The following is a 72,089-nucleotide window of genomic DNA, read 5'->3' on the forward strand; positions in this document are numbered from 1 at the left end:
AAACAACACTTACATGTAACGACTAACGAAGACTTAACGACTCCATTAGAATGTATATACATGTTGTGTTTTGATATGTATTCTTACACTTTTGAAAGACTTCAAGACACATATCAAAGTACTTCTAATTAACAAAAATGCTTATAATTACATCCTCGTTCAGTTTCATCAACAATTCTACTCGTATGCACCCGTATTCGTACATGTACAATACACAGCTTTTAGATGTATGTACTATTGATATATACCCTCCAATGATCAGCTCTTAGCAGCTCATGTGAGTCACCTAACACATGTGGGAACCATCATTTGTCAACTAGCATGAAATATCCCATAAAATTACAAAAATATTAGTAATCATTCATGACTTATTTACATGAAAACAAAATTACATATCATTTATATCTAATCCATATACCAACGACCAAAAACACCTACAAACAATTTCATTCTTCAATTTTCTTCATCTAATTTATCTCTCTCAAGTTCCATCTTCAAGTTCTAAGTGTTCTTCATAAATTTCATAAGTATAGTTTCATAAAAATCAAGAATACTTCCAAGTTTGTAAGTCTACTTCCAAGCTTTCTAATCCATTCCAAATAATCATCTAAGATCAAGGAACCTTTGTTATTTACAGTAGGTTATCTTTCTAATTCAAGGTAATATTCATATTCAAACTTCGATTCAATTTCTACAACTATAACAATCTTATTTCGAGTGAAAATCTTACTTGAACTGTTTTCGTGTCATGATTCTGCTTCAAGAACTTTCAAGCCATCCAAGGATCCTTTGAAGCTAGATCCATTTTTCTCATTTCCAGTAGTTTTATCCAGAAAACTTGAGGTAGTAGTGATGTTCATAACATCATTCAATTCATACATATAAAGCTATCTTATTCGAAGGTTTAAACTTATAATCACTAGAACATAGTTTAGTTAATTCTAAACTTGTTCGCAAACAAAAGTTAATCCTTCTAACTTGACTTTTAAAATCAACTAAACACATGTTCTATATCTATATGATATGCTAACTTAATGATTTAAAACCTGGAAACACGATGAACACCATAAAATCGGATATACACCGTCGTAGTGAAATCGGGGGCTGTTTTGGTTTGGATAATTAAAAATTATGATAAACTTTGATTTAAAAGTTGTTCTTCTGGGAATATGATTTTTCATATGAACATGAAACTATATCCAAAAGTCTTGGTTAAACTCAAAGTGAAAGTATGTTTTTCAAAATGGTCATCAATGTAGTGACCTGAACTTTTCCATGTTTATATATATATTAAATGAAATTGTTATTTACATGATTAAGTGTTTCCAACATGTTAAGCAATCAAACTTGTTAAGACTTGATTAATTAAAATAGGTTTCATGTAGACAATTGACCACCCAAGTTGACCGGTGATTCACGAACGTTAAAACTTGTAAAAACTATATGATGACATATATATGAATATATATATAGTTAACATGATATTATGATAAGTAAACATATCATTAAGTATATTAACAATGAACTACATATGTAAAAGCAAGACTACTAACTTAATGATTTTGAAACGAGACATATATGTAACGATTATCGTTGTAACGACATTTAATGTATATATATCATATTAAGAGATATTCATACATCATATTATCATGATAATATAATAATTTAAAATCTCATTTGATATTATAAACATTGGGTTAACAACATTTAACAAGATCGTTAACCTAAAGGTTTCAAAACAACACTTACATGTAACGACTAACGATGACTTAACGACTCAGTTAAAATGTATATACATGTAGTGTTTTAATATGTATTCATACACTTTTGAAAGACTTCAAGACACTTATCAAAATACTTCTACTTAACAAAAATTCTTACAATTACATCCCCGTTCAGTTTCATCAACAATTCTACTCGTATGCACCCGTATTTGTACTCGTACAATACACTCCAATGATCAGCTCTTAGCAGCCCATGTGAGTCACCTAACATATATGGGAACCATCATTTGGCAACTAGCATGAAATATCTCATAAAATTACAAAAATATGAGTAATCATTCATGACTTATTTACATGAAAACAAAATTACATATCCTTTATATCTAATCCATACACCAATGACCAAAAATACCTACAAACACTTTCATTCTTCAATTTTATTCATCTAATTAATCTCTCTCAAGCTCTATCTTCAAGTTCTAAGTGTTCTTCATAAATTCTACAAGTTCTAGTTTCATAAAATCAAGAATACTTCCAAGTTTGCTAGCTTACTTCCAATCTTGTAGAGTGATCATCCAACCTCAAGAAATCTTTCTTATTTACAGTAAGATATCTTTCTAATACAAGGTAATACTCATATTCAAACTTTGATTCAATTTCTATAACTATAACAATCTTATTTCGAGTGGAAATCTTACTTGAACTTGTTTTTCGTGTCATGATTCTGCTTCAAGAACTTTCAAGCCATCCAAGGATCCTTTGAAGCTAGATCCATTTTTCTCATTTCTAGTAGCTTTATCCAGAAAACTTGAGGTAGTAATGATGTTCATAACATCATTCGATTCATACATATAAAGCTATCTTATTCGAAGGTTTAAACTTGTAATCACTAGAACATAGTTTAGTTAATTCTAAACTTGTTCGCAAACAAAAATTAATCCTTCTAAATTGACTTTTAAAATCAACTAAACACATGTTCTATATCTATATGATATGCTAACTTAATGATTTAAAACCTGGAAACACGAAGAACACTGTAAAACCGGACATACGCCGTCGTAGTAACACCGCGGGCTGTTTTGGGTTAGTTAATTAAAAACTATGATAAACTTTGATTTAAAAGTTGTTCTTCTGGGAAAATGATTTTTCTTATGAACATGAAACTATATCCAAAAATCATGGTTAAACTCAAAGTGGAAGTATGTTTTCTAAAATGGTCATCTAGACGTCGTTCTTTCAACTGAAATGACTACCTTTACAATAATGACTTGTAACTTATATTTATTACTATAAACCTATACTTTTTCTGCTTAGATTCATAAAATAGAGTTCAATATGAAACCATAGCAATTTGATTCACTCAAAACGAATTTAAAATGAAGAAGTTATGGGTAAAACAAGATTGGATAATTTTTCTTGTTGTAGCAACGTGAAAATTGGTAAAAAAATCTATATTAATCATATCCTAGCTAACTTATATTGTATTATACATGTATTCTAATATATTATGTAATCTTGGGATACCATAGATACGTATGCAAATGTTTTGACATATCATATCGACCCATGTGTATATATTATTTGGAACAACCATAGACACTCTATATGCAGTAATGAGGGAGTTAGCTATACAGGGTTGAGGTTGATTCCAAAAATATATATACTTTGAGTTGTGATCTAGCCTGAGACGTGTATACACTGGTTCGTGGATTGATTCAAGATAATATATATCAATTTTTTCTGTACATCTAACGTTGGACAACTAGTTGTAGGTTACTAACGAGGACAGCTGACTTAATAAACTTAAAACATCAAAATGTATTAAAATTGTTGTAAATATATTTTGAATATACTTTGATATATATTTACATATTTGTTATAGGTTCGTGAATCGACCAGTGGCCAAGTCTTACTTCCCGACGAAGTAAAAATCTGTGAAAGTGAATTATAGTCCCACTTTTAAAATCTAATATTTTTGGGATGAGAATACATGCAGGTTTTATAAATGATTTACAAAATAGACACAAGTACGTGAAACTACATTCTATGGTTGAATTATCGAAATCGAATATGCCCCTTTTTATTAAGTCTGGTAATCTAAGAATTAGGAAACAGACACCCTAATTGACGCGAATCCTAAAGATAGATCTATTGGGCTTAACAAACCCCATCCAAAGTACCGGATGCTTTAGTACTTCGAAATTTATATCATATCCGAAGGGTATCCCGGAATGATGGGGATATTCTTATATATGCATCTTGTAAATGTCGGTTACCAGGTGTTCACCATATGAATGATTTTTATCTCTATGTATGGGATGCGTATTGAAATATGAAATCTTGTGGTCTATTGTTACGATTTGATATATATATAGGTTAAACCTATAACTCACCAACATTTTTGTTGACGTTTAAAGCATGTTTATTCTCAGGTGAATACTAAGAGCTTCCGCTGTTGCATACTAAAATAAGGACAAGATTTGGAGTCCATGTTTGTATGATATTGTGTAAAAACTGCATTCAAGAAACATATGTCGATGTAATATATTTCTATTATAAACCATTATGTAATGGTCGTGTGTAAACAGTATATTTTAGATTATCATTATTTGATAATCTACGTAATGCTTTTGAAACCTTTATTGATAAAATAAAGGTTATGGTTGTTTTAAAAATGAATGCAGTCTTTGAAAAACGTCTCATATAGAGGTCAAAACCTCGCAACGAAATCAATTAATATGGAACGTTTATAATCAATATGAACGGGACATTTCAGTTGGTATCAGAGCGTTGGTCTAAGAGAACCATAATTTTGCATTATTGTGTCTTATCGAGTTTGTTAGGATGCATTAGTGAGTTTGGACTTCGACCGTGTTTACTTGAAAAATGATTGCTTAACAAATTTTGTTGGAAACTATATATTTTTAACATGTGAATATTATGTGATATATTAATCTCTTAACGTGTTTGATATTATGTGATAGATGTCTACCTCTAGAACAAGTCCCATTGACTCACCTAATAATAATGAAGAGTCAAATGTAAATTGGAATGATTCGTAGAGTGATTCACAAGTTCCCGAAGAGGAACCGGAAGAAGAGTCGAAACCGAAAGAAGAATCGGAACCGGAAGAAGAATCGGAACCGGAAGAAGAAATAGAACCAGTGGGGGAAATAATAAAACGGTTAAGTAGAAGAAAATCCTCAACCAACCGACCAAAGTTAATTATGGTCAATGGTGCTTCCGCCAAGGAAGCAAAGTATTGGGAGGATTACCAATTCTCCGATGAATCGGATCCCGACAAGGATTTCGATGATGTTATAGAAATTACCCCAACACAATTTAATAAGGCAAAAGAGAACAATAAGGGAAAGGGCATAAAAATAGAGAAATTTGATTCCAAACCCGATGAACTTTATATGTATCATCAACACCCGTATTTCTTAAGTTGTGACAATAACCCGGGAACCTCTAAACCACCAGGTTTTTCTAAACCAATGTGGAAAACGACGGCTCGTATTAGGGGAACATCATATATCCCTAGAAACTTGGCAAAACGAACCAAAACCGAAGAAGAAGAAACGAGCTAGTCGGAATAAGATAGTTGTATTCGTGTGGTGTAATATATGTAATATAGTGTGCTTATGCTTTATGATATATGTAAAAATTGCTTGTATTAATAAGTATTTTTTTATGAATCTAACTCTTGTCTATTTTATAGTATAAAAACACAAAATGGATAGACAACCCAATATTTTAAGAGACCTACCCGGAGACATGATTGATGAAATCTTGTCTAGAGTCGGTCAGAATTCCTCGGCACAACTATTTAAGGCGAGATCAGTTTGTAAGACATTCGAAGAACGTTCCAAGAATGCCTTGGTGATAAAAGGCTTTCGTTTGAAAGATGGGGGATATCACATTGGGAAATCCATAAGTTACGATGTGTTTACTTTGACGCATATATTGCGGGGAATCCAAATGTTATTTTACGCAACGGGTTAAGAAATTATTTTGACTCAATATATCCGAATATAGGACTTCGTGATTTAGAAAAAACGGCTAACATGCAACATAAAGAAGCATGTTATGCTTACGGGTTAGTAATGTTCGCTTCTCACCAAAGTGAGAACAAGAACATCGGGCTACAACTATTAAACAAAACGTTCCCACAAGTGACGGACTCCGTAGTTGGGGTGAGAAACAAGGTTTTTAGATTGTTACGGGACTGTTGGACATTACGTAACCCTCGTCCCTTTGACGACATTACAACACGATGTCTTATCAACGGCCATAACGGTTATGTTCCACAAGACCAAGGATGGGAAGTAGTCCTAGTAAAACCAGAATGCATGACTTGTTTCTGGACGTATGAATTACGTGTCTTTATTGCCTTTGCTGAACGACTTGTGTACTAGCTAGAATTATCTTCACAACTATCTTGTATCAAAGTTATTTTGTGCTATATTTCATGTTATATGTAAAATAAGCGGTATTGTAAGTTTGTAAAATATTGTGAAAAAGTTTGAACGCGAAATATTATTATAATCAGTTTTTCATATAGAATTGTAGTAGTTGAATTGTATATTAGCTACTAAGTATGAACTTAACGGGTAGGTACTACCCGAATTTAAACTTATAAAACGCTAATATGAATAAAAAGCTTTTATAAATGAGTTCATATTATGCTACGAGATACTATTGACTACTCTTAATATTCTGTATGATTAACTTGTTTCATTTGACTATTTAAAGGAAATGGCACCGACTACTCGACAAACCATGAATATGAGCGAAGAGGAATTTCGTACCTTTCTTGCTGCAAACATAGCCGCAGTACAGGCTGCGCTACATATCAACAATAACTCCGAATCTAGCAATGCAGCTAACGACGCAAGAAATCGTGTAGGATGCACCTACAAAGAATTCACTGCCTGCAAATCTTTGGAATTTGATGGAACCGAAGGACCGATCGGATTGAAACGGTGGACCGAGAAGGTCGAATCGGTGTTTGCCATAAGTAAGTGTACTGAAGAGGACAAAGTGAAGTACGCTACGCATACCTTCACAGGTACTGCGTTAACATGGTGGAATACCTATCTAGAGCAAGTGGGACAATATGATGCTTACGCACTACCGTGGTCAGCATTCAAGCACTTGATGAACGAGAAGTACCGTCCCAGAACCGAGGTCAATAAGCTCAAGACAGAACTTAGAGGGTTACGAACCCAAGGATTTGATATTACCACGTACGAAAGATGATTCATAGAATTGTGCCTATTGTGTCCAAGAGCGTTCGAAGATGAGGAAGAGAAGATCGACGCGTTTGTGAAAGGATTACCGAAAAGAATCCAAGAAGATATAAGTTCACACGAGCCCGCCTCCATACAACAGGCATGTAGAATGGCTCACAAACTAGTAAACCAGATTGAGGAAAGAATTAAAGAACAGGCGGCTGAAGAGGCCAATGTGAAGCAAGTCAAAAGAAAGTGGGAGGAAAATGCTGATAAGAATCACCAATACAACAACAACATCAATTACAACAATAATCGCAACAACTATCCCAACAATCGCAACCTCAATCGCAACTACAACAAACGGCCCAACAACAACAACAACAATAACAACAGCAGAAACTACAACAATCATCCCAACAACAATAACAACCGTAACAACAACAACAATCAGAAGCAGCTATGCCAAAGGTGTGAAAAGTATCACTCGGGGTTCTGCACAAAATTTTGCAACAAGTGTAAAAGAAATGGTCATAGCGCGGCGAAGTGTGAGGTCTATGGACCAGGGGTTAACAGAACGAAAGGAACAAATGGTGTCGGAACGAGTAATGGCGGAACAAGTAGTGTCGGAGCAAGTTATGCCAATGTAGTTTGTTATAAATGTGGAAAACTGGGCCACATTATTAGAAATTGCCCGAACCAGGAGAACACGAATGGACAAGGCCGCGGAAGAGTTTTCAATATTAATGCGGCAGAGGCACAGGAAGACCCGGAGCTTGTTACGGGTACGTTTCTTATTGACAATAAATCTGCTTACGTTTTATTTGATTTGGGTGCGGATAGAAGCTATATGAGTAGAGATTTTTGTGCTAAATTAAGTTATCCATTGGCGCTGTTGGATAGTAGATTTTTACTCGAATTAGCAAACGGTAAATTAATTTCAGCAGATTATATATGTCGGAATCGAGAAATTAAACTGGGTAGCGAAATATTTAAGATTGATTTGATACCAGTAGAGTTAGGGAGTTTTGATGTAATAGTTGGCATGGACTGGCTGAAGAAGGTGAAAGCAGAGATCGTATGTTATAAAAATGCAATTCGCATTGTACGAGAAGAAGGAGAACCCTTAATGGTGTACGGAGAAAAGGGCAACACGAAGCTACATCTTATTAGTAATTTGAAGGCACAAAAACTAATAAGAAAAGGTTGCTATGCTGTTCTAGCACACGTCGAGAAAGTACAAACTAAAAAAAAGAGCATCAATGATGTTCCCGTCGCAAAAGAATTTCCCGATGTATTTCCGAAAGAATTACCGGGACTACCTCCACATCGATCTGTTGAATTTCAAATAGATCTTGTACCAGGAGCTGCACCAATAGCTCGAGCTCCTTATAGACTCGCACCCAGCGAGATGAAAGAACTGCAAAGCCAACTGCAAGATCTATTAGAACGTGGTTTCATTCGACCAAGCACATCACCATGAGGAGCTCCTGTTTTGTTTGTCAAGAAGAAGGATGGTACATTTAGGTTGTGTATTGACTACAGAGAGTTGAACAAACTTACCATCAAAAACCGTTATCCACTGCCGAGAATTGACGACTTATTTGATCAACTACAAGGCTCGTCGGTTTATTCGAAGATCGATTTACGTTCTGGATATCATCAAATGCGAGTAAAGGAGGATGATATTCCAAAAACTGCTTTTAGGATGTGTTATGGTCATTACGAGTTTATGGTTATGCCGTTTGGATTGACTAACGCACCAGCTATGTTCATGGACCTTATGAACCGAGTGTGTGGGCCATATCTTGACAAGTTTGTCATTGTTTTCATCGATGACATACTTATTTACTCAAAGAATGATCAAGAGCACGAAGAACATTTGAGAAAACTGCTAGAAGTATTGAGGAAAGAAAAACTGTACGCTAAATTTTCAAAGTGTGCATTTTGGTTGGAAGAAGTTCAATTCCTCGGTCACATAGTGAACAAAGAAAGTATCCAGGTGGACCCGGAAAAGATCGAAACCGTTGAAAAGTGGGAAACCCCAAAAACTCCCAAGCATATACGTCAATTTTTAGGATTGGCTGGTTACTACAGAAGATTCATCCAAGATTTCTCCAAAATAGCAAAACTGTGATGACCCGAAAAATTTCTACTAATTTAAACCAATTCTCTTTATGATTTAATATTATGTAAATATACATATATGTATGTATATATATATATTATAAGATGTACAAGTAAAAACGACTTTCCTACAGTAAAACACTATTTGCTACAGTGAAACCGTATTTTGCTACAGTGCTACAGTGAAAACGAGTTTGCTACAGTGATTTGCTACATTAAAACACTATTTGCTACAGTAAAACACTATTTGCTACAGTAAAACACTATTTGCTACAGTAAAATACTATTTGCTACAGTAACACTATTTGCTACAGTAACACTATTTGATGTTGACGAACTAGCAAACAAAAACGGAAAAGGCGGCCATGCGATCGCATGGCAAAAACACTGAAAACTCATGCGATCGCATGAGCTACAGTAAATCGAAAAGTAATATAAATACGCAGTTCGTTCGACGAATTTTTTTCAAATTAAACTCTCAATATTTATATTTATATTATAATTATAATTTTAAATTTAAGTTTAATAATAATAAGTTATATACGAGGGTGTTTTAATTCGGGTTTCAAACCGCTTTAAGCTAAGGAAATATTAGGTATTATTCGGGGTATTGTTCTTGAATCCAAGGCCAACCATACAGTCGTCTACCATCATTACGTCTACGCAATTTGCCTACAATATTGAATCGCAATATTGAACTGTGAGTTATAGTCTCCCTTTTTAAATACTTTAAATATTTTTGGGCTGAGAATACATGCAATTTATTTTAAACGCAATAAGACACAAGTACATACAAAATTCTACACTGAGTTAAACCGAAAATCCCTTAGCTTTGGTAACTAGTAGCTGCCAGTACATAGGATATGGACTGGTGGGCGCGAATAATTGTATATGGATCCATAGGGCTTGACATCCCCGTCCGAGCTAGAGCGCTAGCCTTTTAACGGACGTATATTATTTGAGTTTAAGACACGTTGGTTTGCGCGTATTAAAACGAATGGGGTAATTATCACTATAGCGTTAAGTTTAGTTACCAGGGTGCTCTGTTACGTAGAATCTATTGATAAACTTTTGATGAAATCTTGTGGTCTATCTTTATATATGTTTATGACTCGAGCAATTAAACCTATAACTCACCAACATTCGTGTTGACTTTTTAGCATGTTTTATTCTCAGGTCCTTAGAATGCTTCCGCTGTGATGTGCTTGTTGCCTGCATGGAGTCTCTCATGCTTTGTACAAAGTTTATTGCATTCAAAATAAAACTGCGTTGTGTAATAAATAATTGGACTGCGATGTCAACCTGTAAATTAAAGACTTATGTATTTTGGGGTTTTGCTTATACCTAAGCACTCGCCCACATGTTTATAACTTTCTATGTTTAGAAAGTCACTTATTTTAATGAATGCAATATTTTATCAAAACGTATCATATAGAGGTCAAAACCTCACTGTGGAATCAATGATTAACGTGCCGCGTCAATAGCGATTTTGACGGGTCGTTACAGTTGGTATCCGAGCTTGAGGTCATAGGGAACCAGAAATTACATTAGTGTGTTTAACTGGTAATTGTTAGGATGCATTAGTGAGCCTGGACTATGACCATATTTGTTTTTACTGATTTTTGCTTATTATTTGGTCAAAAACATTATATGTGATATATTTATATGCTAACGTAATTGTTGTTTCAATTATGTGATAGATGACTTCTTCTAATCCTATCATTTTGTACGACTCGAAATCGGACACTGAATCTATTCTATCCACAACTGAAAAGGGCGTTCCAATACCTATTAAAGAAGAAATTGTGTTAGCCGGGGAATCTCAACTCCCGGTAAACCCAGAGGAGGTTCCAGCTCCACCCAGCTTTAGTTTTCTGGAGCCACAGTATCGTTGGCATGGACCCATGATCCCTGGAGTAAACGAGGATCGTCCATTTCTAAACAAATATGGACATTGGTCCAGATATACCGTCGACGGGCGGGTTGTGCCGATTACGCCTGGCAGATTTCGGTTCATGACCACCGGTACATATTCTTGCAGTTCGTCATCATATTCTCCTACACATGACTCAGACAGTTCGTCATCAGACGAGATCAGTAAGGAGGAGGATTTCGCTAATGAAATAAAAGAGATCACTAAGGAGAAATTCCAACTTGCTATAGATAATAAAAACAACCACAATAATAAAATGTCCTTAATTATTAAAAAAGAACAGGACCATTCGATCCGTAACCACCCATATTGTATTAAACCCACTGAGGCAACGGGTACCTCAAAACCCCAACTAAAAATAAAATACACTGCCAGAATGTCTGTCGGACCATGTGCACACAAACAATTGGCAGAGAGAACCAAATGGGAAGAAGTTTCTGATAGTTCTGAATAAACGACCTCGCAACCATAAATCTTCCATGCGCTATTTTATTGCTTATGTGTGCTACTCTATCTTGTTATGTAAAATAAGCATATGTAAAATATCAGTATTGTATGGTATTGTATTATTTTGGTTTATTAATAATAAATGCATGGAATGATTATTTGTATTATTACTACTTCTTATTATTATTATTACATAATAATGTAGTAACTCGCTATAATTTTTCATAGTGGAATATTATTAGGATTTTAGTAGTTAATTCCTTGTACTAGCTATTATGTATGAACTTAACGGGTAGGTAATACCCTAGAAATAATTATAAAATGCTAATAAGAAGAAAAGGCTTTTATAATAATCGGTTCATATTATTAATATGCTACGATTAACTATTGACAACTCATTTTACCTATAATATTCTATATGATTAAATTATATATGTTGTGTTTATTGAAGAAACATGTCTCAAATGTCGGATGCTGAGTTTGAGCAACTAGTCGAGAAACGTGTGAATGAAAGAATTGCTGCAACCGAAGCAGCAAAAGCAACAGCTGAAGCAGCAGCCAAAGCAGCAGCCGTAAACACAAATTCACGAAACGGATGCTCATACAAAACTTTTCAAGGATGCAAACCACAGACGTTTAGTGGAACTGAGGGACCAGTCGGTCTAACCCGATGGTTTGAAAAGATGGAGTCCGTTTTCAAAATCAGTAATTGTGCGAACGGAGACAAGTCAAAGTATGCTTCGTGCACGTTGCAAGATGGTGCACTTACTTGGTGGAACAATTATGCTAAAGCAGAAGGAATAGATACGGCATATGATATCTCTTGGGAAGAACTGAAAAAGATGCTAATCGAGGAGTACTGTCCTCGAAACGAGATCAGAAAAATGGAATCTGAGTTACGTAATCTGAAGGTTATCGGCGCGAATCTCAATAACTATGAAAATCGTTTCATGGAACTAGCCTTGTTGTGTCCCGAATTGGTGCCAAACGAGAAACGAAAGATAGAAATGTATATTGACGGTTTATCGATCAATATCAAAGGAAATGTTACATCGTCCAAACCGAATACGATGCAGGAAGCCATGACAATGGCACACCAACTCATGGACCAGATCACAGAGAGTTCGATTAAGACACCAATTACGGAAGTCAAGACAACTGAAGGAAAGAGGAAATGGGAAGACTATAAGGGCAAAAGTACTCACCTGAAGAAACAAGAAACTTTTAAAGGTAACCAAGATGGGGCAACTGCAAGTCCAAACTATAAGGGACCCCATCCGTTCTGCAAAAGATGTTACACACATCATGCAGGTTATTGCCAAGTGGTCTGTGACAAGTGTAACAAGAAAGGACATGTGGCGAAAGATTGTTATGCCACCGTTTCTGAAGTAAAGACAAAACTAACCGATGTCAAGAAATGTTTTGGATGCGGGAAGTCTGGTCACTTTATAAATCAATGCCCTGATAAGGAGAAGAACAAAGAACCCGCACGTGGGAGGGCATTTAATGTTAGTGCCAGTAAAGCACGTGAGGATCCTAATCTTGTCACGGGTACGTTTACCGTTAATAATCAACTAGCTTCTATTATGTTTGATACGGGTGCTGATAGAAGTTATATGTGTAAAGACTTTAGTTTTAAACTAAAATGTGCATCATTACCTCTAGACGATAAATATACTATTGAATTAGCTAATGGTAAACTGATAAAAGCCGATAAAATTTGCCATGGTTGCGAAATGAATCTTGCTGGTGAAACCTTCAAAATCGATTTGATACCCGTAGAATTAGGAAGTTTTGACGTAATCGTTGGCATGGACTGGATGTCCAAAACAAGAGCGGAAGTTGTTTGTGCTGAGAAAGCAATCCGCATCCCTCGTAAGGATGAAACGTCATTAATGATTTATGGGGAGAAGAACAACTCAAAACTGAACTTTATCAGCTGTATGAAGGCCCAGAAACTTATAAGAAAAGGTTGTTATGCTATTCTGGCACACGTAAAGAAGATCGATACGGAAGAAAGAAGCATTGATGACATGCCGGTTGTAAGAGAATATCCCGGAGTATTTCCAGAAGAATTACCGGGGCTACCTCCACACAGATGTGTAGAATTCCAGATTGATCTCATACCAGGAGCTGCACCTGTAGCCCGATCTCCATATAGACTTGCACCTTCAGAAATGCAAGAATTACAAGACCAGTTGCAAGAATTATCGGACCGTGGATTTATTCGTCCTAGTTTTTCACCTTGGGGTGCTCCTATTCTGTTCGTCAAGAAGAAGGATGGATCTATGAGAATGTGCATAGATTACCGAGAATTAAACAAATTAACGATCAAGAATCGGTACCCATTACCGAGGATTGATGATTTGTTTGATCAATTGCAAGGATCAAGTGTTTATTCTAAGATTGATCTACGCTCCGGATATCATCAGCTGAGAGTGAAGGAAGAAGATGTTCCTAAAACAGCGTTCAGAACCCGTTACGGTCACTATGAATTTTTAGTCATGCCTTTTGGATTGACTAATGCTCCAGCAGTATTCATGGATCTAATGAATCGCATCTGTAGACCGTATTTAGACAAATTTGTCATTGTTTTTATTGACGACATATTGATTTACTCGAAGAACAAGGAAGAACATGAGCAACACTTAAGACTGGTACTAGAGATACTCAAGAAAGAAGAATTGTACGCAAAATTTTCGAAGTGTGATTTCTGGTTACAAGAAGTACAATTTTTGGGCCATGTTGTCAGTAAACATGGAATTAAAGTTGACCCCGCCAAGATCGAAGCCATTAGTAAATGGGAAACACCGAAGACTCCAACACAAATCCGCCAATTCTTAGGTCTTGCTGGTTACTACCGAAGATTCATTCAAGATTTCTCTAGAATCGCCAAACCCTTAACTTCATTGACTCAAAAGGGAAAGAAATATGATTGGTCCACGGAACAGGAATCCTCATTCCAGTTATTAAAGAAGAAGTTAACGTCTGCACCCATTTTGTCATTACCAGAAGGAAATGATGATTTCGTGATCTATTGTGATGCTTCACGCCAAGGTTTAGGATGTGTATTAATGCAACGCACAAAAGTTATCGCATATGCCTCACGACAACTAAAAATTCATGAAAAGAACTATACGACGCACGATTTGGAACTTGGAGCAGTAGTTTTTGCACTCAAAATATGGAGACACTATCTATATGGCACCAAGTGTACAGTGTACACCGACCATAAGAGTCTTCAGCATATTTTTGATCAAAAACAACTCAATATGAGGCAACGTCGCTGGGTAGAGTTGTTAAACGATTACGATTGTGAAATCCGTTACCACCCCGGAAAAGCTAATGTTGTAGCTGATGCCCTAAGTCGAAAAGAAAGAGTAAAACCTCTTAGGGTCCGAGCTTTGAATATTACAATTCGTACTGATCTCACAAAGCAAATTCAAGCAGCACAGTTAGAGACTTTAAAAGAAGAAAATGAAAAAGGCGAAATGAGCAGAGGGTTAGAAAAATAGCTTGAAGTAAAAGCCGATGGAACCCTGTATTTTGCTGATAGGATATGGGTACCAAAACATGGTAATCTAAGGCAACTAGTACTAGATGAAGCACACAAAACGAGGTACTCAATTCACCCAGGAAACGGGAAAATGTACCACGATCTCAAGAAGTTTTATTGGTGGCCTAATATGAAGACAGAAATTGCTACTTATGTAAGCAAATGTTTGACGTGTGCAAAGGTTAAAGCTGAGCACCAAAAGCCGTCAGGATTACTGCAACAACCAGAAATTCCACAGTGGAAATGGGAAAGAATAACCATGGATTTCATTACGAAATTGCCAAGGACTGCAAGTAGTCATGATACTATTTGGGTGATAGTTGATCGTCTAACTAAATCAGCTCACTTTCTACCAATAAAGGAGACAGACAGTATGGAGAAATTAGCACGCCTATATTTGAAGGAAGTAGTTTCCAGGCATGGTGTACCCATCTCTATCATATCTGATCGCGACACCCGATTCACATCACGTTTCTGGCAGTCATTACAAAAAGCATTGGGAACTCGATTAGATATGAGCACCGCTTATCACCCACAGACAGATGGTCAAAGTGAAAGAACAATACAAACATTGGAAGACATGTTACGGGCATGCGTGATTGACTTTGGAACCAGTTGGGATCGACACTTACCGTTGGCAGAATTTTCATACAATAACAGCTATCATACGAGCATCAACGCAGCACCATTTGAAGCACTTTACGGTAGAAAGTGCAGATCTCCTATCTGTTGGAGTGAAGTAGGAGAAAGACAACTTACTGGACCAGAAATTATTCAAGAAACCACCGAAAAGATCATTCAAATACAACAGCGATTGAAAACGGCCATGAGTCGCCAAAAGAGTTATGCTGATGTAAGAAGAAAACCGCTAGAATTTCAAGTGGGCGACAAACTCATGTTGAAAGTGTCACCCTGGAAAGGCGTTGTATGATTCGGTAAACGAGGAAAGCTAAGTCCTAGGTACGTAGGACCCTTTGAAATCACCGAAAGAATTGGAGCAGTTGCTTATCGATTAAAGCTACCGCAAGAACTTAGTAGTGTTCACGACACATTTCACGTGTCAAATTTGAAGAAATGTTTAGCTGAAGAGGATGTCGTAATTCCTCTTGACGAAATACGAATTAATGATAAACTCCATTTTATCGAAGAACCTGTTGAAATCATGGACCGTGAGGTCAAACAATTAAAACAAAGCAAAATACCGATAGTTAGGGTTCGTTGGAACGCAAGACGAGGACCCGAGTTTACTTGGGAACGTGAAGATCAAATGAAGCAAAAGTATCCACATTTGTTCACTGATATCGCTCATGAAACAGGTACTACTCAAAATTTCGGGACGAAATTTTCTTTAACGGGGAGGTACTGTGATGACCCGAAAAATTTCTACTAATTTAAACCAATTCTCTTTATGATTTAATATTATGTAAATATACATATATGTATGTATATATATATGTTATAAGATGTACAAGTAAAAACGACTTTCCTACAGTAAAACACTATTTGCTACAGTGAAACCGTATTTTGCTACAGTGCTACAGTGAAAACGAGTTTGCTACAGTGATTTGCTACAGTAAAACACTATTTGCTACAGTAAAACACTATTTGCTACAGTAAAATACTATTTGCTACAGTAACACTATTTGATGTCGACGAACTAGCAAACAAAAACGGAAAAGGCGGCCATGCGATCGCATGGCAAAAACACTGAAAACTCATGCGATCGCATGAGCTACAGTAAATCGAAAAGTAATATAAATACGCAGTTCGTTCGACGAATTTTTTTCAAATTAAACTCTCAATATTTATATTTATATTATAATTATAATTTTAAATTTAAGTTTAATAATAATAAGTTATATACGAGGGTGTTTTAATTCGGGTTTCAAACCGCTTTAAGCTAAGGAAATATTAGGTATTATTCGGGGTATTGTTCTTGAATCCAAGGCCAACCATACAGTCGTCTACCATCATTACGTCTACGCAATTTGCCTACAATATTGAATCGCAATATTGAACTGTGAGTTATAGTCTCCCTTTTTAAATACTTTAAATATTTTTGGGCTGAGAATACATGCAATTTATTTTAAACGCAATAAGACACAAGTACATACAAAATTGTACACTGAGTTAAACCGAAAATCCCTTAGCTTTGGTAACTAGTAGCTGCCAGTACATAGGATATGGACTGGTGGGCGCGAATAATTGTATATGGATCCATAGGGCTTGACATCCCCGTCCGAGCTAGAGCGCTAGCCTTTTAACGGACGTATATTATTTGAGTTTAAGACACGTTGGTTTGCGCGTATTAAAACGAATGGGGTAATTATCACTATAGCGTTAAGTTTAGTTACCAGGGTGCTCTGTTACGTAGAATCTATTGATAAACTTTTGATGAAATCTTGTGGTCTATCTTTATATATGTTTATGACTCGAGCAATTAAACCTATAACTCACCAACATTCGTGTTGACTTTTTAGCATGTTTTATTCTCAGGTCCTTAGAATGCTTCCGCTGTGATGTGCTTGTTGCCTGCATGGAGTCTCTCATGCTTTGTACAAAGTTTATTGCATTCAAAATAAAACTGCGTTGTGTAATAAATAATTGGACTGCGATGTCAACCTGTAAATTAAAGACTTATGTATTTTGGGGTTTTGCTTATACCTAAGCACTCGCCCACATGTTTATAACTTTCTATGTTTAGAAAGTCACTTATTTTAATGAATGCAATATTTTATCAAAACGTATCATATAGAGGTCAAAACCTCACTGTGGAATCAATGATTAACGTGCCGCGTCAATAGCGATTTTGACGGGTCGTTACAAAAACCCTTGACTGCATTAACGCATAAAGGGAAGAAATTTGAATGGAAGGATGAACAAAAGAAGGCGTTTCAATTATTGAAGAAAAAGCTAACTACGGCACCTATATTGTCATTGCCTGAAGGGAATGATGATTTTGTGATTTATTATGACGCATCAAAGCAAGGTCTCGGTTGTGTATTAATGCAACGAACGAAGGTGATTGCTTATGCGTCTAGACAATTGAAGATTCACGAGCAAAATTATACGACGCATGATTTGGAATTAGGCGCGGTTGTTTTTGCATTAAAGACTTGGAGGCACTACTTATATGGGGTCAAAAGTATTATATATACCGACCACAAAAGTCTTCAACATATATTTAATCAGAAACAACTGAATATGAGGCAGTGTAGGTGGATTGAATTGTTGAATGATTACTAATTTGAGATTCGTTACCACCCGGGGAAGGCAAATGTGGTAGCCGACGCCTTGAGCAGAAAGGACAGAGAACCCATTCGAGTAAAATCTATGAATATAATGATTCACACTAACCTTACTACTCAAATAAAGGAGGTGCAACAAGGAGTTTTAAAAGAGGGAAATTTAAAGGATGAAATACCCAAAGGATCGGAAAAGCATCTTAATATTCGGGAAGACGGAACCCGGTATAGGGCTGAAAGAATTTGGGTACCAAAATTTGGAGATATGAGAGAAATGGTACTTAGAGAAGCTCATAAAACCAGATACTCAATACATCCTGGAACGGGGAAGATGTACAAGGATCTTAAGAAACATTTTTGGTGGCCAGGTATGAAAGCCGATATTGCTAAATATGTAGGAGAATGTTTGACGTGTTCTAAGGTTAAAGCTGAACATCAGAAACCATCAGGTCTACTACAACAACCTGAAATCCCGGAATGGAAATGGGAAAACATTACCATGGATTACATTACTAAATTGCCAAGGACTGCAAGTGGTTATGATACTATTTGGGTAATAGTTGATCGTCTCACCAAGTCAGCACACTTCCTGCCAATAAGAGAAGATGACAAGATGGAGAAGTTAGCACGACTGTATTTGAAGGAAGTCGTCTCCAGACATGGAATACCAATCTCTATTATCTCTGATAGGGATGGCAGATATATTTCAAGATTCTGGCAGACATTACAGCAAGCATTAGGAACTCGTCTAGACATGAGTACTTCCTATCATACACAAACTGATGGGCAGAGCGAAAGGACGATACAAACGCTTGAAGACATGCTACGAGCATGTGTTATTGATTTCGGAAACAGTTGGGATCGACATCTACCGTTAGCAGAATTTTCCTACAACAACAGCTATCATTCAAGCATTGAGATGGTGCCGTTTGAAGCACTTTATGGTAGAAAGTGCAGGTCTCCGATTTGTTGAAGTGAAGTGGGGGATAGACAGATTACGGGTCCGGAGATAATACAAGAAACTACCGAGAAGATCATCCAAATTCAACAACGGTTGAAAACCGCCCAAAGTCGACAAAAGAGCTACGCTGACAATAAAAGAAAAGACATAGAATTTGAAATTGGAGAGATGGTCATGCTTAAGGTTGCACCTCGGAAAGGTGTTGTTCGATTTGGAAAACGAGGGAAATTAAATCCAAGGTATATTGGACCATTCAAAATTATTGATCGTGTCGGACCAATAGCTTACCAACTTAAGTTACCTCAACAACTTACGAATGTACATAACACTTTCCACATCTCGAATTTGAAGAAATGTTTTGCTAAAGAAGATCTCAGTATTCCGTTGGACGAAATCCAAATCAATGAAAAACTTTAATTCATTGAAGAATCCATCGAAATAATGGATCGTGAGGTTAAGAGACTTAAACAAAACAAGATACCGATTGTTAAGGTTCGATGGAATGCTCGTAGAGGACCTGAGTTCACCTGGGAGCGTGAAGATCAAATGAAGAAGAAATACCCGCATTTATTTCCAGAAGATACGTCAACACCTCCAACTGCTTAAAATTTCAGGATGAAATTTATTTAACGGGTAGGTACTGTAGTGACCCGAACTTTCCCATGTTTATATATATATTAAATGAAATTGTTATTTACATGATTAAGTGTTTCCAACATGTTAAGCAATCAAACTTGTTAAGACTTGATTAATTGAAATAGGTTTCATATAGACAATTGACCACCCAAGTTGACCGGTGATTCACGAACGTTAAAACTTGTAAAAACTATATGATGACATATATATGGATATATATATATATATATATATATATATATATATATATATATATATATATATATATATATATATATATATATATATATATATATATATATATATAGTTAACATGATATTATGATAAGTAAGCATATCATTAAGTATATTAACAATGAACTACATATGTAAAAGCAAGACTACTAACTTAATGATTTTGAAACGAGACATATATGTAACGATTATCGTTGTAACGACATTTAATGTATATATATCATATTAAGAGATATTCATACATCATATTATCATGATAATATAATAATTTAAAATCTCATTTGATATTATAAACATTGGGTTAACAACATTTAACAAGATCGTTAACCTAAAGGTTTCAAAACAACACTTACATGTAACGACTAACGATGACTTAACGACTCAGTTAAAATGTATATACATGTAGTGTTTTAATATGTATTCATACACTTTTGAAAGACTTCAAGACACTTATCAAAATACTTCTACTTAACAAAAATGCTTACAATTACATCCTCGTTCAGTTTCATCAACAATTCTACTCGTATGCACCCGTATTTGTACTCGTACAATACACAGCTTTTAGATGTATGTACTATTGGTATATACACTCCAATGATCAGCTCTTAGCAGTGCATGTGAGTCATCTAACACATGTGGGAACTATCATTTGGCAACTAGCATGAAATATCTCATAAAATTACAAAAATATGAGTAATCATTCATGACTTATTTACATGAAAACAAAATTACATATCCTTTATATCTAATCCATACACCAATGACCAAAAACACCTACAAACACTTTTATTCTTCAATTTTCTTCATCTAATTAATCTCTCTCAAGTTCTATCTTCAAGTTCTAAGTGTTCTTCATAAATTCTACTAGTTCTAGTTTCATAAAATCAAGAATACTTCCAAGTTTACTAGCTTACTTCCAATCTTGTAGAGTGATCATGCAACCTCAAGAAATCTTTCTTATTTACAGTAAGATATCTTTCTAATACAAGCTAATACTCATGTTCAAACTTTGATTCAATTTCTATAACTATAACAATCTTATTTCGAGTGGAAATCTTACTTGAACTTGTTTTTCGTGTCATGATTCTGCTTCAAGAACTTTCAAGCCATCCAAGGATCCTTTGAAGCTAGATCCATTTTTCTCATTTCCAGTAGCTTTATCCAGAAAACTTGAGGTAGTAATGATATTCATAACATCATTCGATTCATACATATAAAGCTATCTTATTCGAAGGTTTAAACTTGTAATCACTAGAACATAGTTTAGTTAATTCTAAACTTGTTCGCAAACAAAAGTTAATCCTTCTAACTTGACTTTTAAAATCAACAAAACACATGTTCTATATCTATATGATATGCTAACTTAATGATTTAAAACCTGGAAACACGAAGAACACTGTAAAACCGGACATACGCCGTCGTAGTAACACCGCGGGCTGTTTTGGGTTAGTTAATTAAAAACTATGATAAACTTTGATTTAAAAATTGTTCTTCTGGGAAAATGATTTTTCTTATGAACATGAAACTATATCCAAAAATCATGGTTAAACTCAAAGTAAAAGTATGTTTTCTAAAATGGTCATCTAGACGTCGTTCTTTCGACTGAAATGACTACCTTTACAAAAATGACTTGTAACTTATATTTCTGACTATAAACCTATACTTTTTCTGTTTAGATTCATAAAATAGATTTCAATATGAAACCATAGCAATTTGATTCACTCAAAACGGATTTAAAATGAAGAAGTTATGGGTAAAACAAGATTGGATAATTTTTCTTGTTGTAGCAACGTGAAAATTGGTAACAAATCTATATTAATCATATCCTAGCTAACTTATATTGTATTATATATGTATTCTAATATATTATGTAATCTTGGGATACCATAGACACGTATGCAAATGTTTTGACATATCATATCGACCCATGTGTATATATTATTTGGAACAACCATAGACACTCTATATGTAGTAATGAGGGAGTTAGCTATACAGGGTTGATGTTGATTCCAAAAAATATATATACTTTGAGTTGTGATCTAGCCTGAGACGTGTATACACTGGGTCGTGGATTGATTCAAGATAATATATATCAATTTTTTTCTGTACATCTAACGTTGGACAACTAGTTGTAGGTTACTAACGAGGACAGCTGACTTAATAAACTTAAAACATCAAAATGTATTAAAAGTGTTGTAAATATATTTTGAATATACTTTGATATATATTTACATATTTGTTATAGGTTCGTGAATCGACCAGTGGCCAAGTCTTACTTCCCGACGAAGTAAAAATCTGTGAAAGTGAGTTATAGTCCCACTTTTAAAATCTAATATTTTTGGGATGAGAATACATGCAGGTTTTATAAATGATTTACAAAATAGACACAAGTACGTGAAACTACATTCTATGGTTGAATTATCGAAATCGAATATGCCCCTTTTTATTAAGTCTGGTAATCTAAGAATTAGGGAACAGACACCCTAATTGACGCGAATCCTAAAGATAGATCTATTGGGCCTAACAAACCCCATCCAAAGTACCGGATGCTTTAGTACTTCGAAATTTATATCATATCCGAAGGGTGTCCCGGAATGATGGGGATATTCTTATATATGCATCTTGTTAATGTCGGTTACCAGGTGTTCACCATATGAATGATTTTTATCTCTATGTATGGGATGCGTATTGAAATATGAAATCTTGTGGTCTATTGTTACGATTTGATATATATATCAGGTGAATACTAAGAGCTTCCGCTGTTGCATACTAAAATAAGGACAAGATTTGGAGTCCATGTTTGTATGATATTGTGTAAAAACTGCATTCAAGAAACATATGTCGATGTAATATATTTCTATTGTAAACCATTATGTAATGGTCATGTGTAAACAGTATATTTTAGATTATCATTATTTGATAATCTACGTAATGCTTTTGAAACCTTTATTGATAAAATAAAGGTTATGGTTGTTTTAAAAATGAATGCAGTCTTTGAAAAACGTCTCATATAGAGGTCAAAACCGCGCAATGAAATCAATTAATATGGAAAGTTTATAATCAATATGAACGGCTCATTTCAATCAAGATGTCGTTCTTTCGACGGAAATGACTACCTCTTTAGTAATTGACATGTAACTTAAATTTCCGACTATAAACCTATAATTTTTCTATTTGGATTCTTAAATTAGAGTTCAATATGAAACCATAGCAATTTGATTCACTCAAAACGGATTTAAAATGAAGAAGTTATGGGTAAAACAAGATTGGATATTTTTGATCTTTTTAGCTACGGAAAATGTTTAACAAATCTATACAAATCATATCCTAGCTAACTTATATTGTATTATACATGTATTATAAGATATTATGTAATCTTGGGATACCATAGACACGTATGCAAATGTTTTGACATATCATATCGACCCATGTATATATATTATTTGGAACAACCATAGACACTCTATATGCAGTAATGTTGGAGTTAGCTATACAGGGTTGAGGTTGATTCCAAAAATATATATACTTTGAGTTGTGATCTAGCCTGAGACGTTTATACACTGGGTCGTGGATTGATTCAAGATAATATATATCGATTTATTTCTGTACATCTAACTGTGGACAACTAGTTGTAGGTTATTAACGAGGAGAGCTGACTTAATATACTCAAATCTTTAAAACATAATAAAAATGGTTGTAATTATATTTTGATCATACTTTGATATATATGTACATATTTGTATAGGTTCGTGAATTGATCCGTGGCCAAGTCTTATTTCCGAGGAAGAAAATATCTGTGAAAGTGAGTTATAGTCCCACTTTTAAAATCTAATATTTTTGGGATGAGAATACATGCAGGTTTTATAAATGATTTACAAAATAGACACAAGTACGTGAAACTACATTCTATGGTTGAATTATCAAAATCGAATATGCCCCTTTTTATTAAGTCTGGTAATCTAAGAATTAGGGAACAGATACCCTAATTGACGCGAATCCTAAAGATAGATCTATTGGGCCTAACAAACCCCATCCAAAGTACCGGATACTTTAGTACTTCAAAATTTATATCATATCCGAAGGGTGTCCCGGAATGATGGGGATATTCTTATATATGCATCTTGTTAATGTCGGTTACCAGGTGTTCACCATATGAATGATTTTATCTCTATGTATGGGATGTGTATTGAAATATGAAATCTTGTGGTCTATTGTTACGATTTGATATATATAGGTTAAACCTATAACTCACCAGCATTTTTTATTGACGTTTAAAGCATGTTTATTCTCAGGTGAATACTAAGAGCTTCCGCTGTTGCATACTAAAATAAGGACAAGATTTGGAGTCCATGTTTGTATGATATTGTGTAAAAACTGCATTCAAGAAACATATGTCGATGTAATATATTTCTATTGTAAACCATTATGTAATGGTCATGTGTAAACAGTATATTTTAGATTATCATTATTTGATAATCTACGTAATGCTTTTAAAACCTTTATTGATAAAATAAAGGTTATGGTTATTTTAAAAATGAATGAAGTCTTTGAAAAACGTCTCATATAGAGGTCAAAACCTCGCAATGAAATCAATTAATATGGAACGTTTATAATCAATATGAACGGGACATTTCATTGACGCCTTTGGATAGTAAATTTTTACTCGAAATAGCAAACGGTAAATTAATTTCAGCAGATAATATATGTCGGGAGAGAGAAATTAAACTGGGGAATGAAACGTTTAAAATTGATTTAATACCAGTCGAGTTAGGGAGTTTTGACATAATAATTGGCATGGACTGGTTGAAAAAGGTGAGAGCAGAGGTCGTTTGTTACAAAAATGCGATTCGCATTATGCGTGAAAAAGGAAAGCCTTTAATGGTGTACGGAGAAAAGAACAATGCGAAATTAAATCTTATTAGTAGTTTGAAGGCGCAAAAAATAATAAGAAAAGGTTATTACATCATTCTAGCACACATCGGGGAAGTTAAACCTGAAGAAAAGAACATCAGTGATGTTCCCGTCGCAAAAGAATTTCCCGATGTATTTCCGAAAGAATTACCGGGATTACCCCCACATCAATCCGTTGAATTTCAAATAGACCTTGTACCAGAAGCTGCACCAATAGCTCGTGCTCCATACAGACTCGCACCCAGTGAAATGAAAGAATTACAAAGTCAGTTACAGGAACTTTTAGAGCGTGGTTTCATTCGACCAAGCACATCACCATGGGGAGCTCCTGTTTTGTTTGTCAAGAAGAAAGATGGTACATTCAGATTGTGTATCGACTACCGAGAGTTGAACAAACTTACCATCAAGAACCGCTACCCACTACCGAGAATCGACGACTTATTTGATCAACTACAAGGCTCGTCTATTTATTCGAAGATCGATTTACGTTCTGGATATCATCAAATGCGGGTGAAGGAGGATGATATTCCAAAAACTGCTTTTAGGACGCGTTACGGTCATTACGAGTTTATGGTTATGCCGTTTGGATTAACTAACGCACCAGCTATGTTCATGGACCTCATGAACCGAGTGTGTGGGCCATATCTTGACAAGTTTGTCATTGTTTTTATCGATGACTTACTTATTTACTCAAAGAATGATCAAGAGCACGAAGAACATTTGAGAAAAGTGCTAGAGTTGCTGAGAAAAGAAAAACTGTACGCTAAGTTTTCAAAGTGTGCATTTTGGTTGGAAGAAGTTCAATTCCTCGATCACATAGTGAACAAAGAAGGTATTCAGGTGGATCCAGCAAAGATTGAAACCGTTGAAAAGTGGAAAACCCCAAAAACTCCGAAACACATACGCCAGTTTTTAGGACTAGCTGGTTACTACAGAAGGTTCATCCAAGACTTTTCCAGAATAGCAAAACCCTTGACTGCATTAACGCATAAAGGGAAGAAATTTGAATGGAAAGATGAACAAGAGAAAGAGTTTCAATTATTAAAGAAAAAGTTAACTACGACACCTATATTGTCATTACCTAAAGGGAATGATGATTTTGTGATATATTGTGACACCTCAAAGCAAGGTCTCGGTTGTGTATTAATGCAACGAATGAAAGTAATTGCTTATGCATCTAGACATTTGAAGATTCACGAACAGAATTATACGACGCATGATTTGGAATTAGGCGCAGTTGTTTTTGCATTAAAGACTTGGAGGCACTGCTTATATGGGGTCAAAAGTATTATATATACCGACCACAAAAGTCTTCAACACATATTTAATCAGAAACAAGTAAATGCAACCCATAATATAAAAACATACTTACCTCTTGCTTTTTCAAACCACAATGTGATCAATGTAATGCAATGACATGCAACAGGTTCGCTTTAAGGTAATCTAAACATGAAGCATAGTTTCTAAATATGTAGGAGAATGTTTGACGTGTTCTAAGGTCAAAGCTGAGCATCAGAAACCATCAGGTCTACTTCAGCAACCTGAAATCCCGAAATGGAAATGGGAAAACATTACCATGGATTTCATCACTAAATTGCCAAGGACTGCAAGTATTTTTGATACTATTTGGGTAATAGTTGATCGTCTCACCAAATCAGCACACTTCCTGCCAATAAGAGAAGATGACAAGATGGAGAAGTTAGCACGTCTGTATTTGAAGGAAGTCATCTCCAGACATGGAATACCAATCTCTATTATCTCTGATAGGGATGACAGATTTATTTCAAGATTCTAGCAGACATTACAGCAAGCATTAGGAACTCGTCTAGACATGAGTACTGCTTATCATCCACAAACTGATGGGCAGAGCGAAAGGACGATACAAACGCTTGAAGACATGCTACGAGCATGTGTTATTGATTTCGGAAACAGTTGGGATCGACACCTTCCGTTAGCATAATTTTCCTACAACAACAGCTACCATTCAAGCATTGAGATGGCGCCGTTTGAAGCACTTTATGGTAGAAAGTGCAGGTCTCTGATTTGTTGGAGTGAAGTGGGGGATAGATAGATTACGGGTCCGGAGATAATACAAGAAACTACCGAGAAGATCATCCAAATTCAACAACGGTTGAAAACCGCCCAAAGTCGACAAAAGAGCTACGCTGACATTAAAAGAAAAGATATAGAATTTGAAATTTGAGAGATGGTCATGCTTAAAGTTGCACCTTGGAAAGGCGTTGTTCGATTTGGTAAACGAGGAAAATTAAATCTAAGGTATGTTGGACCATTCAAGATTATTGATCGTGTCGAACCAGTAGCTTACCGACTTGAGTTACCTCAATAACTCGCGGCTGTACATAACACTTTCCACATCTCGAATTTGAAGAAATGTTTTGCTAAAGAAGATCTCGCTATTCCGTTAGACGAAATCCAAATCAACGAAAAACTTCAATTCATCGAGGAACCCGTCGAAATAATGGATCGTGAGGTTAAAAGACTTAAGCAAAACAAGATACCAATTGTTAAGGTTCGATGGAATGCCCGTAGAGGACCCGAGTTCACCTGGGAATGAGAAGATCAAATGAAGCAGAAATACCCGCACTTATTTCCAGAAGATACGTCAACACCTCCAACTGCTTAAAATTTCGGGACGAAATTTATTTAACGGGTAGGTACTGTAGTGACCCGAACTTTTCCATGTTTATATATATTAAATGAAATTGATATTTACATGATTAAGTGTTTCCAACATGTTAAGCAATCAAATTTGTTAAGACTTGATTAATTGAAATAGGTTTCATGTAGACAATTGACCACCCAAGTTGACCGGTGATTCACGAACGTTAACACTTGTAAAAACTATATGATGACATATATATGGATATATATATATATATATATATATATATATATATATATATATATATATATATATATATATATATATATATATATATATATATATAGTTAACATGATATTATGATAAGTATGTATCTCATTAGGTATTTTAACAATGAGTTATATACATAAAAATGAGCCTATTGAATTAAGAAACTCGAAAACGATATATATAACGATTATCGTTATATCAACGTCTTACTAATTACATATGAATCATATTAAGATATTGATACACTATGTTTAACATGATAAAATGATAATTAAGTATATCATTAAGTATGTTAACAATTAACTACATATGTAAAACAAGACTACTAACTTAATGATTTCGAATCGAGGCATATATGTAGCGATTATTGCTATAACGACATTTAATTGTATATATATCATATTAAGATATATTAATACATCATAATATCATGATAATGTAATAATTTAACATCTCTTTAGATATAATAAACAATGGGTTAACAACATTTAACATGATCGTTAACCTAAAGGTTTCAAAACAACACTTACATGTAACGACTAACGATGACTTAACGACTCAGTTAAAATGTATATACATGTAGTGTTTTAATATGTATTTATACACATTTGAAAGACTTCAATATACTTATCAAAATACCTCTACTTAACAAAAATTCTCACAAATACATCCTCGTTCAGTTTCATCAACAATTCTACTCGTATGCACCCGTATTCGTACTCGTACAATACACAGCTTTTAGATGTATGTACTATTGGTATATACACTCCAATGATCAGCTCTTAGCAGCCTATGTGAGTCATCTAACACATGTGGGAACCATTATTTGGCAACTAGCATGAAATATCTCATAAAATTACAAAAATATTAGTAATCATTCATGACTTATTTACATGTAAACAAAATTACACATCCTTTATATCTAATCCATATACCAATGACCAAAAACACCTACAAACACTTTAATTCTTCAATTTTCTTCATATAATTAATCTCTCTCAAGTTCTATCTTTAAGTTCTATGTGTTCTTCATAAATTCTATAAGTTCTAGTTTCATAAAATCAAGAATACTTCCAAGTTTGCTAGCTTACTTCCAATCTTGTAAAGTGATCATCTAACCTCAAGAAATCTTTCTTATTTACAGTAAGATATCTTTCTAATACAAGGTAATACTCATATTCAAACTTTGTTTCAATTTCTATAACTATAACAATCTTATTTCGAGTGGAAATCTTACTTGAATTTGTTTTCGTGTCATGAATCTACTTCAAGAACTTTCAAGCCATCCAAGGATCCTTTGAATCTAGATCTATTTTTCTCATTTCTAGTAGGTTTATCCACAAAACCTGGGGTAGTAATGATGTTCATAACATCATTCGATTCATATATATAAAACTACCTTATTCGAAGGTTTAAACTTGAAATCACTAGAACATAGTTTAGTTAATTCTAAACTTGTTCTCAAACAAAAGTCAATCCTTCTAACATGACTTTTAAAATCAACTAGACACATGTTCTATATCTATATGATATGCTAACTTAATAATTTAAAACCTGAAAACACAAAAAACACCGTAAAACCGGATATACGCCGTCGTAGTAACACCGCGGGCTGTTTTGGGTTAGTTAATTAAAAGCTATGATAAACTTTGATTTAAAAGTTGTTCTTCTGGGAAAATTATTTTTCTTATGAACATGAAACTATATCCAAAAATCATGGTTAAACTCAAAGTGGAAGTATGTTTTCCAAAATGGTCATCTAGACGTCGTTCTTTCGACTGAAATGACTACCTTTACAAAAACGACTTGTAACCTATATTTACGACTATAAACTTATACTTTTTCTGTTTAGATTCATAAACTTAAGTTCAATATGAAACCATAGCAACTTGATTCACTCAAAACGGATTTAAAACGAAGAAGTTATGGGTAAAACAAGATTGGATATTTTTGCTTGTTGTAGATACGTGAAAATTGGTAACAAATCTATATTAATCATATCCTAGCTAACTTATATTGTATTATACATGTATTCTAAAATATTATGTAATCTTGGGATACCATAGACATGTATGCAAATGTTTTGACATGTCATATCGACCCATCTATATTTATTATTTGGAACAACCATAGACACTCTATATGCAGTAATGTTGGAGTTAGCTATACAGGGTTGAGGTTGATTCCAAAAATATATATACTTTGAGTTGTGATATATCCTGAGACGTGTATACACTGGGTCGTGGATTGATTCAAGATAATATATATCAATTTATTTCTGTACATCTAACTATGGACAACTAGTTGTAGGTTACTAACGAGGACAGCTGACTTAATAAACTTAAAACATCAAAATGTATTAAAAGTGTTGTAAATATATTTTGAACATACTTTGATATATATGTACATATTTGTTATAGGTTCGTGAATCGACCAGTGGCCAAGTCTTTCTTCCCGACGAAGTAAAAATCTGTGAAAGTGAGTTATAGTCCCACTTTTAAAATCTAATATTTTGGGATGAGAATACATGCAGTTTTATAAATGTTTTACGAAATAGACACAAGTAAATGAAACTACATTATATGGGTGAATGATCGAAGCCGAATATGTCCCTTTTGCTTGGTAGCCTAAGAATTAGTAAACCGATCTACTAATTGACGCGAATCCTAAAGATAGATCTATTGGGCCTAACGAACCCCATCCAAAGTACCGGATGCTTTAGTACTTCGAATTCGTTTTTATCATGTCCAAAGGATTTCCCGGAATGATAGGGGATATTCTTATATGCATCTTGTTAATGTCGGTTACCAGGTGTTCACCATATGAATGATTTTTTTATCTCTATGTATAGGATGTATATTGAAATATGAAATCTCGTGATCTATTATTATGATTTGATAATATATAGGTTAAACCTATAACTCACCAACATTTTTGTTGACGTTTTAAGCATGTTTATTCTCAGGTGATTATTAAGAGCTTCCGCTGTTGCATACTAAAATAAGGACAAGATTTGGAGTCCATGCTTGTATGATATTATGTAAAAACTGCATTCAAGAAACTTATTTTTAATGTAATATATTCTTATTGTAAACCATTATGTAATGGTCATGTGTAAATGGTATATTTTAGATTATCATTATTTGATAATCTACGTAATGCTTTTTAAACCTTTATAGATAAAATAAAGGTTATGGTTGTTTTAAAAATGAATGTAGCCTTTGAAAAACGTCTCATATAGAGGCCAAAACCTCGCGACGAAATCAATTAATTAGGAACGTTTATAATCAATATGAACGGGACATTTCATTAATAATAATTTTGATGAACTCAATGACTCGAATGCAACGTCTTTCGAAATATGCCATGAATGACTCCAAGTAATATCTTTAAAATGAGCTAATGCACAGCGGAAGATTTCCTTAATACCTGAGAATAAACATGCTTTAAAGTGTCAACCAAAAAGTTGGTGAGTTCATTAGTTTATCATAATCCATCAATTCCATAATTTTAATAGACCACAAGATTTCATTTTTCATAAACAACCTTACACTCGCAAGTGTATAAAAATCATTCGTATGATGAACACCTGGTAACCGACATTAACATAATGCATATAGAATATCCCCCGCATACTCGCAAGTATGCCATAAATATTGGCAATCACAATCACCATTTAAATCGAAGTACTAAAGCATTCCAAATTCCAGAATGGGGTTTGTTAGATCCATAGATCTATCTTTATGATTCGCGTCAATTAGGGGCCATTTCCCTAATTCTTAGGTTATCAGACTTGAAGGGGCGATATTCGGAATAATAATTCAACCATAGATTGTAGTTTTTAGTACTTGTATCTATTTCGTCAAACATTTATAAAAGCAGCGCATGTATTCTCAGTCCCAAAAATATATATTGCAAAAGCATTTAAAAAGGAAGCAAATGAAACTCACTATACTGTATTTTGTAGTAAAATTACATATGACGTCATTGAACAAGTGCAAGGTTGGCCTTGGATTCACGAACCTATATTAATTATATATATATATATTTATATGTTTGATCAATATCTGTCTAAAAATTTAGGTCAAGTCGTAGTGTATCACAATCCTAATGCTCGAGACTAAATATGCAAAAGTCAACAAAAGTCATATTGACCAAAATGTCTTCCAAAATTTATACATGATTATTATATAGTTTAAATATAGTCATTTTATATATTTAAATATTTTTAACAGATTTTATTAAAGTAAATAATATAGTTCTTTTATTAATAAATAAAATTTTATATTAAAATTTATATAATAAAAATATACTTTTATATATCTTAAGTAATAAAATTTATATAGTTTATTTAATATCATAAAAATAATATGATAGGTATTATTAATGTAATTATATTATACGTAGTAAAATATCTTTGTATCACATATTTATTTGATAAAATAATATTGATAATAATAATAATAAGTAAAAGTTGTATTATTTTGTAATAATTATTATTATTCTACTAATAAAAATAACAATAATTATATTTTCTAAAAATGATAAAATGATAATTTTTATTAATAATAGTACTAATATGATGATAATAATAATGATGATGTTTCATATTAACAATGATATTTTTATTAAAAATAATAATTTTAGTAAAAATGATAGTTTTAATATTAATAATACTTTTAATAATAATAATAGTAAAATAATGAAAACGATATTTTTCCTTTAAATCAATATCTTACAATATCTTAGTTTCATCATGATACTCATACTCATTATTTCCTAATCGTTTCATTTAATAGCTTTTAGTCGTCTTTTATATCGCGTTCATATTAATAATAATAATAGTAATCATAATAATTAGATGTTACTAATATTAGTTTTAATTATAATAATACTAATAATATTAATATTAATGATAATACTAATAACTATTTGAATGATAATGATAATAATAATAATAATCTTAATGATAATAACGATAATAATAATAATAAAAATAACAATAATATCTTTTATTAATAACGACAATGATAATAATAATAATAATAATAATAATAATAATAATAATAATAATAATAATAATAATAATAATAATAATAATAATAATAATAATAATAATAATAATAATAATAATAATAATAATAATAATAATAATTAGATTATAACGACGATAATAATAATCATTTTTACAAAAATTCAATTGACTATAACTTCTAAACCGTTCATCGAAATCATTCGATATCTAAATGAAAAGTTCTCAATTTTTCGCTAGCTTTCCAACGACATGCATATCATATACCTTATCTTAATAGCATATGTATTTAATTCAAGATTCGACATAACCTATCTAACGACAATAACGAACGTATAAGCATGCATAATCCTATATACTAGAGCACTAGTCAGGGATACACTAATAATATATAAAAGTTAAGTTATGAGGGCTCACGTATCAATATTGAGATTCAATATTGCAGGAAAAGTACGTAGACGCAACGGAGATGATAAACACTAGTTTGACTCACGAGCAATACTCCCGAACCATACCCATAACCTCCATAGCTATAACCCATAATTTCCTTAGCTCTATCCTGCTCGAAAAACAATTTCGAAATCACTCAGACAGCACTCTGTCGTAATATTTTATGTATACTAATAATATCTTAAAATAATACGGAGTAAATATATATATGTAAATCGATTGAGAGAGTTTAGAGAAAAAATATTTTCAAGTTTCTATAAAATAATGAAACCTATTGAATTCTATTTATAATAGATTTTTGAATTATTAAAGTGAATTATTAAAGTATGAATTATTAAAGTGAATTATTAAAGTATGAATTATTAAAGTGAATTATTAAAGTATGAATTATTAAAGTGAATTATTAAAGTTAAAGTAAAGTAAAAATAAAGTAAAAGTAAAGTTTAAGTATAGTAAAAGTATAAAACTATGTACGTATAACACGCGTATAAATATATATAATATTAATTTAAATCGTTATATATATTTAATAAAATAAAATATAAATATCGTTATCTTTATCATACTGGTTAAGTAATGAGTTGTCAAAAGTGGTTCTAGATATTTATAAAAGTTATATACGTTTTAATAATAAAGTTCTTTTTAAACTGAAAACGTTTTTGTACGTTTGAAACTAAATTAAATAAATATGATAATTTTGTTTTCCAAAACAAAATATATTTAAGAATCATTTTGTTTAAAGGTTAAAATAATGAAAATCGTTATATCATAAGACATTTTAGAAAAGTAGAATCATATATATTCATAATAGGTTTCAAGTTTTTAAATTACAGTCTGTTGGTGAAGCATGGGATAAAGTCCAAAGGTTAAATAAACGTATGAAATCATCTTAATGAAAAATGTTGAGTTACTTAACTTGTCGATATCCAACATCTAAGTTATTTACACTCCACGTTCTTACTTATAAATCACTTTACCATTTTTCCGAATGTTGTCAAAAAGAATAGATTTCTTAAATCACAGTGGACCCGTAATCATATCACAATGTATCTGATAAATCAATCATTTGATATTATCTTCTAATTCCATCGATAAACATATTGAAACAAATACGTTCGTGTAAAGTATTATACGTTTAATATTTTATTAATATTCTGAAGTTATAATATATATATATATATATATATATATATATATATATATATATATACACACATATATATAAATATTTATTTATATATAACGGTTCGTGAATCGTCAGAATTTGGTCGAGGTTATAATGAATGTATGAACACAGTTTAAAATTCTTGAGATTTAACTTAACAAACTTTGCTTATCATGTCGGAATAATATAAAGATAAAGTTTAAATTTGGTTGGAAATTTCCGGGTTGTCACAGTACCTACCCGTTAAAGAAATTTCGTCCTGAAATTTGAATGGGATGGTCATGGCTGACAATAAGTATGTTTTCATGACGTATACGAGTTGGAAATTAGAGTTTTATTATCATCAAGTAATATAGATAAAGCAATTTGATTTTTTGAAGAGTACGAGTGAAGTTATCACAAAAAAGTGAAACGAGTAAGCTTAGATTCATCATATCTTTTGACGTTGATGGGTTGATTTCTGGAGTTCAAGAGATTTGGAGAAAATCTTCGTAATAAGATTTGATTCTTCGGTAATTAAGGAAATTTAGGATCCGCTTTAAATGCGATCATCTGTTTTGATTGCTCTGTCGGATATTTTACTATAAATCCACCCTCTTTTTCCTTATTCTCACTTCTCACACCTTCGATTCTTCCTTCCTCAATTCATATTTTAAAACATTAGTTATGCTCCATCCCGTTCTGATCCTTGATATACTCCTAATTTTCATATCTGTCATTCTTCTCTTTCATCTACCACCGGAGGATTTTATTTATTTTTACTATTACCTTGGGGTTATAGTAATTTTAATTCTCCCGTATCTTTACTTGGCGATACGTATTGATATGCACGGTTTGTAATTTATGTGTTGTTGTCGAGCTTTATATTTTCTTTTATATTCAAGAGTTCTATACTTTTGTCTCCTCTTCCCGACTTCAAGTTGAAATGTCCCGTTCATATCGATTATAAACATTCCATATTAATTGATTTCGTTGCGAGGTTTTGACCTCTATATGAGACGTTTTTCAAAGACTGCATTCGATTTTTAAAACAAACCAACCTTTAAAATATTACAACGATTATCAAATAATGATAATCTAAAATATAGCGTTTTCACACGACCATTACATAATTGTTTACAATAATATTACACAACAATATATATGTCTTCGAATGCAGTTTTAAACAATATAATACAAGCATGCTGACTCCAATTCTTGTCCATAAATTAGCATGCAATAGCGGAAGCTCTTAATAATCACCTGAGAATAAACATGCTTTAAACGTCAACAAAAATGTTGGTGAGTTATAGGTTTAACCTATATATCAAATTATAATAATAGACCACAAGATTTCATATTTCAATATACATCCCATACATAGAGATAAAAATCCTTCATATGGTGAACACCTGGTAACCGACATTAACAACATGTATATAAGAATATCCACATCATTCCGGGACATCCATCGGACATGATATAAAACTCGAAGTACTAAAGCATCCGCTACAACGGATGGGGTTTATTGGGCCCAATAGATCTATCTTTAGGATTCGCGTCAATTAGTAGACTGGTTTACTAATTCTTAGGTTACCAAGTAAAAAGGGGCATATTCAGCTTCGATCGTTCAACCATAGAAAGTAGTTTCATGTACTTGTGTCTATTTTGTACAACATTTATAAAGCTGCATGTATTCTCATCCCAAAAATATTAGATTTTAAAAGTGGGACTATAACTCACTTTCACATATTTTTATTTCGTCGGGAAGTAAGACTTGGCCACTGGTCGATTCACGAACCTATAACAAATATATACAAATATATCAAAGTATGTTCAAAATATATTTATAATATTTTTAATACATTTTAATGTTTTAAGTTTATTAAGTCAGCTGTCCTCGTTAGTAACCTACAACTAGTTGTCCACAGTTAGATGTACAGAAAATAAAGCAATATATATTATCTCGAATCAATCCACTACCTCGTGTATACAAGCCTCAGGCTAGATCACAACTCAAAGTTTATATAATATTTTGGAATCAACCTCAACCCTGTATAGCTAACTCCAACATTACTGCATATAGAGTGTCTATGGTTGTTCCGAAATATATATATAGATGGGTCGATATGATATGTCAAAACATTGTATTCGTGTCTATGGTATCCCAAGATTACATAATATATTAGAATACATGTATAATACAATATGAGTTAGCTAGGATATGATTAATATAGATTTGTTACCAATTTTCACGTAGCTACAACAAGAAAAATTATCCAATCTTGTTTTACCCATAACTTCTTCGTTTTAAATCCGTTTTGAGTGATTCAAGTTGCTATGGTTTCATATTGAACTTAAGTTTATGAATCTAAACAGAAAAAGTATGATTTTATAGTCGGAAATACAGGTTACAAGTTGTTTTTGTAAAGGTAGTCATTTCAGTCGAAAGAACGACGTCTATATGACCATTTTGGAAAACATACTTCCACTTTGAGTTTAACCATGATTTTTGGATATAGTTTCATGTTCATAAGAAAAATCATTTTCCCAGAAGAAAAAATTTTAAATCAAAGTTTATCATAGTTTTTAATTAACTAACCCAAAACAGCCCGCGGTGTTACTACGACGGCGTATATCCGATTTTACGGTGTTTTTCGTGTTTTCAGGTTTTAAATCATTAAGTTAGCATATCATATAGATATAGAACATGTGTTTAGTTGATTTTAAAAGTCAAGTTAGAAGGATTAACTTTGGTTTGCGAACAAGTTTAGAATTAACTAAACTATGTTCTAGTGATTACAAGTTTAAACCTTCGAATAAGGTAGTTTTATATATATGAATCGAATGATGTTAAGAACATCATTACTACCTCAGGTTTTGTAGATAAACCTACTGGAAATAAGAAAAAACTAGTGAAATACCTGCTGTTTCGCGGGTTTTTTATAAGAATGTTTACTTTAATAATATTTTTAATAATAGATGTGTATGTAATTATATACATTTGTGTTTGGTATTATTTAGTGGATACTTTGTATTTTGGACAACATTTCCATTGTATATAAATCAATGCATTATATATAAAACAACTAAATTTATGAGCCCGTGCGTTGTACGGGGGCTCATCCGCAAACATTATTGATTTTTAAACTTATATATGACATAACGATATTATAGAAAAAGTGTCAAAAGTACTGTTGTAATTGAATTAGTAAAATATGTTTTTGTAAACAACACACATTAGTAAAACTTTGATAAATTATAGTTCATACATAGATATTAAGAGCCCGTGCGTTGCACGAGAGTTATAAAAAAAGCTTCTTTAATATAATTTTGTCTTTGTGTAAAGTACCTGATATAGAAAACAATGTAGACAACATCAATATTGTTAATAATGAATCAGACTATTGGTAGCAAATAATCCACCAAGTTACATATATAGTGGATAGCCACTTTCTAATTGTAGTCGAAACTGCCTAGATTCATTCTTTTTAATAAATTTAAAATTGAACACTCATATAAAGAAGCGACGAATAAGCAACAAAAAACAAATAAATTTAATTAGATATTATGACAGAATATAAACAGTAGCATAAGTTAAAAAGAGTAACATTAGAATCATAACTTAGTGTATGGTTTATACCACGTTTTATCATTCAATTCAATTGAAGTAAATGATCAATCGAGAATTGATAAACGAAGTTCAATCCCAGATGAACCACTAAACAATAAGAACCATTGAACAACCACATATTGTGAAGCTTAAGCCTTAACCCATTCATCAAACCAAAAAGCCATTCAACAATAAATACAAACACGATCGCAATCTTCTAAATCTCGGTAGAATCTAGTAATACCTAAAGCAATGACAAAATAAAAAACCATTAACATACTAAACACAAATAGAAAATTTAAATCTAGAGAAATGTAGAAGTGTCGATGTCACATGATGAGACGTCGTTATAAAGAAATTTACTAATTCAGTTAATAATCACCACTAAAATTTTGTTCATTTACGCTTTTGCCACCACATTGATCTTTTAATTAGAATCCCTCAAATTCAAATTCATCAAATTTGATGGTTGAGAATGCATACTCTTAATTATAAGGTGTTTATATATTGCAACATGTACTAAAATAAATCAAAATAGAATAAAATACGAAAGGAAGAATCAAGCAAACCTTTGTCTTTTCAGAAGATAAGCGCGTAGCCGCTGAATTCTCAAGGTCCTGATATTTGACTGAAGATCGAACACACGTTCTTTTAGCTGCTGATTTTCGCGGGAAACATCATTCCTGAATGTCCATATAAACCTTCGGATTGTTTCTGCATTTCGCTACAATATATCGGAATAATGTCCACATTTGGAAAACTTTTAACAGAACATATATATTTCAAACTTCATCAAAAATAAATATCAATTGTAGTATATATATCTAATAATTAAATAAGTAACCTGATACGGTAACGAACACCATCAAATTCAACCCAGTGGCAATCCAACTCGACTCCTTTATCAATACTGTAAAATCAAGACAGGGGACGTTAATAGTACAGATAGTAGAAGCTCATATATCCATCCACAACAGAAAAAATAAAATGACAAAAAAATTCAAACATACCAAATCATATACTATAGCAAACAGGATTTAAATAGATAATAAAAATATAAACATATTAAATTAAACAAATTATACACCTAAACTAATAAAATGATACTTGAATTTTCTATAAAATTGCTTTTCCATTATTGTTTATGGATATTCAAGAATACCATATCATCAATTTTTGATTAAAGACTAAAACCTTTGCAAGTTCGACTCGGTTACTAATAGTGTATCAAATTTGACCCAAAATTTATATCAGAGTTACACCAAATGGAATTAACGATGTACTTGCAGGAAGTAACATATTCAAATATACCAGTAAACTTGAGCTTGTTTTTTTGGAAGTGCACCATCTGTAAATGAATATTCTCTCCAAATATGTATACACGTTTACCTCCGATGGTGACAAATACAGAGCTTTCAAACATACAACGCCCATTTAAAGGACTCCAAATGCTTATCTACAGTTAAATAATTATTACCAATACAAATATATAACTCCCAATTACTGTACTAATTTAATTAATAGTCAATTTACCAACAAAAAAAAACACAAAGAAACGTAAAATAGATATAATCATTAAGGACTAATAGAACCCCAACTTAGTATTTCATCACTTTAAAGGTAAACAAAATGGCATATAAAATTGAGTTCAATTCAAAAGGAAGCATCTATTACATTGTTTGAGATACTTCCGATGAAATTTCTCCATGGGAATATAGATAAAGAAATGAAGTCATGGTTGTTGGAGCAATGATATTAATCGAAATGGCATATAAAATTGAGTTCAATTCAAAAGGAAGCATCTATTACATTGTTTGAGATACTTCCCATGAAATTTCTCCATGGGAATATAGATAAAGAAATGAAGTCATGGTTGTTGGAGCAATGATATTAATATATGTGAAGCACTTATAGATACATATATCATAAAAATAAGAAAAAACATAAAATCACTAAACATAAGACCTTTTAACCATTGCTACTGGTTTAACTACTACAATCAAAGCAAGCAACAATAGGTTATTGAACTTTATATTTGTAATTATAAATCTTTTTGGATAAATTGAGCCTGAAGTTATAATAACAACTATTGAGTCAACTTTGCGGGTGATCAGGCTAGCGATGCTTACTTTACTTTTATGACTTCTGGTTTGAATTTTCAAGGAAAAAATATGCATGACCGGATGTTTCCAGAATAAAGGACTATCTCCATATTTATCGCTAGCAGAATCTGCCATACTATTGTAGGTGTGATTCACATGACATCTGAAATTTCAAACTTGTTCACATCAATATAATATATAAGTACTTTTCAAACCATACCATATAACGTTAATGTGCTCATAATCAATATGTATGTTGTTTTGGCCATTTTGACCACATGAGGTCAAACTGACCCAATTATTTTGTCCATCTTTTATACTATTTTCCATTAATAATCTATAAAGTGTCTTATAATTCAAGACCATTAGGACTAAATCTTGCAAATCAGATAGTCGTATACAACCATAATATGAGGTTGATGATACTTGAAATTTAGTTTATGGATGCTAATAAACTACAAAGTCTTACTATTTTATGGAAATCGATAATAACAAACCTTGAATCGACAAATCGCAGTTCTTCAAAATTGATTCAGACGGAAATATTTCATTAACATCAAGCATGCAAATAACCATGTTGCCGAATCGAGAAACAAACAACTTGTTGTCGAATGAAGAACAATATTAATCAGATGCATATCCGGAAATAATCACCTGCATTAAATTATCAAAGTGATCCTTGTCATTATAGCTCATATTCACTTTTAACCCAAAATCGTTATGACCCGTTACCAAACAGACTCAACCTGACTCGTTTGTCGGGTATAGTAGAAATGGGTAGCTAAACTTTTTGGTGAATAAATTGGTCATTTAGGTAGGAAGAATGGCAGGTCAATTTGTAATGCCATGATCAGATGCATATCCGGAAATAATCAGCCATTTAATTGGGAATCTTAGCCTTGGTTTAATAGGCTAACTGTATTTAGTAATGCTCAAAACTGTAAGCTAACCAAATCTAAGGATAAATGATATAGTTATAAAAAAAAGGTAACACGTGATACAACAAAAAAGGAAATACCGCAAGTACTTTTGCAAGTTACCTTCCATAATAGTAAATATCCATGTATATCCATTATAAGCATAGTTTATTTTAAACCTCATTATGATTATGATCCTCGTATATCCATGCTTTGCCATATATCATGTTGACCCATTTTTATTTTCATTTGGTTCACCTACATAACAAAAATGGGAGGATAAGCTTTCTACTACTCAACGGGAATTGCTTACCCTTGAAAAATGTGATCAATGTAATAAAAAGTTCTTGTCATGTAGCTATCGTACCAAGTAAATGCAACCCATAATATAAAAACATACTTACCTCTTGCTTTTTCAAACCACAATGTGATCAATGTAATGCAATGACATGCAACAGGTTCGCTTTAAGGTAATCCAAACATGAAGCATAGTGGCTGCAAAATAATGTTAGTAAAATTTAAGTTAAGCTTTAATTAAAGAAACGGTGACTATCAGATCTCACCATCACAAACTGGTTACCATTGATGTAACAAATGGTTTTTAAAGTAAATCCTATCAGTGATCATAATCTTTAGAAAGCTAAACTATAGGAATAGAACATCTAGATGACTCTTTTAAGATCGGGTGACCATGTCTAATGTTTGCCTAATATTTTCGGTAGATAAACTACCTACCCATTTAGAGACTTTATTATAGCCATTTTTATAACAACACTAATGGAATGTCAAAAAAAAAAAAAAAAAACAAAACATCATTAAAGATGACTCTTAGTTGGTGAAATAAGAGATCTTTCATTATCATCATTCATCTGTTACTAAACAAATTCATAAAATATTTTACCCTTAAGCCAATCTTTCATTATCATCATTCATTTGTCATCATAAGATGAATCAGACTCACAATTATAATAAAAACCTGTTGTCGAATGAAGTGGCAACCCCAGAGCTGGTTACTCACTTGTGGAACACCTAATAAGTGGCATCCAGTAAATAGTCAGTACTTGCATGGTATTTGTCAACAATACTAAATATAATCAACCATATAGACTGTTGGTGTGGTTATTTTTATGGCCTTACCTTGTCATTCTTTTAATTTACAATTGTGCATAAGTAGAACGATGGAGTCGATATCATTCTTTCTAGCAGACACGTACTCAAAAACTCGAGTTGCATGGTGAGCCCATAAGGCACACCTAATTGCAATACCATTGCACATGACACAATGATTAGTTTGAAATATTTAATGGATTTTTTATACCAGTACTTGTTATTTAAAAAGGAATAGTACCTGTTATCTTTCAGAGTAAACTCCAAAGACTTGTTATCAACTCCATTCTCACGTTTGATACACATTGGTTTCATTTCAACCAATGCACCAAGAACATCTGTTTAAAAGAACATTTCAGCTTAATATGTAATTATTGAGAATATGTAATAATTTTAGACATCATAACATCAGGAACTGCATAGTTGCTTATATAATCATTTATACCATTTTTTTTAACATCGCATAATATAAAAACATATAAAACAAATAAAATCAATTAGGGTTAACAACTCATACCAAACACTGCATCCTTTGAAAATCTCCACTCCAACAGCTCTTGAAAATGAACCGGGCTGTACCCCTCGGTTGCAATCTCGAATAAATGACACACATTAATAGTAGTCGATCTAAAGATGCTTATCTTAAGAGCATTAGGTATTAACTTCACCTTGTCATCACAGTCCACAACTCCAAAGTTGGACAATTCCAGGTATTTGCCCTCAACAAAAGTCGGTTCATAAAACGAAACCCACCTCTTCGGTACAGAAGCTCGAATTTTATTACCTTGTTAAACAGGAAGCAGAATAATTAATGCAAAAAATTTAGAAAATAAACCAAAAAAATATGATTGTTCAATAACCTAATGTTTTGATAGCACAAAAAAGTTATCCGAAATATTGTGTAACATGCAATCTACTGGTTAAGAAATAAAATGAAGACATAGTTTCCCACCTGAGCATCGATTAGAATCATCTCCAGTGACATTGTTGAGTTAGGGTTATTGAAATAGGTTTTTTTCCATGTTACAAAAACCTTAACCCTAACAACAGCACCATTCAAATCAATTGTCAATAAGTTCAAAGGAGTAAGTTGAACAACTGCAGACATTATGATTTTTTTTTTTTTGTAAATTGATGAAATGCTTAAAGAGAAAATAGATTTGAGTGCATATAATAAGTTGGGGTAGCATGGTATTTATAATAAACCATTTGAGTAGTAATTGTAGAAAGTTTGAAAATGTATTTGGCTGTATAATTTCCAATTCATCAAATTGATTTCTTTGAATTGTTATTGTTGCTAAAATCTTCAAAACTTCCAAAAATAAGTATCATAACAGCTGTTTTATCAAAATCTTTTACAATCTGTTTTGTATTTCAAATTTTTCTAGAATGATCCTGCTATTGACCAGGAAAATTTTTAAGATTTTTTAAATATGGTATATGAAATTGCCTAGTATCAATTTAATTCAAATATGTACAAAATCACGCCATTACAACTTTTAATTTTATTTATATGTGTATCAAGTTTGGATAACACTAAAAAATAAGTATTCAAATAAACAATTTAATTACATATATTTGTAATAAAATTAAGCTACAAATAATAGATATAGAAATAAAGATATCATATACCTGATGAACCCCAGGACAATTCGAAGCTCAGAAAAGTTCTCGACACATTCGAAGCTAAGGGAAAACTGATCGATCTATATGAATATTAATTTATTTCTTGATTTAGGGGTTTAACTTGTTGGTGATTCATCAACCTCTGATCGTTTGATTCCGGTTGTACATGATGATTGTTGCAACAATGATCAATTTCATGGAAGATCCCTTGAATTTGAGCCTAATGTTTTGGGTGTATTAGTTGTATATTTAGGTTAGATCATGAAATAATGATGGATATAATTTAGGCTTATTGACTAAATGATATCTGATGTAAATCACCATTTAATTTGAGGGTATTTTAGACTTTGTAATGGATGATTAGCAAATCTAAATGTTTTGTTAGCTAATTGGTTAAATGGATGGTTGAGATGAAAAGTTTGAAATAATCCTATGGTCATAAAGGGCTAATCTTCTTTAATTAAGAGAGATAATGCTCCTCTTTTAATAATTAAAAGAGATAGATCTAGCTTCAAAGGATCCTTGGATGGCTTGAAAGTTCTTGAAGTAGAATCATGACACTAAAACAAGTTCAAGTAAGATTTCCACTCGAAATAAGATTGTTAAAGTTATAGAAATTGAATCAAAGTTTGAATATGAGTATTACCTTATATTAGAAAGATATCTTACTGTAAATAAGAAAGATTTCTTGAGGTTGGATGATCACTCAAAGTGGATTTGCAAGATTGAAAGTAAGCTAGCAAACTTGGAAGTGTTGTTGGTATGTTCTTGAGTAGTTGTTTTATAACTTGGTTTATGTATGGATTTATGAACTAGATTAAGCTAGATTTTGATGAAGATGATGAAAAACACTTAGAACAATGGAAGAACACTTGAGAGAGAATAGTTTGATGCATGTAAGTTTCAAAATAAAAGTGTTTGTGTACTCCTCATTCACGTGAACTTTGCTACATCATATAGGCTCCATTAGTTTGTTATTTTGTGAGATATTTCATGCTAGATGTTAAATGATGGTTCCCACATGGTTAGGTGACTCACATGGACTACTAAGAGCTGATCATTGGAGTGTATATACCAATAGTAAGTACATTTAGAAGCTGTGTATTGTACGAGTACAAATACGAGTGCATACGAGTAGAATTGTTGATGAAAAAGAATGAGGATGTAATTGTAAGCATTTTTGTTAAGTAGAAGTACTTTTATAAGTGTCTTGAAGTCTTTAAAAAGTGTAAGAATACATATTAAAACACTACATGTATATACATTTTAACTGAGTCGTTAAGTCATCGTTGGTCGTTACATGTAAGTGTTGTTTTGAAACCTTTAAGTTAACGATCTTGTTAAATGTTGTTAACCCATTGTTTATTATATCAAATGAGATGTTAGATTATTATATTATCATGATAATATGATGTATTAATATATCTTGATATGATATATATACATTTAAATGTCGTTACAACGATAATCGTTACATATATGTCTCGTTTCGAAATCCTTAAGTTAGTAGTTTTGTTTTTACATATGTAGTTCATTGTTAATACACTTAATGATATATTTACTTATAATTTATCATGTTTATCATAGTGTATCAATATCTTAATATGATTCATATGTATTTAGTAAGACGTTGTTATAACGATAATCGTTATATATATCGTTTTCGAGTTTCTTAATTCAATAGTCTCATTTTTATGTATATAACTCATTGTTAAAATACCTAATGAGATACTTACTTATCATAATATCATGTTAACTATATATATAAACATATATATGTCATCTTATAGTTTTTACAACTTTTAACGTTCGTGAATCACCGGTCAACATGGGTGGTCAATTGTCTATATAAAACCTATTTCAATTAGTCAAGTCTTAACAAGTTTGATTTCTTAATATGTTGGAAACACTTAATCATATAAATATCAATTTCATTTAATATATATAAACATGGAAAAGTTCGGGTCACTACAGTACCTACCCGTTAGATAAATTTCGTCCTGAAATTTTAAGCAGTTGGAGGTGTTAACGTATCTTCTGGAAATAGGTGCGGGTATTTCTTCTTCATCTGATCTTATCGTTCCTAAGTGAACTCAGGTCCCCTACGAGCATTCCATCGAACCTTAACAATTGGTATCTTGTTTTGCTTAAGTCTTTTAACCTCACGGTCCATTATTTCGACTGGTTCTTCGATGAATTGAAGTTTTTCGTTGATTTGAATTTCGTCTAATGGAATAGTGAGATCTTCTTTAGCAAAACATTTCTTCAAATTTGAGACGTGGAAAGTGTTGTGTACAGCCGCGAGTTATTAAGGTAACTCAAGTCGGTAAGCTACTGGTCCGACACGGTCAATAATCTTGAATGGTCCAATATACCTTGGATTTAATTTCCCTCGTTTACCAAATCGAACAACACCTTTCCAAGGTGCAACTTTAAGCATGACCATCTCTCCAATTTCAAATTCTATATATTTTCTTTTAATGTCAGCGTAGCTCTTTTGTCGACTTTGGGCGGTTTTCAACCGTTGTTGAATTTGTATGATCTTCTCGGTAGTTTCTTGTATTATCTCCAGACTCGTAATCTGTCTATCCCCCACTTCACTCCAACAAATTGGAGACATGCACTTTCTACCATAGAGTGCTTCAAACGGCGCCATTTCAATGCTTGAATGGTAGCTATTGTTGTAGGAAAATTCTGCTAACGGAAGGTGTCGATCCCAACTGTTTCCGAAATCAATAACACATGCTCGTAGCATGTCTTCAAGCGTTTGTATTGTCCTTTCGCTCTGCCCATCAGTTTGTGGATGATAAGCAGTACTCATGTCTAGACGAGTTCCTAATGCTTGCTGTAATGTCTGCCAGAATCTTAAAATAAATCTGCCATCCCTATCAAAGATAATAAAGATTGGTATTCCATGTCTGGAGACGACTTCCTTCAAATTCAATTTTGCTAATTTCCCCATTTTGTCATCTTCTCTTATTGGCAGGAAGTGTGCTGATTTAGTGAGACGATCAACTATTACCCAAATAGTATCAAAACCACTTGCAGTCCTTGGCAGTTTAGTGATGAAATCCATGGTAATGTTTTCCCATTTCCGTTCTGGGATTTTGGGTTGTTGAAGTAGACCTGATGGTTTCTGATGCTCCGCTTTAACCTTAGAATATGTCAAACATTCTCCTACGTATTTAGCAACATCGGCTTTCATACCCGGCCACCAAAAATGTTTCTTGAGATCCTTGAACATCTTCCCCGTTCCAGGATGTATTGAGTATCTGGTTTTATGAGCTTCTCTAAGTACCATTTCTCTCATATCTCTAAATTTTAGTACCCAAATTCTTTCAGCCCTATACCGGGTTCCGTCTTCCCAAATATTAAGATACTTCTCCGATCCTTTGGGTATTTCATCCTTTAAATTTCCCTCTTTTAAAACTCCTTGTTGTGCCTCCTTTATTTGAATAGTAAGGTTATTGTGAATCATTATATTCATAGCTTTTACTCGAATAGGTTTTCTATCCTTTCTGCTCAAGGCGACTGAAATGTCCCGTTCTTATTGATTAAAAACGTTCCATATTAATTGATTTCGTTGCGAGGTTTTGACCTCTATATGAGACGTTTTTCAAAGACTGCATTCATTTTTAAACAAACCATAACCTTTATTTCATCAATAAAGGTTTAAAAAGCTTTACGTAGATTATCAAATAATGATAATCTAAAATATCCTGTTTACACACGACCATTACATAATGGTTTACAATACAAATATGTTACAACAAAATAAGTTTCTTGAATGCAGTTTTTACACAATATCATACAAGCATGGACTCCAAATCTTGTCCTTATTTAAGTATGCGACAGCGGAAGCTCTTAATAATCACCTGAGAATAAACATGCTTAAAACGTCAACAAAAATGTTGGTGAGTTATAGGTTTAACCTATATATATCAAATCGTAACAATAGACCACAAGATTTCATATTTCAATACACATCCCATACATAGAGATAAAAATCATTCATATGGTGAACACCTGGTAACCGACAATAACAAGATGCATATATAAGAATATCCCCATCATTCCGGGACACCCTTCGGATATGATATAAATTTCGAAGTACTAAAGCATCCGGTACTTTGGATGGGGTTTGTTAGGCCCAATAGATCTATCTTTAGGATTCGCGTCAATTAGGGTGTCTGTTCCCTAATTCTTAGATTACCAGACTTAATAAAAAGGGGCATATTCGATTTCGATAATTCAACCATAGAATGTAGTTTCACGTACTTGTGTCTATTTTGTAAATCATTTATAAAACCTGCATGTATTCTCATCCCAAAAATATTAGATTTTAAAAGTGGGACTATAACTCACTTTCACAGATTTTTACTTCGTCGGGAAGTAAGACTTGGCCACTGGTTGATTCACGAACCTATAACAATATATACATATATATCAAAGTATGTTCAAAATATATTTACAACACTTTTAATATATTTTGATGTTTTAAGTTTATTAAGTCAGCTGTCCTCGTTAGTAACCTACAACTAGTTGTCCACAGTTTAGATGTACAGAAATAAATCGATAAATATTATCTTGAATCAATCCACGACCCAGTGTATACGTATCTCAGTATTGATCACAACTCAAACTATATATATTTTGGAATCAACCTCAACCCTGTATAGCTAACTCCAACATTCACATATAGAGTGTCTATGGTTGTTCCGAAATATATATAGATGTGTCGACATGATAGGTCGAAACATTGTATACGTGTCTATGGTATCTCAAGATTACATAATATATAATACAAGTTGATTAAGTTATGGTTGGAATAGATTTGTTACCAATTTTCACGTAGCTAAAATGAGAAAAATTATCCAATCTTGTTTTACCCATAACTTCTTCATTTTAAATCCGTTTTGAGTGAATCAAATTGCTATGGTTTCATATTGAACTCTATTTTATGAATCTAAACAAAAAAAGTATAGGTTTCTAGTCGGAAAAATAAGTTACAAGTCGTTTTTGTAAAGGTAGTCATTTCAGTCGAAAGAACGACGTCTAGATGACCATTTTAGAAAACATACTTCCACTTTGAGTTTAACCATAATTTTTGGATATAGTTTCATGTTCATAATAAAAATCATTTTCTCAGAATAACAACTTTTAAATCAAAGTTTATCATAGTTTTTAATTAACTAACCCAAAACAGCCCGCGGTGTTACTACGACGGCGTAAATCCGGTTTTACGGTGTTTTTCGTGTTTCCAGGTTTTAAATTATTAAGTTAGCATATCATATAGATATAGAACATGTGTTTAGTTGATTTTAAAAGTCAAGTTAGAAGGATTAACTTTTGTTTGCGAACAAGTTTAGAATTAACTAAACTATGTTCTAGTGATTACAAGTTTAAACCTTCGAATAAGATAGCTTTATATGTATGAATCGAATGATGTTATGAACATCATTACTACCTTAAGTTCCTTGGATGAACCTACTGGAAAAGAGAAAAATGGATCTAGCTTCAATGGATCCTTGGATGGCTCAAAGTTCTTGAAGCAAAATCATGACACGAAAACAAGTTCAAGTAAGATCATCACTTGAAATAAGATTGTTATAGTTATAGAAATTGAACCAAAGTTTGAATATTATTATTACCTTGTATTAGAATGATAACCTACTGTAAGAAACAAAGATTTCTTGAGTTTGGATGATCACCTTACAAGATTGGAAGTGAGCTAGCAAACTTGAAAGTATTCTTGATTTTATGAAACTAGAACTTTTGAAATTTATGAAGAACACTTAGAACTTGAAGATAGAACTTGAGAGAGTTCAATTAGATGAAGAAAATTGAAGAATGAAAGTGTTTGTAGGTGTTTTTGGTCGTTGGTGTATGGATTAGATATAAAGGATATGTAATTTTGTTTTCATGTAAATAAGTCATGAATGATTACTCATATTTTTGTAATCTTATGAGATATTTCATGCTAGTTGCCAAATGATGGTTCCCACATGTGTTAGGTGACTCACATGGGCTGCTAAGAGCTGATCATTGGAGTGTATATACCAATAGTACATACATCTAAAAGCTGTGTATTGTACGAGTACGAATACGGGTGCATACGAGTAGAATTGTTGATGAAACTGAACGAGAATGTAATTGTAAGCATTTTTGTTAAGTAGAAGTATTTTGATAAGTGTATTGAAGTCTTTCAAAAGTGTATAAATACATATTAAAACACTACATGTATATACATTTTAACTGAGTCGTTAAGTCATCGTTAGTCGTTACATGTAAGTGTTGTTTTGAAACCTTTAGGTTAACGATCTTGTTAAATGTTGTTAACCCAATGTTTATAATATGAAAAGAGATTTTAAATTATTATATTATCATGATATTATGATGTACGAATATCTCTTAATATGATATATATATACATTAAATGTCGTTACAACGATAAACGTTACATATATGTCTCGTTTCAAAATCATTAAGTTAGTAGTCTTGTTTTTACATATGTAGTTCATTGTTAATATAATTAATGATATGTTTACTTATCATAATATCATGTTAACTATATATATAACCATATATATGTCATCATATAGTTTTTTTTTACAAGTTTTAACGTTCGTGAATCACCGGTCAACTTGGGTGGTCAATTGTCTATATGAAACCTATTTCAATTAATCAAGTCTTAACAAGTTTGATTGCTTAACATGTTGGAAACATTTAATCATGTAAACATCAATCTCAATTAATATATATAAACATGGAAAAGTTCGGGTCACTACAGTACCTACCCGTTAAATAAATTTCGTCCCGAAATTTTAAGCTGTTGAAGGTGTTGACGAATCTTCTGGAAATAGATGCGGGTATTTCTTCTTCATCTGATCTTCACGCTCCCAGGTGAACTCGGGTCCTCTACGAGCATTCCATCGAACCTTAACAATTGGTATCTTGTTTTGCTTAAGTCTTTTAACCTCACGATCCATTATTTCGACGGGTTCTTCGATGAATTGGAGTTTTTCGTTGATTTGGATTTCATCTAACGGAATAGTGAGATCTTCTTTAGCAAAACATTTCTTCAAATTCGAGACGTGGAAAGTGTTATGTACAGCCGCGAGTTGTTGAGGTAACTCAAGTCGGTAAGCTACTGGTCCGACACGATCAATAATCTTGAATGGTCCAATATACCTTGGATTTAATTTCCCTCGTTTACCAAATCGAACAACGCCTTTCCAAGGTGAAACTTTAAGCATGACCATCTCTCCAATTTCAAATTCTATATCTTTTCTTTTAATGTCAGCGTAGCTCTTTTGTCGACTTTGGGCGGTTTTCAACCGTTGTTGAATTTGGATGATCTTCTCGGTAGTTTCTTGTATAATCTCCGGACCCGTAATCTGTCTATCCCCCACCTCACTCCAACAAATCGGAGACCTGCACTTTCTACCATAAAGTGCTTCAAACGGCGCCATCTCAATGCTTGAATGGTAGCTGTTGTTGTAGGAAAATTCTGCTAACGGTAGATGTCGATCCCAACTGTTTCCGAAATCAATAACACATGCTCGTAGCATGTCTTCAAGCGTTTGTATCGTCCTTTCGCTCTGCCCATCAGTTTGTGGATGATAGGCAGTACTCATGTCTAGACGAGTTCCTAATGCTTGCTGTAATGTCTGCCAGAATCTTGAAATAAATCTGCCATCCCTATCAGAGATAATAGAGATTGGTATTCCATGTCTAGAGACGACTTCCTTCAAATACAGTCGTGCTAACTTCTCCATCTTGTCATCTTCTCTTATTGGTAGGAAGTGTGCTGATTTGGTGAGACGATCAACTATTACCCAAATAGTATCAAAACCACTTGCAGTCCTTGGCAATTTAGTGATGAAATCCATGGTAATGTTTTCCCATTTCCATTCCGGGATTTCGGGTTGTTGAAGTAGACCTGATGGTTTCTGATGCTCAGCTTTGACCTTAGAACACGTCAAACATTCTCCTACGTATTTAGCAACATCGGCTTTCATACCCGGCCACCAAAAATGTTTCTTGAGATCCTTGTACATCTTCCCCGTTCCAGGATGTATTGAGTATCTGGTTTTATGAGCTTCTCTAAGTACCATTTCTCTCATATCTCCAAATTTTGGTACCCAAATCCTTTCAGCCCTATACCGGGTTCCGTCTTCCCGAATATTAAGATGCTTCTCCGATCCTTTGGGTATTTCATCCTTTAAATTTCCCTCTTTTAAAACTCCTTGTTGCGCCTCCTTTATTTGAGTAGTAATGTTATTATGAATCATTATATTCATAGATTTTACTCGAATGGGTTCTCTATCCTTCCTGCTCAAGGCATCGGCTACCACATTTGCCTTCCCCAGGGTGGTAACGAATCTCAAAATCGTAATCATTCAATAATTCAATCCACCTACGCTGCCTCATATTCAGTTGTTTCTGATTAAATATGTGTTGAAGACTTTTGTGGTCGGTATATATAATACTTTTGACCCCATATAAGTAGTGTCTCCAAGTCTTTAATGCAAAAACAACCGCGCCTAATTCCAAATCATGCGTCGTATAATTTTGTTCGTGAATCTTCAATTGTCTAGACGCATAAGCAATCACCTTCGTTCGTTGCATTAATACACAACCGAGACCTTGCTTTGATGCGTCACAATAAATCACAAAATCATCATTCCCTTCAGGCAATGACAATATAGGTGCCGTAGTTAGCTTTTTCTTCAATAACTGAAACGCTTTCTCTTGTTCATCATTCCATTCAAATTTCTTCCCTTTATGCGTTAATGCAGTCAAGGGTTTTGCTATTCTGGAAAAGTCTTGGATGAACCTTCTGTAGTAACCAGCTAGTCCTAAAAACTGGCGTATGTGTTTCGGAGTTTTCGGGGTTTCCCACTTTTCAACAGTTTCTATCTTTGCCGGATCCACCTTAATACCTTCTTTGTTCACTATGTGACCGAGGAATTGAACTTCTTCCAACCAAAATGCACACTTTGAAAACTTAGCGTACAATTCTTCCTTCCTCAATACTTCTAACACCTTTCTCAAATGTTCACCGTGTTCTTGGTCATTCTTTGAGTAAATAAGTATGTCATCAATGAAAACAATGACAAACTTGTCAAGGTATGGTCCACACACTCGGTTCATAAGGTCCACGAACACAGCTGGTGCATTAGTTAAACCAAACGGCATGACCATAAACTCGTAATGACCGTAACGTGTTCTGAAAGCAGTCTTTGGAATATCATCTTCTTTCACCCGCATTTGATGATACCCGGAACGTAAGTCAATCTTTGAATAAACAGACGAGCCTTGTAGTTGATCAAATAAGTCGTCGATTCTCGGTAGTGGGTAGCGGTTCTTGATGGTAAGTTTGTTCAACTCTCGGTAGTCGATACACAACCTGAATGTACCATCTTTCTTCTTGACAAACAAAACAGGAGCTCCCCACGGTGATGTGCTTGGTCGAATGAAACCACGCTCTAAAAGTTCTTGTAATTGGCTTTGCAGTTCTTTCATCTCGCTGGGTGCGAGTCTGTAAGGAGCACGAGCTATTGGTGCAGCTCCTGGTACAAGATCTATTTGAAATTCAACGGATCGATGTGGGGGTAATCCCGGTAATTCTTTCGGAAATACATCGGGAAATTCTTTTGCAATGGGAACATCATTGATGCTCTTTTCTTCAGTTTGTACTTTCTCAACGTGTGCTAGAACAGCATAGCAACCTTTTCTTATTAGTTTTTGTGCCTTCAAATTACTAATAAGATGTAGCTTCGTGTTGCCCTTTTCTCCGTACACCATTAAGGGTTTTCCTTTTTCTCGTATAATGCGAATTGCATTTTTGTAACAAACGATCTCCGCTTTCACTTCTTTCAACCAGTCCATACCGATTATCACATCAAAACTCCCTAACTCTACTGGTATCAAATCAATCTTAAATGTTTCGCTAACCAGTTTAATTTCTCGATTCCGACATATATTATCTGCTGAAATTAATTTACCATTTGCTAATTCGAGTAAAAATTTACTATCCAAAGGCGTCAATGGACAACTTAATTTAGCACAAAAATCTCTACTCATATAGCTTCTATCCGCACCCGAATCAAATAAAACGTAAGCAGATTTATTGTCAATAAGAAACGTACCCGTAACAAGCTCCGGGTCTTCCTGTGCCTCTACCGCATTAATATTGAAAACTCTTCCACGGCCTTGTCCATTCGTGTTCTCCTGGTTCGGGCAATTTCTAATAATGTGGCCTGGTTTTCCACATTTATAACAAACTACATTGGCATAACTTGCTCCGACACTACTTGCTCCGCCATTACTCGTTCCGACACCATTTGTTCCTTTCGTTCTATTAACCCCTGGTCCGTAGACCTCACACTTCGCCGCGCTATGACCATTTCTTTTACACTTGTTGCAAAATTTGGTGCAGAACCCCGAGTGATTCTTTTCACACCTTTGGCATAGTTGCTTCTGATTGTTGTTGTTGTTGCGGTTATTATTGTTGTTGGGATGATTGTTGTAGTTGCTGTTGTTGTTGTTGTTGTTGTTGTTGTTGGGCCGTTTGTTGTAGTTGCGATTGATGTTGCGATTGTTGGGATAATTGTTGCGATTATTGTTGTAATTGCTGTTGTTGTTGTATTGGTGATTCTTATCACCGTTTTCCTCCCACTTTCTTTTGACTTGCTTCACATTGGCCTCTTCAGCAGTCTGTTCTTTAATTCTTTCTTCAATCTGATTCACTAGTTTGTGAGCCATTCTACATGCCTGTTGTATGGAGGCGGGCTCGTGTGAACTTATATCTTCTTGGATTCTTTCCGGTAATCCTTTCACAAACGCGTCGATCTTCTCTTCCTCATCTTCGAATGCTCCCGGACACAATAGGCACAATTCTGTGAATCGTCTTTCGTACGTGGTAATATCAAATCCTTGGGTTCGTAACCCTCTAAGTTCTGTCTTGAGCTTATTGACCTCGGTTCTGGGACGGTACTTCTCGTTCATCAAGTGCTTGAATGCTGACCACGGTAGTGCGTATGCATCATCTTGTCCCACTTGCTCTAGATAGGTATTCCACCATGTTAACGCAGAACCTGTGAAGGTATGCGTAGCGTACTTCACTTTGTCCTCTTCAGTACACTTACTTATGGCAAACACCGATTCAACCTTCTCGGTCCACCGTTTCAATCCGATCGGTCCTTCGGTTCCATCAAATTCCAAAGGTTTGCAGGCAGTGAATTCTTTGTAGGTGCATCCTACACGATTTCCTGTACTGCTAGATCCAAGGTTATTGTTGGTATGTAGCGCAGCCTGTACTGCGGCTATGTTTGAAGCTAGAAAAGTACGGAATTCCTCTTCATTCATATTCACGGTGTGTCGAGTAGTCGGTGCCATTTCCTTCAAAATAGTTAAATGGAACAAGTTAATCATACAGAATATTAAGAGTAGTTAATAGTATTTCGTAGCATAATATGAACTCATTTATAAAAGCTTTTTCTTCATATTAGCGTTTTATAAGTTTAAATTCGGGTAGTACCTACCCGTTAAGTTCATACTTAGTAGCTAATATACAATTCAACTACTACAATTCTATATGAAAAACTGATTGTAATAATATTTCGCGTTCAAACTTTTATACAATATTTTACAAACTTACAATACCGCTTATTTTACATAAAGCATGAAATATAGCACACAATAACTTTGATACAAGATAGTTGTGAAGACAATTCTAGCTAGTACACAAGTCGTTCGGCAAAGGCAATAAAGACACGTAATTCATACGTCCAGAAACAAGTCATGCATTCTGGTTTTACTAGGACTACTTCCCATCCTTGGTCTTGTGCAACATAACCGTTATGGCCGTTGATAAGACAGCGTGTTGTAACGTCATCAAAGGGACGAGGGTTACGTAATGTCCAACAGTCCCATAATAATCTAAAAACCTCATTTCTTACCCCAATTACCGACTCCGTCACTTGTGGAAACGTTTTGTTTAATAGTTGTAGCCCGATGTTCTTGTTCTCACTTTGGTGAGAAGCGAATATTACTAATCCGTAAGCATAACATGCTTCTTTATGTTGCATGTTAGCCGCTTTTTCTAAATCACGAAGTCCAATATTCGGATATATTGAGTCAAAATAATTTCTTAACCCGTTGCGTAAAATAGCATTTGGGTTCCCCGCAATATATGCGTCAAAGTAAACACATCGTAACTTATGGGTTTCCCAATGTGATATCCCCCATCTTTCAAACGAAAGTCTCTTATAAACCAAGACATTCTTGGAACGCTCTTCGAATGTCTTACAAACTGATCTCGCCTTAAATAGTTGTGCCGAAGAATTCTGGCCGACTCTAGACAAGATTTCATCAATCATGTCTCCGGGTAGGTCTCTTAAAATATTGGGTTGTCTATCCATTTTGTGTTTTTAAACTGTAAAATAGACAAGAGTTAGATTCATAAAAAAAAAATACTTATTAATACAAGCAATTTTTACATATATCATAAAGCATAAGAACACTATATTCCATATATTACACCACACGAATACAACTATCTTATTCCGACTCGCTCGTTTCTTCTTCTTCGGTTTTGGTTCGTTTTGCCAAGTTTCTAGGGATATATGATGTTCCCCTAATACGAGCCGTCGTTGTCCACATTGGTTTAGAAAAACCTGGTGGTTTAGAGGTTCCCGGGTCATTGTTACAACTTAAGGACTTCGGGGGTTGACGATACATATAAAGTTCATCGGGGTTGGAATTAGATTTCTCTATTTTTATGCCCTTTCCCTTATTATTTTCTTTTGCCTTTTTAAATTCAGTTGGGGTAATTTCTATAACATCATCGGAATTCTCGTCGAAATCCGATTCATCGGAGAATTGGTAATCCTCCCAATATTTTGCTTCCTTGGCGGAAACACCATTGACCATAATTAACTTTGGTCGGTTGGTTGAGGATTTTCTTTTACTTAACCGTTTTATTATTTCCCCCACCGGTTCTATTTCTTCATCCGGTTCCGATTCTTCTTCCGGTTCCGATTCTTCTTCCGGTTCCGACTCTTCTTCCGGTTCCTCTTCGGGAACTTGTGAATCAGTCCACAAATCATTCCAATTTACATTTGACTCTTCATTATTATTAGGTGAGTCAATGGGACTTGTTCTAGAGGTAGACATCTATCACATAATATCAAACACGTTAAGAGATTAATATATCACATAATATTCATATGTTAAAAATATATAGTTTCCAACAAAAATGTTAAGCAATCATTTTTAAAGAAAACACGGTCGAAGTCCAGACTCACTAATGCATCCTAACAAACTCGATAAGACACACTAATGCAAATTTTCTGGTTCTCTAAGACCAACGCTCGGATACCAACTGAAATGTCCCGTTCTTATTGATTAAAAACGTTCCATATTAATTGATTTCGTTGCGAGGTTTTGACCTCTATATGAGACGTTTTTCAAAGACTGCATTCATTTTTAAACAAACCATAACCTTTATTTCATCAATAAAGGTTTAAAAAGCTTTACGTAGATTATCAAATAATGATAATCTAAAATATCCTGTTTACACACGACCATTACATAATGGTTTACAATACAAATATGTTACAACAAAATAAGTTTCTTGAATGCAGTTTTTACACAATATCATACAAGCATGGACTCCAAATCTTGTCCTTATTTAAGTATGCGACAGCGGAAGCTCTTAATAATCACCTGAGAATAAACATGCTTAAAACGTCAACAAAAATGTTGGTGAGTTATAGGTTTAACCTATATATATCAAATCGTAACAATAGACCACAAGATTTCATATTTCAATACACATCCCATACATAGAGATAAAAATCATTCATATGGTGAACACCTGGTAACCGACAATAACAAGATGCATATATAAGAATATCCCCATCATTCCGGGACACCCTTCGGATATGATATAAATTTCGAAGTACTAAAGCATCCGGTACTTTGGATGGGGTTTGTTAGGCCCAATAGATCTATCTTTAGGATTCGCGTCAATTAGGGTGTCTGTTCCCTAATTCTTAGATTACCAGACTTAATAAAAAGGGGCATATTCGATTTCGATAATTCAACCATAGAATGTAGTTTCACGTACTTGTGTCTATTTTGTAAATCATTTATAAAACCTGCATGTATTCTCATCCCAAAAATATTAGATTTTAAAAGTGGGACTATAACTCACTTTCACAGATTTTTACTTCGTCGGGAAGTAAGACTTGGCCACTGGTTGATTCACGAACCTATAACAATATATACATATATATCAAAGTATGTTCAAAATATATTTACAACACTTTTAATATATTTTGATGTTTTAAGTTTATTAAGTCAGCTGTCCTCGTTAGTAACCTACAACTAGTTGTCCACAGTTTAGATGTACAGAAATAAATCGATAAATATTATCTTGAATCAATCCACGACCCAGTGTATACGTATCTCAGTATTGATCACAACTCAAACTATATATATTTTGGAATCAACCTCAACCCTGTATAGCTAACTCCAACATTCACATATAGAGTGTCTATGGTTGTTCCGAAATATATATAGATGTGTCGACATGATAGGTCGAAACATTGTATACGTGTCTATGGTATCTCAAGATTACATAATATATAATACAAGTTGATTAAGTTATGGTTGGAATAGATTTGTTACCAATTTTCACGTAGCTAAAATGAGAAAAATTATCCAATCTTGTTTTACCCATAACTTCTTCATTTTAAATCCGTTTTGAGTGAATCAAATTGCTATGGTTTCATATTGAACTCTATTTTATGAATCTAAACAAAAAAAGTATAGGTTTCTAGTCGGAAAAATAAGTTACAAGTCTTTTTTGTAAAGGTAGTCATTTCAGTCGAAAGAACGACGTCTAGATGACCATTTTAGAAAACATACTTCCACTTTGAGTTTAACCATAATTTTTGGATATAGTTTCATGTTCATAATAAAAATCATTTTCTCAGAATAACAACTTTTAAATCAAAGTTTATCATAGTTTTTAATTAACTAACCCAAAACAGCCCGCGGTGTTACTACGACGGCGTAAATCCGGTTTTACGGTGTTTTTCGTGTTTCCAGGTTTTAAATCATTAAGTTAGCATATCATATAGATATAGAACATGTGTTTAGTTGATTTTAAAAGTCAAGTTAGAAGGATTAACTTTTGTTTGCGAACAAGTTTAGAATTAACTAAACTATGTTCTAGTGATTACAAGTTTAAACCTTCGAATAAGATAGCTTTATATGTATGAATCGAATGATGTTATGAACATCATTACTACCTTAAGTTCCTTGGATGAACCTACTGGAAAAGAGAAAAATGGATCTAGCTTCAATGGATCCTTGGATGGCTCAAAGTTCTTGAAGCAAAATCATGACACGAAAACAAGTTCAAGTAAGATCATCACTTGAAATAAGATTGTTATAGTTATAGAAATTGAACCAAAGTTTGAATATGATTATTACCTTGTATTAGAATGATAACCTACTGTAAGAAACAAAGATTTCTTGAGGTTGGATGATCACCTTACAAGATTGGAAGTGAGCTAGCAAACTTGAAAGTATTCTTGATTTTATGAAACTAGAACTTTTGAAATTTATGAAGAACACTTAGAACTTGAAGATAGAACTTGAGAGAGTTCAATTAGATGAAGAAAATTGAAGAATGAAAGTGTTTGTAGGTGTTTTTGGTCGTTGGTGTATGGATTAGATATAAAGGATATGTAATTTTGTTTTCATGTAAATAAGTCATGAATGATTACTCATATTTTTGTAATCTTATGAGATATTTCATGCTAGTTGCCAAATGATGGTTCCTACATGTGTTAGGTGACTCACATGGGCTGCTAAGAGCTGATCATTGGAGTGTATATACCAATAGTACATACATCTAAAAGCTGTGTATTGTACGAGTACGAATACGGGTGCATACGAGTAGAATTGTTGATGAAACTGAACGAGAATGTAATTGTAAGCATTTTTGTTAAGTAGAAGTATTTTGATAAGTGTATTGAAGTCTTTCAAAAGTGTATAAATACATATTAAAACACTACATGTATATACATTTTAACTGAGTCGTTAAGTCATCGTTAGTCGTTACATGTAAGTGTTGTTTTGAAACCTTTAGGTTAACGATCTTGTTAAATGTTGTTAACCCAATGTTTATAATATCAAAAGAGATTTTAAATTATTATATTATCATGATATTATGATGTACGAATATCTCTTAATATGATATATATATACATTAAATGTCGTTACAACGATAAACGTTACATATATGTCTCGTTTCAAAATCATTAAGTTAGTAGTCTTGTTTTTACATATGTAGTTCATTGTTAATATAATTAATGATATGTTTACTTATCATAATATCATGTTAACTATATATATAACCATATATATGTCATCATATAGTTTTTTTTTACAAGTTTTAACGTTCGTGAATCACCGGTCAACTTGGGTGGTCAATTGTCTATATGAAACCTATTTCAATTAATCAAGTCTTAACAAGTTTGATTGCTTAACATGTTGGAAACATTTAATCATGTAAACATCAATCTCAATTAATATATATAAACATGGAAAAGTTCGGGTCACTACAGCGTCGGCTACCACATTTGCCTTCCCCGGGTGGTAACGAATCTCAAAGTCGTAATCATTCAACAATTCAATCCACCTGCGCTGCCGCATGTTTAGTTGTTTCTGATTAAATATGTGTTGAAGACTTTTGTGGTCGGTATATATAATACTTTTGACCCCATATAAGTAGTGCCTCCAAGTGTTTAATGCAAAAACAACCGCGCCTAATTCCAAATCATGCGTCATATAATTCTGCTCGTGAATCTTCAATTGTCTAGACGCATAAGCAATTACTTTTGTTCGTTGCATTAATACACAACCGAGAACTTGCTTTGAGGCGTCACAATATATCACAAAATCATCATTTCCTTCAGGTAATGACAATATAGGTGCTGTAGTTAACTTTTTCTTCAACAATTGAAACGCTTTCTCTTGTTCATCTTTCCATTCAAATTTCTTCCCTTTATGCGTTAATGCAGTCAAGGTTTTTGCTATTTTAGAAAAATCTTGGATGAATCTTCTGTAGTAACCAGCTAGTCCTAAAAATTGGCGTATATGTTTCAGAGTTTTCGGGGTTTCCCATTTTTCAACAGTTTCAATCTTTGCTGGATCCACCTAAATACCTTCTTTGTTCACTATATGGCCGAGGAATTGAACTTCTTCCAACCAAAATGCACACTTTGAAAACTTAGCGTACAGTTTATCTTTCCTTAACAACTCTAGCACTTTTCTCAAATGTTCTTCATGCTCTTGGTCATTCTTTGAGTAAATAAGTATGTCATCGATGAAAATAATGAAAAACGTGTCAAGGTATGGTCCACACACTCAGTTCATGAGGTCCATGAATACAGCTGGTGCGTTAGTCAACCCAAACGGCATAACCATAAACTCATAATGACCGTAACGCATCCTAAAAGCAGTCTTTGGAATATCATCCTCCTTAACCCGCATTTGATGATACCTAGAACGTAAATCAATCTTCGAATAAACCGACGAGCCTTGTAGTTGATCAAATAAGTCGTCGATTCTCGGTAGTGGGTAGTGGTTCTTGATGGTAAATTTGTTCAACTCTCGGTAGTCGATACACAACCTAAATGTACCATCCTTCTTCTTGACAAACAAAACAGGAGCTCCCCATGGTGATGTGCTTGGTCGAATGAAACCATGCTCTAAAAGTTCTTGTAATTGGCTCTGAAGTTCCTTCATTTGGCTGGGTGCGAGTCTGTATGGAGCACGAGCTATTGGTGTAGCTACTGGTACAAGGTCTATTTGAAATTCAACGGATCGGTGTGGAGGTAGTCCCGGTAATTCTTTCGGAAATACATCGGGAAATTCTTTTGCGACGAGAACATCATTGATGTTCTTTTCTTCGGAATTGACTTTCTCAACGTGGGCTAGCACAGCATAGTAACCTTTTCTTATTAGTTTTTGTGCCTTCAGGTTACTAATAAGATTTAATTTCACGTTGCTCTTTTCTCCGTACACCATTAAGGGTTTTCCTTTTTCTCGTATAATGCGAATTGCATTTTTGTAACAAACGATCTCTGCTTTCACTTCTTTCAACCAGTCCATACCGATTATCACATCAAAACTTCCTAACTCTACTGGTATCAAGTCAATCTTAAATGTTTCGCTAACCAGTTTAATTTCTCGATTCGGACATATATTATCTGCTGTAATTAATTTACCGTTTGCTAATTCGAGTAAAAATTTATTATCCAAGGGCATTGGTGAGCAACTTAGTTTAGCACAAAAATCTCTACTCATATAGCTTCTATCCGCACCCGAATCAAATAAAACATAAGCAGATTTATTGTCAATGAGAAACGTACCCGTAACAAGCTCCGGGTCTTCCTGCGCTTCTACCGTATTAATATTTAAAACTCTTCCGCGGCCCAGCCCATTAGTATTCCCCTGATTCGGGCAATTTCTACTAAAGTGGCCCGGTTTTCCACATCCAAAACAAACTATGGCGGTGTTATTTGTTCCGACATTATTTGTTCTTTTAGTTCTGTTATGCATTAGTCCGTAGATTTTGCACTTCTTCGCGTTATGACCATTTCTTTTACACTTGTTGCAAAATGTCATGCAGAACCCCAGGTGATGCTCTTCACATCTTTGGCATGGCTGTTTTTGGTTTTTGTTACCATTGTTGTTATTGAGATTGTTGTTGGGATTGTTATTGTCACTGTTGTTGTTGTTATTGTTGTTGGGACGGTTATTGTAGTTGTTGTTGGGACGTTTGTTGAAGTTGTTGTTGCAATTGATGTTGCGGTTATTGGGATAGTTATTGCGATTGTGGTTGTAATTGTTGTTGCATTGGTGACTCTTGTCATTGGTTTCTTCCCACTTTCTCTTGACTTGTTTCATGTTAGCCTCTTCGGTCGCCTGCTCTTTAATCCTTCCTTCGATATGGTTCACTAATTTGTGAGCCATTCGACTTGCCTTTTGTATGGAGGCGGCCTCGTGTGAACTCACATCTTCTTGAATCCTTTCCGGTAACCCTTTTACAAATGCGTCGATCTTCCCTTCTTTGTCTTCGAACGTTCTGGGACACAATAGGCACAATTCTGTGAATCGTCGTTCGTACGTGGTGATATCGAAACCTTACATTCGTAATCCTCTAAGCTCTACCTTGAGCTTATTGACCTCGTTTCTGGGATGATACTGCTCGTTCATCAATTGCTTGAATGCTGACCATGGTAGTGCATAAGCAGCATCTTGTCCTACCTGCTCGAGATAGGTATTCCACCATGTTAACGCCGTACCTGTGAAGGTATGCGTAGCGTACTTAACTTTGTCCTCTTCAGTACAATTACTTATGGCAAACACCGATTCGACCTTCTCTGTCCACCGTTTCAATCCAATTGTGTCATAACCCGACCTTAACCGTAAGGACGAATACAATAACATATGATTTCATCGCGAGGTATTGACCTCTATATGCGACATTTTTCAAAAATTGCATTCGTTTTTACAATACAAACTATAGCTTTTATTACAAATACAAGGTTTAAACAACTTAATAATGATTATCGTTTAGCGATAATCTTAGACTTACAAACTTTACATGTGATAATAACAATACGACTTCCAACATATTTTACATTACAAATCCTCCGATATGCAGTTTTATTTTTGACACAAATATGCATACTCAAGATCTTGCTTAAATTCAACATGCTGCAGCGGAAGCTTTTAGTTATCACTTGAGAATAAACATGCTTAAAACGTCAACATAAAGTTGGTGAGATATAGGTTTAATGCCGGCGGCGTTATAAATATTGACCACAAGATTTCATATATAAACGTTTTAATAAAAATATTCTAAGTTGTTGAGCACTTGATAACCATACTTAACATTTAATCAACGTCGCATATTCCCTTTATTATGAAATCTTACTACACCGTACCAAGTGTAGTCACCGAAACGAAGTACTGTGCAACCGTTGAATACTGGTCGTCCAGTCCGGTTGGGGTTGTCAGGCCCGATAGATCTATCAACAGGATTCGCGTTTACAATACCTCAAGTAAATAGTAGTTACCAAGTTACAGGGAAGTATGCCAGTGGTACAACTCAACGTAGAATATATATTTTTAATCACTTGTGTCCATAGCGTAAATCATAAAATGCATGTATTCTCATCCCAAAATATTTAGAGTTTAAAAGTGGGACTATATACTCACTTTTGCCTTGAAGATATATAACACGACTTGGTCTCCGATTGATATCACGAACCTAACCATATATATAATATATTAACATATTTTCTTTTCAAATAATCGTTACATATATATATATATATATATATATATATATATATATATATATATATATATATATATATATATATATATATATATATATATATATATATATATATATATATATATATATATATATATATACTTATATTACTTTTAATATTTTCTTAGTCCGTAGTTAGCTGTCCGATGTTAATGGTCCATAATTAGTTACTCAATAAAATAAATAAAGACCCCATCGTATTCGTATTGATCAGAATTAATCTCGACCCATGGTACCATGTTGTCAAATGACGTGTTGCGTACAATCATGAGGTCTTATGATTAATCTTCTAGTGTTGTTTACGGGTGGTCCTGAAATATATAAAATCAAATCATAAGTAAATATATATGAAATATCATATTAATTAGAAAATATATGATTAATTTAATTTTTCTCCAAATATTTTCGTAGCTAAACTAGCTTCGGATACCCGATCTTGTTTTAGTCGTAGTTTCTTCATTACAACTCCGTTTTTGTTGGTTCAACTTGCCACTTCCTTGGATCGAGTCAAATTTTAAGAATATGAATTGAAAATACCTTAGTTTGTATTCGAAATCACAGGTTATAAGTCAAACTTTGGTGAAACTTATGAAAGTGATCATTTTCCATCATAAAAACAACATTTAATGATCATTTTTCTAAAAATACTTACACTTTGAGTTAAACCATGAAATTTTTATGTGTTAAAATATTCATAAGAAATATCATTTTTCCAGAACAAGAACTTCCAATTCAAAGCTTAAGATGGTTTTTAATTATCCAACCCAAAACAGCCCCCGGTTGCACTCCGATGACGTAGATTCAGTTTTAAGGTGTTCTTTGTAAAACCAAGTTATATCTTGTTAAGTTAGCATATCATTATGATATATTACAGGTCTTGAAGTGTTTTAAAAGTTAAGTTAGAAGGATCTATTTAGTTTGCAAACAAGTTTGAAATCATTCAAACTATGTTCTTGTTGTTAAAATTTTACAACATAAAATAAGATAGCTATATAAATATGAATCGAATAAAATTATGAACAAGGTTACTACCTTAAGTTACTTGGACAAAGTTACTGTAAAAGATGAGCAAAATCCTAGAACCAAAGGAGTGGTGGAGTTGGATCAAAAGGTTGGAAGTAAACTTGTATAGTTGGAAGGATTTTTGAAGTGTTCTTGAGTGGTTTTTCTTATGAAGATTAAGGGTTGTTTTTGAAGCTAGATCTTCATGGTAACTTGCTGAATTGTTGAAGGTGTTTAAGGGTTATGGAAGTGTGTGTGTTTTAGCTAAGAAATGAAGATAAAACTTGAATCAAAATGAGGATACTTATAGCCATAAATGGCGTTTTCATGGGGAGACAAGGATAAGATTTTTAGTTTGTTATTTTGCTAGATATTTTTGATAATTGTCAAAAGCTAAATCCTCACATGTTCCTTAACTGATTAGATCTAATTATTGGTGTATTTTTATGGGTATATACCAATAGTAAATACGTATAGAAGATGGGTATGATACGGGTACATATACCCTAGGTATACGTATAGAAATCTTGAGGAAACGGAATGAGAATTTAAATATAGCTATATTTTGTGAATATAGTTATATTGTTTTATGTATTTAAGTCATTAAAAAGTGATTAAATACATTATATATACGATACATGTATAAGCATTATTGGTTATAAGTATATATATCAAAGAATGTTACGTATAGTTATCGTTTTGAAAACTTAAGTTAGTAGTTTCAAAATATACTTATAACTCATTGTCATTAGTACACAATAAGATGTTAAACCATCCTTAGATCATGTTAAATATATATAAATACATATATATACACAAACGTATAATTATCGTATGTTATATAGTTCGTGATATCATCGGTCAAATTGGACGGTCAAACGTTGTGTAAAACTCTTTTTAAAAACATAAATCTCAACAATTTAGATTACTTATCATGTTGGTAAGGTTTAATTTATGTAAATATTAATCTCATAGGTATAAAATGATCGGAAAAAATCTGGGTCGTTACAGTACCTACCCGTTAAATAAATTTCGTCCCGAAATTTTAAAATTGTACCTATTTTGCGTTCTCGGGAAACAAATGTGGGTACTTTCGTTTCATCTGATCCTCTCGTTCCCAAGTAAACTCGGGACCCCTTCGAGCATTCCAACGAACCTTAACGATCGGTATGTTGCTCTGCTTGAGTTGTTTAACTTCACGGTCCATGATTTCGACTGGTTCTTCTATGAATTGTAGTTTCTCGTCGACTTGGATTTCTTCAAGAGGAATGGTGAGATCTTCCTTTGCAAGACATTTCTTAAGGTTTGATACGTGAAATGTATTATGTACTCCGGCGAGTTGTTGCGGTAACTCGAGTCGATAAGCTACCGGTCCAATGCGTTCGATGATCTTGAACGGGCCTACATACCTTGGGTTCAGTTTACCCCTTTTACCGAAACGTATTACACCTTTCCAAGGTGACACCTTTAACATAACCATGTCACCGATCTGAAACTCTAATGGTTTCCTTCGGACATCGGCGTAGCTCTTTTGGCGACTACGGGCTGTTTTCAATCTCTCCTTGATTTGTACAATCTTCTCAGTCGTTTCGTGTATGATCTCGGGACCAGTTAATTGTCGATCTCCTACTTCATTCCAACAGATAGGGGATCTACACTTCCTTCCATACAATGCTTCGAATGGTGCAGCTTTAATGCTCGCATGATAAATGTTATTATACGAGAATTCTGCTAATGGTAGATATATATCCCATCCGTTTCCAAAATCGATCACACATGCCCTGAGCATGTCCTCAAGAGTCTGAATTGTTCTTTCACTCTGCCCGTCAGTTTGCGGATGATATGCGGTACTCATATCCAAACGAGTTCCTAGGGCCTCCTGTAGTGATTGCCAGAACTTTGATGTAAATCTACTATCACGATCGGATATAATGGAAATAGGTATTCCATGCCTTGAAACAATTTCCTTTATGTACAGTCGTAATAGTTTCTCCATTCTATCTGTTTCCTTTATAGGCAAGAAATGTGCAGATTTGGTGAGACGATCAACTATTACCCAAATGGTGTCATAACCCCAGGCAGTCTTAGGTAACTTTGTGATGAAATCCATGGTAATACCATCCCATTTCCATTCTGGGATTTTTGGTTGTTGAAGTAACCCTGACGGCTTCTGGTGTTCTGCTTTAACTTTAGAACAAGTTAAACATTCCCCAACATATGTTGCAACGTCTGTCTTTAAATTAGGCCACCAATAATGCGTCTTAAGATCTTGGTACATCTTTCCAACTCCAGGATGTATCGAGTATCTTGTCTTATGTGCCTCATTCAATATCAACTTCCTTAATCCACCCAATTTTGGTACCCAAATACGGTTTGCAAAATATCGAATTCCGTCTTCTCGTATAACGAGTTGCTTCTCATACTTCTTCATTATTTCATTTCCTATGTTTTCTTTAGTAAGAGCTTCTCGTTGAGCCTCTTTGATTTGTGAGTTGAGATTCATGCGAATTTTTATGTTCATCGCTCGTACTCGAATTGGTTCCCGTTCCTTTCTGCTTAGAGCGTCGGCCACTACATTCGCTTTCCCGGGATGATAGCGAATCTCACAATCATAGTCGTTTATCAGCTCGACCCACCTACGTTGCCTCATGTTCAGCTGTTTCTGATCAAAAATATGTTGAAGGCTTTTATGATCAGTAAACACAGTGCATTTAACCCCATATAAATAGTGTCTCCATATCTTCAATGCAAACACTACTGCTCCCAATTCTAAATCATGCGTCGTATAATTCCTCTCTTGAATCTTCAATTGTCGGGATGCGTATGCTATAACTTTCTTCCGTTACATAAGGACGCAACCAAAACCTTGTCGCGAAGCGTTACAATATATCTCAAAATCATCGTTCCCTTCAGGTAACGATAAAATAGGTGCTGTAGTCAACTTCTTCTTCAGTAATTGAAATGCACTCTCCTGCTCAAAAGTCCATTCGTACTTCTTCCCTTTTTGCGTTAACGCTGTTAATGGTTTAGCTATTCGGGAAAAATCTTGAATAAACCTTCTATAATAACCAGCTAAACCCAAAAATTGACGTATTTTTGTTGGTGTCTTAGGAGTCTCCCATTTTTCAATGGCCTCAATTTTAGCTGGATCAACCTGAATTCCTTTGCTACTAACAACGTGACCAAGAAATTGCACTTCTTTCAACCAGAACGCACACTTAGAAAATTTGGCGTATAACTGTTCTTTTCTTAACAATTCTAATACCAACCTTAAATGCTGCTCATGCTCTTGCTCATTTTTGGAATAGATAAGAATATCGTCAATGAAAACGATAACAAACTTATCTAAATATGGACTACAAACTCGATTCATGAGGTCCATGAATACTGCTGGCGCATTTGTCAACCCAAACGGCATGACCAAAAATTCATAATGACCATAACGTGTCCAGAAAGCAGTTTTCGAAATGTCTTCTTCTTTGATACGTAGTTGATGATAGCCCGATCTTAAGTCGATTTTCGAGTACACACATGATCCTTGCAGTTGATCAAATAAGTCATCAATTCTCGGTAGTGGATACCGATTCTTGATAGTTAACTTATTTAATTCACGATAATCTATACACATCCTAAAAGATCCATCCTTCTTTTTAACAAATAAAATTGGAGCTCCCCACGGTGAAGTACTTGGTCGTATGAATCCTCGGTCCAGTAATTCTTTTAACTGACTCTGAAGTTCTTTTAACTCGGACGGTGCAAGTCTATATGGAGCACGAGCAACCGGTGCAGCTCCTGGTACAAGATCTATTTGAAATTCTACAGACCTGAAAGGAGGTAGTCCCGGTAATTCTTCCGAAAATACATCGGGAAAGTCTCTTACTACATTTACATCGTTGATATTCTTCTCCTTTTCTTCAACTTTCTTTACATGTGCTAGGATGGCATAACATCCCTTTTCTAAACACTTTCGAGCTTTCAAACAGCTAATGATATTTAGGTTTGGGTTACCTTTATCTCCGTAAATCATTATCATTGATTTATCCTTTCGAGGAATACGAATTGCCTTTTCAGCACACACACCACTTCGACTCCTACTTTGGACATCCAGTCCATGCCGATAATTACGTCAAAACTTCCTAATTCTATAGGTATCAAATTAATCTTAAATGTTTCTCCGGCTAAATTTATTTTACAATCACGGCAAATTTTATCGGCTTTAATTAGTTTACCATTAGCTAACTCAATCATGTACTTAGCATCTAGAGGTAATGATGAACAATTCAATTTAGCGTAAAAGTCTCTACACACGTAACTTCTATCGGAACCAGTATCAAATATAATAGATGCGGATAAGTTATTAATGGTAAACGTACCCGTAACAAGCTCCGGGTCTTCACACGCCTCTCTAGCATTAATAACAAATGCTCTTCCACGTGCAGATCCATTATTCTTCTCTGGATTCGGACATTGGCTCTTATAATGACCCTGTTTCCCACACCCATAACAAGTAACAGTGGCCAAGGCAGTTCTATTTGCATTGGTGGCAGGAGTCTTGGTGCCATTGGTATTTGTAACAGGAATCCTACAATCTTCAGCAAGATGACCCCTTCGATTACAATTATCGCACACCACATTACAATAACTAGAGTGATGTTTGTGGCATCTGTTACATAAAGGATTTCGTCCTTTGTAACCTAAGCTTGAACCACTACCCACACCTTGCGTGGTTTCTTATTTCTTGTTGGATTGTTGATTACCTTCCCACTTTCTTTTGTTTTCCGATGTCTTGAAATCAGTGTTCTTATCCAGAATAATCTGGTCCATCAACTCGTTTGCCATGGTGATGGCTTCGTGAATAGTCTTGGGTTTCGATGCTGTAACATTTGCTTTGACATTTATAGGCAAACCATCTTTGTACAGTTCTATCTTCCGTTCTTCGGTTGGTACCAATTCGGGACATAGCAAAGCTAATTCCATGAATCGCTGATTGTAGTTGGTGAGTTTAGTACCAACAACTTTCAGGCTTCGTAATTCAGTTTCCAACTTCCTAACCTCGTTCTTTGGACAATACTCGTTGATTAGCATTGTTTTGAATTCTTCCCAGGGAGTATCATAAGCTACATCTCCTCCTACGGCCTTCAAATAGTTTTTCCACCACGTGAGTGCACTATCTTGTAAGGTGCACGATGCATACTTGGTCATGTCCTTCTCAATACAACCACTGATTTTAAACACAGACTCAATCTTTTCGATCCACCAGGTTAAACCGACCGGTCCTTCTGTTCCACCGAATGATGAGGGCATGCAACCTTGAAAAGTTTTGCAAGTACATCCCACACGAGGATTTGGGTTAACTGCAGCACCGCTCGCAGCCTCGACCTATAACATTCTGTCGTCCACTCGCTGATTGATGAGTTCCTTGATTTCTTGTTCCGTCATTCGGTTCAATCGCGCCATAATCTTCAATAAGAATGAGAAAAATAATTATTCACATGGAATATTATAGATGTAGTATGTATTTACAGTACATCGTAGCTTATTAATAATATGAACCAGTTATTATTATAAAAGTCTTTTCTTCTTATTAGCGTTTTATAATTATATCTAGGGTAGTACCTACCCGTTAAAGTTCATACTTAATAGCTTAGTACGAAAATCAATTACTACCACCCAAATAATACTTAACCATGGAAAATTATTGCATTTCACACTTCACTATTTTACATATGCTTATCTTACATCAAACATTAAGCAAACCACACTAGTAATATTATACAAAACATTATATGATCCCATGGTTTAAAACAACAGCGCATCATTTAACCCAAAACGTTTGTGTTTAAAGAAATCGCTTATAGGTTATCTTGACTGTCTCCCTGCGTTTTGGATGAGGGGCTGAAGAACTGGATGTCGGGATAGAACTAATAGGAATAGCGGGAATAGGTGTGGAAGTATCTGGTGGAGTTGGTGCCACAACATTCTCTCTAGACTCGGGATTTGGATTTTCCATTTCAGTAGCCTTTCGTTTCTTTCCTCGTTGGTTCCTCTTCAATTGATTCATCTGGAACTTGTGAGTCTTCCCCAAAGGTGTCGTTTTCATCATCGGATAGGTTAATGACTGGAACACCATCTGAAGATTCTGGTTCGGAGTCGCTGAATGTGATAATAAGTTCTAAGCCAGACATCTATCACATAACAACTAGCATGTTAGTATCACATAATATTTACATATTAATTTTTAACCAACAAGGATAAGCAATAGTTTTCTAAATCAAACACGGTCAAAGTCCAGACTCACTAATGCATCCTAACAAACTCGATAAGACACACTAATGCAAATTTTCTGGTTCTCTAAGACCAATGCTCTGATACCACATGTCATAACCCGACCTTAACCGTAAGGACGAATACAATAACATATGATTTCATCGCGAGGTATTGACCTCTATATGCGACATTTTTCAAAAACTGCATTCGTTTTTACAATACAAACTATAGCTTTTATTACAAATACAAGGTTTAAACAACTTAATAATGATTATCGTTTAGCGATAATCTTAGACTTACAAACTTTACATGTGATAATAACAATATGACTTCCAACATATTTTACATTACAAATCCTCCGATATGCAGTTTTATTTTTGACACAAATATGCATACTCAAGATCTTGCTTAAATTCAACATGCTGCAGCGGAAGCTTTTAGTTATCACTTGAGAATAAACATGCTTAAAACGTCAACATAAAGTTGGTGA

At 33.8% G+C, this 72,089-nt stretch overlaps 1 protein-coding gene across 1 annotated transcript; it reads right to left on the reverse strand.

Annotated features, from left to right (window-relative positions):
• Positions 1 to 42,304: 42,304 nt before the first annotated feature.
• Positions 42,305 to 43,378, reverse strand: LOC139841518 (uncharacterized). The gene is made up of 5 exons (XM_071831731.1): positions 43,223 to 43,378; positions 43,106 to 43,130; positions 42,788 to 43,054; positions 42,512 to 42,608; positions 42,305 to 42,416 (listed from the first exon to the last, which is right to left on the reverse strand). The coding sequence occupies exons 1-5, from the start codon at positions 43,376 to 43,378 to the stop codon at positions 42,305 to 42,307; spliced, it is 657 nt and encodes a 218-aa protein (XP_071687832.1).
• Positions 43,379 to 72,089: the final 28,711 nt, after the last annotated feature.

This window comes from Rutidosis leptorrhynchoides, chromosome 4 (assembly GCF_046630445.1).
Source record: "Rutidosis leptorrhynchoides isolate AG116_Rl617_1_P2 chromosome 4, CSIRO_AGI_Rlap_v1, whole genome shotgun sequence".
Taxonomy (NCBI): domain Eukaryota; kingdom Viridiplantae; phylum Streptophyta; class Magnoliopsida; order Asterales; family Asteraceae; genus Rutidosis; species Rutidosis leptorrhynchoides.

Excerpts from the sequence above, each read along its gene's own strand:
- LOC139841518 (XM_071831731.1), bottom strand. The coding sequence starts at position 43,378 with ATGTCTGCAGTTGTTCAACTTACTCCTTTGAACTTATTGACAATTGAT. Across the intron at positions 43,131-43,222 it reads TGATTCTAATCGATGCTCAG|GTTATTGAACAATCATATTT; the intron begins GTGGGAAACTAT and ends TCAAAACATTAG. Across the intron at positions 42,417-42,511 it reads TTTACTCTGAAAGATAACAG|GTGTGCCTTATGGGCTCACC; the intron begins GTACTATTCCTT and ends TATTGCAATTAG.